This window comes from Thalia democratica, chromosome 2 (assembly GCF_965202585.1).
Source record: "Thalia democratica chromosome 2, ktThaDemo2.hap1.1, whole genome shotgun sequence".
Taxonomy (NCBI): Eukaryota; Metazoa; Chordata; class Thaliacea; order Salpida; family Salpidae; genus Thalia; species Thalia democratica.
In genome coordinates this window covers 73,735,290-73,807,378 of record NC_139166.1, presented here as the reverse complement: position 1 = coordinate 73,807,378, position 72,089 = coordinate 73,735,290, and the positions used below count along the sequence as shown (strand labels likewise).

At 25.9% G+C, this 72,089-nt stretch overlaps 3 protein-coding genes across 3 annotated transcripts; all 3 read left to right on the top strand.

Annotated features, from left to right (window-relative positions):
* Positions 1-30,039: 30,039 nt before the first annotated feature.
* On the top strand, positions 30,040-32,536 carry LOC145830163 (transcription initiation factor TFIID subunit 9-like). The gene is made up of 2 exons (XM_082938060.1): positions 30,040-30,220; positions 31,632-32,536. Exons 1-2 carry the CDS (start codon positions 30,050-30,052, stop codon positions 32,052-32,054), a joined length of 594 nt encoding a protein of 197 aa, XP_082794186.1. The 5' UTR covers positions 30,040-30,049; the 3' UTR covers positions 32,055-32,536.
* Positions 32,537-32,541: 5 nt separating this feature from the next.
* LOC145830162 (ribosome maturation protein SBDS-like) lies at positions 32,542-37,280 on the top strand. The gene is made up of 5 exons (XM_082938059.1): positions 32,542-32,672; positions 34,089-34,265; positions 34,830-35,018; positions 35,381-35,537; positions 35,739-37,280. The coding sequence occupies exons 1-5, from the start codon at positions 32,565-32,567 to the stop codon at positions 35,885-35,887; spliced, it is 780 nt and encodes a 259-aa protein (XP_082794185.1). The 5' UTR covers positions 32,542-32,564; the 3' UTR covers positions 35,888-37,280.
* A 398-nt stretch (positions 37,281-37,678) lies between these two features.
* Positions 37,679-54,154, top strand: LOC145829311 (solute carrier family 35 member E1 homolog). Its single transcript, XM_082937075.1, has 9 exons — positions 37,679-37,916; positions 41,741-41,873; positions 42,353-42,485; positions 46,606-46,676; positions 47,658-47,795; positions 50,527-50,655; positions 51,270-51,362; positions 52,987-53,133; positions 53,475-54,154. The coding sequence occupies exons 1-9, from the start codon at positions 37,765-37,767 to the stop codon at positions 53,625-53,627; spliced, it is 1,149 nt and encodes a 382-aa protein (XP_082793201.1). The 5' UTR covers positions 37,679-37,764; the 3' UTR covers positions 53,628-54,154.
* Positions 54,155-72,089: the final 17,935 nt, after the last annotated feature.

Here is a 72,089-nt window from a genome sequence, read left to right as displayed (position 1 = left end):
AAAAAAGCAAAATTTCTTCAAGAATTACCGCAAAATCAATATCTTGCGGTAAGTAAGCTAAGTTGAAAATTCCCTAAAACAGGACTTGCTTAAGTATCATCTACAAGCTATTGTAAACTTAAAATAAAAACAAAGCTAAGCTACTGCAAAGGATTAAACTTGAGTTTATGTACCCACATGATTTTTTAAATTTAACAGATTACTTCTATTAAAAGATTTGTCATAAATTGCATATTTTGAAAAAAAAGATAAAAACCCTAAATCACCAAAGTCTTAAAAATTTGATTTTTTATTTTAATCTGCATACATAAACTTAACTATAACTGATTATTGTTATCATAAAGTTAATAAAATAAATAATAAAATTCAAGTTCTGAAAAAAAGAATTAAGAAGTTTATTATAAACTTCTAGTTCACTCTTACAGAAAAATATTTTAGATTTATATTAAATAAAAAATAGTATTACTGAAACAATCACATATTTAAATAAAGTAAATAGCCTTAATTTAGAAACTTTGATTACTTAGAGTAGTTTAACATTTTAGGAAAATTTAGTCTACCTCTACTTTATATAACTTTTGGTTTAATTTTTTCATAAACAAAACAAAAATTTTAGATAAAATTGTTGAAACATGGTTGCCTTGCCTCATAATCAGGATAACTTAGAAATGTTAAAAACTCAAGATGACCCAAGATAAATTAAAACAGACCAAATTAGAAAAATATTCAGGCTGACTAAAGCAGTTTTAATTTATACTCTGAAAATAACAAGGTTATTTAAAATTAAAAAATAAGTGTTTTACCCCTATGGCCACATGAAAACTAACTAACCAAACTTTTACTTCTATAATGGTTACATATTTATAAATTATCTTTAAAATTCTTGAAAAGTTCAACAGCCTCACAACTAAACTTAAAAAAGTTGAGCTCCTGAGAAAAATAATGTCATCAAAATGAAAAACAAATAAATATTAAATAAAGAAAAGATACCCTTAAAAAACTATTGAATTTTAAACCTCCAACAAAAAACATTAAAATTAGAAAAAACGTTAATAAAAATGTTAATGTTTGTAAAAAAAAATGTGCAAATTAGTGAGGAGTAAGGGGGGAGGGTGTATAGGCACTTTTTTACATGTTGTTCTTGTTTTAACTTTTTCAGAAAGCTAATAGTTACTCTTTAATAAACTTGTAATTTCCAATTAAACTTTTAGTTACAACCAGTCAAAGCCAGAGAGTACATTGGTTTATTATACAAGGAGCAAACCAAAACAGCAAAAAATACAATTTTACTGAAAACCTATATTCTCCATCATTTTAAAAACAATTTTTAATTAAACTTTTTCATCCTAATTTTTTTTAAACTTTATACTTTTGTTGAAGAGAAGTTTAATTTTTAAGTATCAATATATATTTTATATATACAAAAAAAAAACTTTTGTTATAACTTTTTTTTTCTTGGTGTTTTAAATATCTAATTTAGCAATTTTTTTTTGTTTTATCAAAAAAACATCTAAAGATTTTGAGGCCAACTTATAAAAAGAAAATATGATTTTAGTGAATTGATTTATTTGTTGTTTGAGTTTATATTATAAAAATAAGGATTCATTTGTACCTCTGACTGTGAATTACCATATCTCAAAAATTTTAAGAATTTTTTATATTGATAAAAGATGACTTGTAGTTAAATTAAAACTGTATAAAGTAATTTCAGTAGAATAATTCTAAAGTAGATGTTAAGGGCATAAAGGGGGGGGGGGGGTAAAACATTTTTTTAAACACTGTTTTAGTTTGTGCCTCCCATTATGAACCTTTTGTTGCCTTTGACTTTGACCGGCTATATCTTAAAACATATACTGAATTTTTAAAATCTGTAAAAAGCATCTTGTAGCTTAGTAAAAACTACATAAAATAAGATCAAATTGTTTCATCCCCCCTATGCCCTTAAAAGCAAAGCTTATCTTCAGGTGTAGCAAAAGTTCAGTTGTTTTCAAACTTGACAGTAAAAACATATTTTTATTAAAATAATTGATATTTTTTTAAATTATGCACCACCTAAAAAAAATACCACGCGACGCCACTGGTTGAAAGCATAGTTTTTTAATTATTTTTCTTATATACTAATCTTGAAAATTTTATTTAGTTTAGTTTATATATTTTATTAATGAACAAATGTTTAAATCCTCATTACATGCTGTGATTTGAAAACAACTTGTATACTAAATTTCAACATTAAAAGCTAATTATTTAAACGCATACAACTTAACATTTTGTTTAAAACACCTACAAAGTATAAAACTTAACTCCCCTCAGTTTTTTAACTATTTGCGTTATTTTTTCGGTGTTTAGTTTTCCTTAAAAAACTGAATTGCAAAATGTATTAGAACAAAAAAAATTTACTCTGTGTCTGAAATTTTTTCCGGTACGTTTATTCTATTAGTATTACGTTTTTGGATATATCAAACAAAAACACTACCGGTCAAAGTTGAGCGTAGCAAATAAAATATAGTAACGCAGCAAATATTGTGAATCATTAAACTGATCTAAAAGTTCAAACATTATTTCCATAATATCAGTTTTGTAGCGTTGCCACACACCTACATTTTTTTCGAATCTATATTTATTGTTTTCTAAAACTCGCTTTTAGTGTCTGTGAATATGTTAAAATAGTCTAAAACTCTTAACTAAAATATTTCAACTATGAAAACAAAACTTACTACAAATTACAGCAATGACTTTAAATACAAAAAATGTTTAAGCTACAATTTGTTTTTTATTGTTAGTAAAACGTCACAGCTAAAGACTTATTTTATCTTCAATATTCACCAATAACTCAGTTAATAATAGCTCAATTGAATTAATTTTGTTCTTTTAATTAAAAAGCTTTAAGAGAAGCTTACTTTAAAGACAACACCAAAACAACAAAACGCAGTTAGAATAAAGATGACTAGTTAATTTTTACAAAAAAGTAAGTTGTGTTTGGCCCGCGAAAGATATATCTCGGTATGCGAGCACAGTAATCTGGCCACTTAAACCGAATAATGAAACTTACACTAGATATTTTAGATTTGAAATAAAAAAATTAAAAAACGGTCAAAATCACGGGAAACTTCAACGTTTCATTAGATATACACTTTTGGACAAAAATATTGTTATATAGTAACAGAAAAATAAGTTAAAGTTTTACTAGGTTGAACCTTAACAGCTTTTGCTAAAGATTTTAAATATACTATGCATTTACATTACTACAACTATCTGCCTGAAGGAGGAACTTTTGTATATTTCTAAAAAATCAAATTAGATAAATTTTATAATTTTAAATTTGGTTAGATTAATATTAGCACAACAAACAGAAATAATTTAAAAATTATCAAGTGCCCCAAGTTAAGTAAATAAGTGGTAAGTTTATATGATGAGCTAACTTTCTTAGAGTAGTTTTCAGGTTAAGTATATATATCCAGTAAAATCTAAAAAATAATAATCTACATTAATTTGAAGATGTTCTATAATAAATGGCTAAGAGCATCGCTCACCGTGCGTAAACCGCGCTATAGTTCTATCCGAAAAAAGCAAATAAATTATAGTAGTATAATGAAAATACGCAGTTAATTGAAAGACAGTAAAAAAATTGGAATTTTCAATTTCTAAACTTCTTGCTTTTTTCAAAATACAATAGAAAAATTTCAAATTTTTAAAAACCGCTGTATAAGTTAAGCGTTAGAACAGATTTATTTTTAAATTTGTTTTGCAAAAATTTCACTTCTTGGTTTACCCATATTTGAGCCATATTCTTTTTATTTAACTATACTGCATAAACGAACTATCCCCTTTTAAAACCTAAGTTTTTTTTATAACGCATGTTAAAGAAGTTTTATTGTTTAGTGATAGATTATTAATTTTGATTCAAAACACATTTACTACAAACTAATTTTACAAACTTAAGAATACTTTTCAAAAGTAACTTTTTTTTTGTAAAATTATTTTGGTGCATTTCGAAGAATGTTTACAAGCTTCGTTTAACACAAACAACAACAGAAAAAAAAGTGATAATTTCTATTTAGTATTGTAAGTTACTTTGTTAGAAAAGTTTTCAAGGTAATTACATCTATTCAGTAGGTTTTAAAACAAATAAGAACTATTCAAGTTTGAAAATAGTCTGTAATAAAAAGCTAAGAGCATCGTAAACCGCGCGCAAAGCGCGCTTTTATGCTAGTAGAATAAAGCAAACAAATATGTTACAAGTAAATATATTAAAACATTTTAGACATTTTTAAATTTTGTGCTATTTTATAGTACTGTTAAAATATTCTTTAAAGTTATTAAAACTGCTGTTTAAACTAAGCATTAGAACAGAAATAATTTCTTTGAAAGAAAAAATAGTATTTAAATTTTATATAGGTTTCCGTAAATTACTTTCTTGGAGTAGTTTTAAGTTTAAGTATATCTGTGCAGTAAAATATTAAACAAATAAGAACTACTTTAATTTGAAAAAAGTTTATAATAAATAGCTGAGAGCACCGCACACCGCGCGCAAAGCTTGCTTTTGTGCTGGTAAATGAATATTATTATAAGTCAAAAAATTAAAAAAATAGAACTTTTCTAACTTTATGCTTAGTTTCAAGTGCTATTACAAATTATTTAAAGTTTTTGAAACTGCTGTATAACTAAACATTAGAACATAATTTGTTTGAAACAGAAAATGTAAAAAGAAAAACAACATTAAAACAGAAATAAAGCGAGGCTTGATTGTATTAGTTAAAATTAATACATGACACAATAAAACTTATTGTTTAACTTCAACAGATGAAATCAATAAACATGAAAAACTTTATCTAAAAGGTGTTACTTCAAATAAAAGTAGGTTAAAGACATCATTTTTTAACAAATTAAAATAAAACAACAAGTATTTTTCAACCTGGCGGTAAAATATTCATACATTAACAACAACAAATAGACATTGTTTTTTATAATAACTGGTAATTAATTAAAAGTACAGCATTTAGATATCAATAAATAAGCGAAAAAATTCAAAATATTGTTAAAAACAAAAATTATAAAAATTTATTTCTTGATTAAACTATTTTTTATTTACTTATTGTGGAATTCAAATAACTTCACACTACATACTTTTCTTTATTAGGCTTGCTTTAAACCAAACCTTACACCAACCTTTTATCTTTTTTTAAAGACCAACTAAAAATATTATAAATTTTTTAACAGCAAATAAAAGATAGGTAATATTTTCAAATTTAAAAACGTATAAACAGCTACTGGCACTTAAAACAGTTTTCAGGAAAAAGGACAAGGTTCATCATATTTTGCCTGCAAAGATGACAGTGAAGGTGAAATTTTCTGCTACAGTTTTCACATCTCCTCCATTCGCATGGATTCTCAGAAGGATCCACTCTTCCTGACCAACAATTAGGGCATAAACCTTGGGTCAGGCAATAACAACAAGTTGGCTTCATTAATACCCTTTTACGACTTCTGGTTTTGTCTGGTAACTCAGAATCTTTTTCACTAGAACTTTGAATGTTTCGAATCTCAACTTTACTGGTTTTGTTTGGTAGCTCAGAACCTTTTTCACTGGAATATGGAATCTTTGGCAACTTGATATTTCTAGTTTTGTCTGGTGGTGGCTCAGAACCTTTTTTATTCGTTCTCGGAATTTTTGACATCTTAACTTTCTTGGATTTTAGGTCTGCTGACTCAAAACTTTGTAGTTGGCAATTAATGCAGTTTTCAGGACATTTAAATTTCGTTCGATTTTTATCACTTAGATGACAGTGAAGGTGGAATATTCCGCCGCAGTTTCCGCACCTTCTCCAGTTGCATATGTTCTCAAAAGGATCAAGTTTTCCTGACCAACAATTCGGGCATAAACCTTGGGTCTGGCAATAACAGCATACTTTCTTAAGACTCCTGGTTTCGTCTGGTTGCTCAGAACCTTTTTCAATTGTACTTGAACTCTTTGAGTTTTTGATAATCCTGATTTTGAATGGTAACTCAGAACCTTGTTCACTGGTAACCGATCCATGACGCTTACTCATTGCAAATAATTTTTCAAAGTCCTGCAAAAAATATATATTTAGGTTATGCTCAACTTAAGCACTGATTTTTAAACGTTGGAACTGAATTGTTTATTCATTTCCTTCAGCATTGCTTTAATAACTGAAGCGTTATATTTTCTAATTTTAGCGGTACTTTAAAATATTTAAAATTATATCGATAAATTATGAACGAAACAATTAATTTTTATTTAGTTTAGTTTTTTTGTGTATAAGTTATGCATAACATAATAAACATAACAATTACAAGTTAAGATATAACAAAAGGTAGCAAACTCATCTAATAAACAAACAGCATGTTAAATAACTTACTAAATTTCGTTTATTTGTAATTTATTAATCAATAACATAACAACTATATAAGCAACTATAATGACTGTATTTTTAGTTTATACACTTAACTATGTCTCCACCTTTAAGAATAATTACAATATACGAGTTTGTTTTTAACTATCCACAACTGAATGTGCATTCCTTGCATGATTGTAATTTCTAAATTTTAAAATGAATATTTAAATGTTGTTGTAAATTTGTAAAACATTTAGTTTGTTAATAAGAGGCTAGTAAGCGTATTCTAGACTGCTAAAAATCTATAAATTTATAATATTTTAAACAAATTCAAACTTTAGAAGTTAGTTTTTTTTCAATGATATTAAAAATATACAATAAATAAGTCAAAACAAGTATAATAAATAAGTTAGAATAAATTACAGTATGTTTAAATTTAACTTTAGCAATATCTTTAAAGGAACAAAAAAAACTCATTCATCAGTTTGCAAATTAAACATCAGTAAAATTTTATTTTACTTTCATTGAGATATGATAGTTGTAAAGTATATAAATGAGATTTAATTCAAACACTACTACTATAAACACTTCTAATTGAACAAATTGACTTTATTTTAGAAAAATTCTTACATCCAATCCAAAATTTTTAGAAATTTAGTATTTTTTATTTTGAGATAATGCTGTTTTAGTTTCGTAAAATGTATGCAATTTTTATTTTATTACATGTTTTCAAATTTATGAAAAATTTTTAAAGTTTTATATTTATCTATCGACCTGATGTCTCTCTATCATTAAGTCGTCTTTTTTGTTTATGGTGTTAAAAAAAAAGGATTTATATAGGTAGACTGCAAAAATAATAATTATGCTGAAACTACCAAAAATATGTAAATTAGTACTGATAAGTTTGAATTAATAATTTAAGACAGTATAGATATTTTAATATTTCATCGAACTAGTTAAGGTTAAAGAACTAAAAGACGTTCAAACTTAAGCTTTTAGAGGAAATGTCCTTTACTTTATGCATTTAAGTTCACGTTTGATCAAAAAATTATATAAAACGTTTTATAAAACTTTTTTTTATCAAAATCAGTAATGTATTGTTTCTGTGAAATAATTGTTTCCGTTTAAAGTAAAAATTCGAATGTTTGATTTTTGCAGTTTACATTTCTTCTATTGACATGACACAAGTCCACATTCAGGTCAACTGTCACTACCACCACGAGAAGCAGAAATACATACTCAGTTCCGAACTTTCATTTAACGTGCGATGGGGAAATGACCACAGGTCGATAGAAGGTTTCTGTAGGAGTATCGTTACGGATGGAAGTCACACTCAATCATATCTTGATTACACTACGTCACCACTGTTTGGTCCGGGTGAATAAATTGTGCTGATGAGTGATTACGTGGAATCCTGCAAGAAAAAATTGATCTCCCCGACTATTGTTGCTGATTTTTTTATAAGCTATGATGATAAAGTGACTGAGTTTTTTGATGTTCTAAGTGAAACCCCAAGATAAATACTTAGCTTATCATTTACAAAAAAAATTGAAGAATGGAAGATTTTATTATGTTGAAACAGTTTTCGAATTTTTTTAAACAATATATTTCATCAATAATAAAAATAATTTAAACAATAAATTTCATAAAATTTATAAAACAATTTTTACAATTTTTGAATTATGAACAATTTAGTTCATTTGTCATTATTATATATAAGTTTTTCTATTTGGTTTACACTATAAAAATAAAACTAATAAAGATTGTCGTTGGTCTTGTTTGTTAACTAAACTAATTAAAGTACAAAAATTTGAACAATAATAAATCAGAATTAAAAGTTATGAAACTATATTTATATAACACTTCAAGATGATGTTGGTAAGACATTAAGGTTTTGATCACTAATGATAAAATATATAAATGATATGACAGTTTTTTAAATAAATGTTGTTTTAAGGTTATTTATTTTTAATTCCAGAAATGAGAATAACATAGCGGTTAATATTTTGTGCCTATGAATAAATGTTTAAGTATTCCAAGTATGTGACAATTGTTTAAAATGAAAGTTTTTGTAAACAATTTAAAAGTGCTTAAACAAAACTTTAAATATTTCATAACAGTTTTGTATATAATTGTTAAAATGAGGAAATAAAGCCTTAAATTATGATGATTAACAATAAATTTTTAACTTTAATCGTCATTTTATACTAATTTTAAGTAGCAAATATTTTTATTATCTACGAATAAAAATATTTACATCTTGAAATTAGTATAAAATGACGATTAAAAATAAAAATCTACTACCTTGTAAATTTTTTTTTTGTTAAAAAAGTATTACTACAATTATTGTTTTACAAAACAAAATGAAAAAACTAGCTGCAAAAAAAAGTAAAATTAAATCTTAGACAGTTTCATTAATTACATATATCTAACAACATTATTCTGTAATACATGTTTGCATAATTAAAATTCTTTTTTCTTGAAACAACTTTTCCAATTTTAGTTTAGTTTTAGTGATATATGAATAATCTTTTGATTTTTAGTTTTAGTGACATTAAAGAAAGTTTTACTTTTGTTCACTTTACTAACTTTAATGATATTTAGCTACACATAGAATGCCTTTTTTAATTAAAATAATTTATTTGAGTAAAATTTACATTGACAAACATACTTAAGTTTTAACTAACTGTGTACTTTTTTAAATATAATTAATTCTCGAATACTCTAATATTTACATACACTCAGTATTAGTTAATAGTAGTAACTTAGTTTTGAAGTCAACAGCTCTGATATGTTAAAATAAAACCTTTTACTTAATACACGTCTAAATATAAAACAATATCAAACAAACAAGATAACAGTATATAAAAAGTACAAGATGCAAAAAGTTTTTATCCGGGTCTAAAGCAGGAATCGGCAAAGTGCGGCCCGAGAGCATACAAATCTGACCCGCTAAACCAGAAATGTTAAAAACTACACTAAACATTCCGGGTCTGTGATGAAAAGTTAAAAAGGCCACAGTGTAGCTAAAACTACGACTCTTGAAGACCACCAAACATTTGCCAACTCCTTTATTAAATCATTCGACACGATATTTTACTACTTCTAGTTAAGATATAGCAAATCGTATAAATATATTTTTAGAGCACAATATAAGAAGATGAGTGTGTTTGAAACGTTGAACGTGTATTTATTATATCTACTTTTTGTCCTTTAAGAATATTTTTTTCTTTCACATTATATTTTCACCGACCGATGGAATTTATTTTCCGATTAATTGAGTTGTTTTGGAATGTTTCTAATTACAAATTCATTTAACAATGCTTTAATCAACTAATAAAACAAATGAGATTATTAGTTATAATAAATATCTGCAAATAAAAACAAAAATTTTTGGAGACATGCTTAGCGTTAGTTTACAAACTGTATTTAAACACATAACAAAAAATTAGTTAAAATTATAAATCATAAGGCTACTTTGAACACTTTGGTTGTTACTCTTAAACCAAAATTAAAGTGTTTACGTAATATTATAATGTATACTTTTTGTTAGTCATTTGATGTATCTCTTTATATCTTGCTAAATAAATTTCCTTTTATATTTGTTTGTATATGGTTTAAATGCAGTGAAAAGTTTAAAATAAACTGTTTGCTGAATAAAGTAATCAAAACCAAACATTTCTAAACATAATTTTAATGCTTTTCTCTATAACAACTACTACTCACGCTATAAAAGCAGCGGGGCAAGCAAAATTGTTTTAACGAATCACAAAAATTTCAAAAGCTTTTCCCCGGAAGTCACTCAACCGTATAAACCACAATTATGTCTTGAAGTGATGTAAAACGTAAGTTAGCTAAACTGTTGTAAGCTTAAACAATGTCTTTAAAATTTTGTATTTTATTAAGTAGTGTTCAAAGTAAAATCTAGCTTTTAGTTATGAGTTGTACCGGTTTAGTAGAACAAGTACTATAAAAAAAACGTTTAATGTTTTAATGCAGTTTTAATACAATACTTTTCTTTCAGTAGCTTTAAACAGATGAAATATCAGCCATACTGTTTAGTAAAGCATAAAAGATAAAATAAAAATAAATTTTAGATTAAAAAACAGTTTATTGATAAAACAGCATATTTTTACGACTTACTTTTTACGAAGATAATATATTACAAGAATTTGTAAAACTGGTTTGTTACAAAATATTAAAACGAACCCTAAAAAAAGTTTAGCTGAGAATATTTACGTTATATAAATTTTTTTTGAGGTTTGCATTTAAAACAAACATAATAAAGTTTATTGCACTATATTTAACTAATTGAAAATGTTGTCAAAAAACAATTTTATTATCTTAAAGTTAGCTAAGTTTTTATAACATAAGTATATAAGTTTTCAAAGCACAAACTTAAAAAAAAAGCTCTGAAATTTTTTGAGCCTAAATAATTTTTGAACTTTTATTGAAGTCCGCTTAAAATAATTTAAAAATATTGAAAAAAGGAGCAGTTTTGATGAGACACTGTTAAAATATCAATGTTGTTCTCAGAACAACTAAAAAAATTGCGATCAAAAAACTGACGGTGGAGGATGGACAGTTTACTTAAACTTTTTGATATTATTTTGAATTTGAAGTTAAAATATTTGCTATAGTAAGCGCAAAGAATTTTCACCACTAAAGAAGCTTAAAGTAAAAGCGCTTTAAGATTTGAATACTTTGAAATTATTTACTGTGTTTGCAAAGAAAGCCTTGATAAATAATTTTAACAATGGATTAATATTTTGTATGTTTACAAAGCAGGGGCGTGTCTAGACTTTTTTCAATGGGGTTTTTGTTTGTTTAAAGTTTGTAAACTTGAAAATCGAAAATCGTGCAAAATTGGAAAAATTTGTTTAAGCTTATGGTATAAAAAAAAGAGAGAAAAAAATTCAAGTTTAAGGTTGGTTTAATAAGTATGTTAAAAAAAATTGAAAAAAAAATATTATCTTCGAAGAAAAACTTGTAAAATTAAAAAAATAGAAAAAACTCAAAATTTTTAAAGGGGCCCCAGTATAAACGTCAAACCCCAATTCGATGAAAAATTTTGTGAAAAGCAAAGCAAAAGAACGTTCTTTAGAATAAAAAAAATTTTAAGTTAGCACTGAAGAATTTGAAAATAATTATTTTTAAAGTTTGACTTATAAAAAAATTCAAAAAAAGCTATTCAAGCCAAGTTCACGCTCGTCTTATATTTTACTAGTAAATCCTCCAAAAAATAATACAACAAATTTTCATCCTGAACAATAAAGTCAAGTTTACGCAAAGACAGATGACCAAACAAACAAAAAACAGATGATAATGAGCAAACTTGTAATGATTTGAAAAATATGTGTCACTTGAGTGCAACGGAGGGTCTCTTGTCGTTGAGCGCCCATAAAAAGTTGATGTTGATGTTTGAAAAATAATAAAAATGCATTTGACCCGATATTTCATTTATGCTCTTCTGATACGAAGTTTTTACACTGCAAAAGTTATAAAAATTAATATGTAGATATGAAATTTTAGTAAATTTATTTAAAGTAAATATATTCAATGACTTTTTTTTTTACGTTAATCCACTTTTTTTTTTGCACAGGGCCCGCGCAGCAAACTGAAGACTAGTAAAAACACGCCCTTTTACTGAGCAATATCTTGATAAGATTTTTTCACATGAAGACACCGACTTAGTGTTTTTAGTTCATTTTAATATTTTATTCGTATTTTATAAACGAAATATAAACTTACAAATAAATAAAACACGAATTAAAAGAACAAAAACTTGCTTTTATAATTACTTTTTGCTGTTTTGAACACTTTTCCTAAATGGAAATTATCGATGCTTAAAAAATTTTCGAATGTAAATTAATTTTCTTAACATTGTGCAGTAACTATTTAAATTACTATATTTAAACTAACATCCTTTCATAGATTATATTATTTCAAAATTTTCTGAAAAAATTGTGTTATTATTTACAAAAACGTTTTACTTGCATTTTGTAGTATTAGAACAGATTTTTCTAAAATTTTTTTTTTTAAAGCCACCTTTAAAGGAATAAACAATGCTATGACCCCCTCCGATAATTTTTCTCAGAAAACTATCACGAAATATTCCTATAAACTTTTATTTTTCACTCCATCATCAACACAAGAATATCTAGTGTAAGTTTCAAATTACGGCCTTGTGGCACCCCTTTTGCAATTTATGGCCCCCTAAATTTCTGAATTTTTCTTTAAAATTTTTTCAAAATTGCCATTAATCAATCCTAACACCTTTTTTTGCTATTCACCATGAAATCTTAAATATCTAGTGTAAGTTTTAAAAGTTTCATATTATGACCTCAACAGTATAACTATCAAATCACATTAGATTGCAATGATACAGCTATCACATCACAGTAGAACGTAACACTACAACTATCACATAACAGTATATTGTAATAATACAACTATCACATCACAGTAGATTGAAACGATACAACTATCACATCACAGTAGATTGCAACACTACAACTATCACATCACAGTAGACCACAAGACTACAATTGTCACATCACATGTGTTTTATAATATAAATCAACTTTTGATGCAATTCTATAAAAGACATAGTATAAATTAAAAATTTAACAAAAATTCTTACATTCTCCAAAATAAAATTTGAAGTAAATTGAGTTTAGTGCACAAGGAAAATCTAATAGTTAGATTAGTGTTTGACAAATCATAGCTTTTGAACATAACATAAAAACTTAAATTTCAATTAATATTAATTAGTTTTAAATTGAAAACTATTCAAAATAGCCGATTTTTCATTCATCTAGTATTGAACATGTTACAACAATCGGTATAATCACAACCTTTAACTTAAAAATTTTCAAAATTATGCATAGACCAACTATTTGCCTACAAATATAAATGTCTGTTGTCTGCAACACTATGGAGTCTACAACAATCACACAGCATTTGTCCGCAACACGATGGAGCTACAATTATCTTGTCTTTGTTGTTTAATCATTAAAAATCATCATTTTACGCATCTTTTTAAAAGACACAATTTTTTTTAAGAATTGTCTTACGTTTACACATTTTTTTTTTCCTAAATGTCGTAGCCAATTTGAAGTAACCGTTTAAAAGTCATCACTCTAAGCAGCACTTTCTAATAATCTTTACCTACGTACTTGTATCGTTGCGATCTACTATAATGAGATAGTTGTATTGTTGCAATCTTCTGTTATGTGATAGTTGCATCGTTGCGATCTACTGTGATGTGATAGTTGTATCGTTGCGATCTACTGTGATGTGATAGTTGTAGTGTTGCTATCTACTGTGATGTGATAGTTGCATCGTTGCAATCTACTGTGATGTAATAGTTGTATCGTTGCGATCTACTGTGATGTGATAGTTGTATCGTTGCGATCTACTGTGATGTGATAGTTGTAGTGTTGCTATCTACTGTGATGTGATAGTTGTATTATTGACATCTACTGTGATGTGATAGTTGTATTGTTGCGATCTACTGTGATTTGATAGCTATATTGATGAGATCTGCTATAGTTGTATCACTGCTTAAATTTATTGTTGAAAATATGTTTAGTCAGTGATATATATATATGTTATAACATATAGATTTATTACCAAAAGTTGGTGACCAGCGGTAGAAAGATAACGAAGGAATTGCTTTCTTGTAGTTGTTATCAACTTTATTTTTCTTATAGAATGCTTGTTCAGCTAATTACTCTATATATTAAAACTTGTTTTTTTTTCTTCCGTTCGGTTTGTAATAGTGATGTTATTATTTAGCCAACACTAGTGAGCCTAATAGTACGTCAAGAAATAGGCCAAGTACTAGGCGAGATAGTTAGTCTTTAATTAGCCCTCGGAAAAATTTAAAAATAAAATATGGATAATTTTAGTATAATGAGTTTTTGTACTGAAACTCGTCCAGTACAAAGTTTCGTAATTCGGGCATAAAGTTTTTTGATTTTTGTGTAATTTGCATATTAACGTAATGCACATACAATTGACTTTGAACTTGAACAGCTGAACATTACAAGCAATACTTTGTTGAAACAATTGTTCTGTCTTTTTAGTATTATGTACATATATAAATAAATATATATATCATTAAAACATACAAAATAGACTTTTGCTTGGGACAGCTGTTTCTGCGTTCAATACGCGTCTTCAGCCAAGTATTTTATTCAATAAAAAGTAAACTTGTAAATACGCAATAAAATTATACAAAATTAGGTATTTCATAATATTAGAATAGTTAGTTGATTTTAGACAAAATTGTTAACATCGTTTTTAATAAATTGTTTTCGGTAATATATACAGCCTATTTCTAATTTATTTGTTTTGTTTAGAGATTCTGATTTTTTTAACACTTAAAATTTTAATTTTTTCTGCATTGCATAATTTACATCCAGTTTTAATATATATCCATATATATTTTAATAATATAACTAATTTTGTTAGTGTCATAACAAAACGCCATTCTCACCAACAGCAATCATTTTACTCTTATACAAGGCAGTTTCGATGGAATAAATTTTGCTGGTTACTTCGAATAACTTCAAAAATCAAACTTACTGCTGTTGTTATCAAAAACTTCAGTGTTATTTCTACCAACCCCGGTTACAAACATCTTGTCTTTAGCGACAAGTATACTCTGGTAAGCTTCAGCTCCATTCATGCTTGGCATTGATAACTAATTACCGCGTTTTTGATTGTATAATTCACCTGATTTTAATCTAATATCTCAAGCACAATGCCCATCGCTTTTGTTAATCTCACTGCACACAACCAACTTACCGTAAAAACTTCGCAAGCTGCACAGTACATCGCTTCCTTCAGTGCAGCAAACACCTTCTGGTTGTACTGTTCTGCATCGAACTTCAAGCAGGAATTTGTGGCTTTGTAAACGGTGTAAACTATGAAACACCTGTCTTGTGAGAGTTGTATCAATGCAACCTACTGAGATGTGATAGTTGTAGTGTTGCAATCTACTGTAATGTGACAGTTGTGTCACTGTGATCTACTGTGATGTGATAGTTGTATCATTGCAATCTACTGTGGTGTGATAGTTGTAATGTTGCAGTCTACTATGATGTGATAGTTGTAGGGTTACGATCTACTAAGATAGTTGTATCATTACAATCTAATATGATGTTATAGTTGTAATGTTGCGGTTTACTGTGATGTTATAGTTGTATCATTGCAATCTACTGTGATGTTATAGTTGTATCATTGCAATCTACTGTGATGTGATAGTTGTAGGGTTACGATCTACTAAGATAGTTGTATCATTACAATCTAAAATGATGTTATAGTTGTAATGTTGCGGTTTACTGTGATGTTATAGTTGTATCATTACAATCTACATTGATGTGATAGTTGTATCATTGCAATCTACTGTGATTAAATAGTTGTGTTTTTGCAATCTACTGTGATGTGATAGTTTTACCGTTGCGATCAACTGTAATGTGATAGTTGTACCGTTGTGATCTACTGTGATGTGAAAGTTGTACTGTTGTGATCTACTGTGATGTGATAATTGTATTGTTGCGTTCTACTGTGAAGTGATAGTTGTATTGTAGTAATCTACTGTGATGTGATAATTGTATTGTTGCGTTCTACTGTGAAGTGATAGTTGTATCGTTTTAACCTATTGTGATGTGATAGTTGTATTGTCGTAATCTACTCTGATGTGATAGTTGTATTGTTGCAATCTACTGTGAAGTGATAGTTGTATCGTTTTAACCTATTGTGATGTGATAGTTGTATTGTCGTAATCTACTGTGATGTGATAGTTGTATTGTTGCAATCTACTGTGAAGTGATAGTTGTATCGTTTTAACCTATTGTGATGTGATAGTTGTATTGTCGTAATTTACTGTGATATGATAGTTGTATCGTTTTAACCTATTGTGATGTGATAGTTGTATCGTTTTAACCTACTGTGATGTGATAGTTGTATTGTTGTGATCTACTGTGATATGATAGTTGTAGATTCTTAATATTGCGAACAACTGTTATCTATTAGTTGTAGAGACTGTTATGTTGCGGACAACTGAGGTCAAGCACCATCACTTACAAATGTAAGTATTTGACCTTTTTCTTTAGCCTTTTCCACTTTACAATTTGTTATCGTGTCATTATAAGCAGTGAAAGTACTTCAAGCAATTGTTACTATTTACTCTTAGTCAATGTTTATAACATTTCTAATGTTTAGAATATGTTTAGTTTTAAGATAATTTTTCAATTTTATTTTTTAGTAATCTTATAAATTTTAATTTCTTATTTTTCGTTAAAACTAAGTTGTATTTTATAGAAATTCAAATACATATAGAAATTCAGTCTCATAATAAAAACGTTTTTACTTCAATCTACAGACTTTTTAAGAAAGTCATTAATTATATTAAAAAATAGTGGGCCTAATAGTACAACAGTAGTATGCAAAGTAGTCGGCGAACTAGTAGGCTAAGAAGAAGGCCAAGCATTGCTCTAAAAAATTATAAGTTTAAGGTTTTGATAAAACAGACAGTTATTGTATGTTCTCGACTAAATGAAGAAAAATCAGGTTGTTAGATAGGTTTGAAGTAGAAAATTAAATAGAATTAGAGTTTTCATGTTATAAAAATTCACGATTTGTCAAATACTTATTAAACGGTTAGGTGTTTTTATTTTTGCAATATATGAATGTTTTTAAAATTTAATGTTGGATTAAAGGTTAGTAAACAAAAAAAAAATTAAAAAAATATCTTTTAATTAAACATATTTTAAATATGAGAAATGTTATAAACATTAACTAAGAGTAAATAATAACAGTTGCTTAAAGTACTTTCACTGCTTATAACATCCTAATAACAAATGTAACATTGTCAAATGGAATTTGAGAAAACTTAAGCGTGTTATTTTTGTCGCACGTAAATGAAAACTATTACAATGTTTAAGCTTTCCCTTTGAACTTAGAGTTTAGGCTTTCACACGGTACCTTCAAACTGCTTTAGATCGACAAAATTTAGAATATATGTATGTAAACGTTAAAGAAAACAACTCAAGAAAGTACCTAGTCTTTTATAGATTACCTTCAAAGGTTGATTTATTAAATTTTTAATTAACTGTGATAGTATAGTTGTAGACTTCGTAATATTGCGGATAACTGTTATGACTACTTAGACTCATGTTTAGTTTATAATCTAAGACTTTTCGGAATTATATCTATCAAAAACTCATTATGACTTATTGGGACTTCTAGTTAGGGCGTATATCAAGAGTGAGTACTGTTTTTAAAAAATTAAGTACTAGAATTGAAGTTCACTATGCAATTAAAATGCCTTATTTTTTTGTCACTTACAACTATTTTAAAATTTACTTCAAACAGTAGGAACCCTTGTACAAGTCAAGTTTATTAGTCTTAGTACTAAATGTTTAAATGACTTAATAAGATTTTTTTTTAATTAATGCAATTTATATAAATTAAAACTAGGATCTTTTATCCAACTTCATTTTAAACTACAAAGCTTAGTTAACACAACATTGATGAAAAAAACTTGTCACAATTACAGTTAGATAAATAACTTTACTGTAGAAAACTATCTTGATATTAATGTTTTAATTTAAAGTCAGTTTATTAAATTCATACAAAAAAAGTAAAAAATAACTTTGTTTTAAGGTTAAAGTTCAACTTATTTAATGTAAGGTAAAGTATTAATTTCTTATCTTAGAGCAGGATTTCCGAAACTTTTTTCAGAAGGCCCCCTTTAAAAAAATTAAAAAAGCCCACACCAACAAGATTTTTCAAAAAACTACCATTAAAACCGCCTATGACCTTTTTTTTGCTGTTAATCATCAATAACAAAATATGAAGTGTAATTTTCAAACTATGACCTCATGGCTCCCCTGTGGCCCCTTAACTGCTCACTCCTGCCTTTTAACCCCTTAACTGCTCATGGCCCCCTAAACTTCTGTAATGGTCCCTTAGGGGGCCACTTAGCTCATTTTGGTAAACCCTGTATTAGAACTATTAAAAAAATATATCAAATTTATTTAAGCAAATTAACAGCTTTCTAAAAGATTCTGCTAAGTATAAAAAAAGGAACATTTTTAGAACAAATCGAATTGGCTATGCTAATTGTGCTTTGAGAATGACTATGTAATGTATGTACAGTACAGAATACAAAACAATGAAAATAGTTGAACAGTTTTGCAACAAAATAAAAAAATAAGAGGCTAATAAATATAAACATAAAAGTTTTTATAAAGACAAAGTTATTTTGAATTTTATTTTCTTTTTAATTACTTATCTTAAAGTTTTTATTTTTATTTTTATATTATTTTGTATTTAGAAGATCGCCATTTGACACAGTCATTACCAAGTACATCCCGACTTTATTGTCCCCAGTATCCACTCGTTAAAGCTGATATTCAAGCTCTATAGGCCGCGTTTGCTGACGTCCTAAAAACGTTGATTAATACCGGCATAACATCATATAGTCTTTAAAAAATCTTTTTTGGTCCTTCAAATAATCGCGAGTAGACAGGTGATTAGATTTCAAACAATAAGTCTATATAAAATCAGACATTAGTATGTTTTAAGATTAAAAAAGATTTTTTATATAACAATTACGAATAGGTATGTAATTTATTGAATACATACGTTTATGTATTAAATTTATTACTTTGTTTTTGTTCCTATTTTGAAAATAAACTGTTATATTGTTTTAATCTATACTGTTTGAATAATCAGACAAACTACAAAAAAACAAATTTAAGATCAAAGTTTTAAATATTATAAAAGTAATATTAAAAAAACATGATTTTTTGAGTAATATATCTTACAAAAACTGAATCGCTAGCTACATTTTTATATCTTTAAAACCAAAAAATAATTATTTACTAAAAGTTTAAAAGTTGAAGTTAAGAAGTAGCCTTTCAATGGTACAACTACTAACTAAATTCAAGTTAGGTGAATTTATTTTGAATATTTCCAAAACATAACAAAAATGAGCTAGCTTTAAAGTAATAACACTCAATAAAGTTAATTTTAGCATACCTTTGAAGTTTTATAGTTAGTATATTGTTTTAAGAGCACAATGTGTTGATAAAAGTATTCAAAACAGTCAATAAATGTTTAATTTAAAAAACTAAAAGCGAAACAAAACACTTAACTTTTGCAACTTATTTCAATTGATGTACTTTAAAGTGTTTTTTAATTAAGTTATATTATAGCAGCACAAAAAAATGAAACACACATCGAAATGTTTAAAAAACTAACAAGTGAACCGAGTTTATACTTAAATTTTCAGCAAAATTGGAAATTAACTCAAACTTTATTTTGAAAACCAAAACTAAAATCCAACTTTCATTTTAAATAAAAAAGTTAAGACTTTCAGACTTGGTAAAAAATGTTTAACAAGTATTTTATAACTTGTTCTTAATGTTATATATAATAATGTTCATAAGCTTTTATCTACTTGATTAAAGTTTAACTAAAATATTGCATACCAACAAGCTGGCTACAGCTAGTACAAATCAAAAAAAGTTTTATCTAGTAAAATTTTAGTTTTTGTTTTATTAAAGTGCTTTTACACATAGTTGACCAGCAATGTAACAAGTTGAAAAAATCTTTAACCAGAAATCACAGACTCTAGCTCATTTATTTTAAATTTTTTACAGAATTTATGCCAGTTCGCACTAGTCGTAGTTGCCAGAGGTTAATTAAAAACAGCACATTTTAATATTAAATTTATGTACACGTGCAAACTCAAAAGTTTTTACACCTTTGGCAGAAGTGTTTTTGTATAGACCAACTTTGAATTTATTTATAAATATAAAATAAAATCGTCAAAAAAAAACACTAAAAAGTACTTTTGTTTAGATTCGTTTTATACATTTCTTCATATTGATAAATAAGTATGTATGGAATTTAAGAAAGAACTTTAAAAAAAAGTTTTTCGTATGTCGACAAGACGATAAATTGTCTTGTCGACACTTGAAAAATCTTCACTTAAAGTTCAAAAAGGTAAGAAAATTAAAGCTCTAATAAAATGTTTTGAACTTTTAACATTAATTTTTTTTTGTACACATTGAATAATATATTTATTTTAATCTTACTTCGAAAAAATATCAACTTTTGATAATAAACTGTCTTAAAATTTAGCAGCCTGCTAAAAATTTTAAACAAAGTCCAGCCCGCAAAATAAATCTTTAATAAATCTAAATCAATGTATATAAAAGTTGGCACAACCTAGCTTATATTATTTAAATCCTTAAGTTCGAACACTTTTCATACTATAGATTTAAATAAAAAGTTCAAGTAGTTTTGAAAAAAAATTGTGAGCCTATCAGATAATCTATAAGTTTTTAGTTGTTGTATTTAACCTTGTAAAATTCTTGTACAAATTTGACATAGTTCTATGAAACATCGTAATTATATACTCATTTCTTTCGTATTATTTTTATACTCAGATCTGAGCGTTTTTGAAGTTTATTCAAATGTGTTGACTTAGAAATAAATAAATAAAAACATCAATTCAATCGTGCACAAATTCTGACTGCCAATCGTCAAGCAATAATCCTCGACATATTTTTTAGTTTTAAAATAACTTGTGCAAAATAAACAAAACATAGCAGCCTTATTAAATATATTTTTATAAATTCAATATTTACTTATATTTAAGGACAGTTTAAAAGTAGTTTTTATTTAATTAGTGAACAATTGTATTACTTGTATTAGATTATTCTTATCTTAAAAATAACGCAACAACGAGTTTATCAAAGCTAATAATCAATTTTAATCCATTAAAAATCAAGATTGTAGGAAAACTGTAAGTTTAGTTAATGTTCTCAGAAATTATTTCTTAATATTAATAAAAAATTCTGTATTTTAAGTATAACACTGACAAAAATAAAAATTTAAGTGGGTTCGAAATAGCAATTTTTCTTACGTACTGTGTGTGGGGACGGGTCAAAAATGCACTAAAACAAAATTGCTGGAAAGGTCAATTTTGCACAAACATACATTTGCACGAAGACAATTTTACACCAAGAGTCAATTTTGCACAAGTTACAATTTTGCACGGAGGGTCATTTTTGCATTAGAGTAAAAAAAAAAAAAAAAAACAAAAAAAAATTTACTGACTGAGGGTGAGGGTTAGGGGTAACAGTGATATAAAAGTAAAAATATGAACATAACTAACAAAATTATTATTAAAAAAATAACCATAAAAGTGAACGAATAAAAATAAGTTAATTATAAAGAAAAAAGCTATCAATTGAGGGTAAGGGTTAGGGCCAGACATGTTAAAAAGCTCTGCTTTGTTTACTCGAGCGTGAAATTACTAACTTAAAACAAACCAAAGTTTATACGCTTCATTGCTGAATTACCATAGTAATTGTTAGCATTTTAACAAGTCTGGTTAGGGGTAATAGTGACATTAAAAAAAAAAAAACAAATGATGAAAAAAAATAAAATTAATAAAAAAAAGTTACTAACCGAGGGTAAGGGTTAGGGGTAAGAGTGATAGTAAAAAAAAAATAATAAAAGGAAAAAAAAAATTAACCCGTGCAAATATGTTTTCGTGCAAAATTGTCTGCTTTTGCAAAAGTGTCTTCGTGCAAAAGTATCTTCGTGCAGTTTAGTGCCCTCATGCAAATTTGACTCCTACCCACTGTGTAGTGTAGTTATTTTAAATAATAACAGTAAAATATTTGCTGTTAAAAGTCAACAATTAAGAGAGTTTTTTTAACCAAAAAAATAATGTTTACTAAATAAAATTATACTTCTATCATACACTTTTCTTTTTAATAAAAAAAGGTTGTATACCTTTACACAGATTTTTTCAAAAAATGAGACAACATAAGTGTGACAAAACAAACTTGGTTAGATGACAATTTAAATTACGACAGCTTAAGTTCTTTGAAATATGTTAAGGGACCTCATCTGAAAAAGTGATGATTGTGATAATTAATATAAGTAGATAAAAAAACAAAAGAATGGTATCGTTTTAGATACCAAGAAAACCAAAATTAAGTAAAATTTTTGAATCTAAAAACCTTTTTGAACCAAGTTTTTGTGCAACAGTCTAAAACTATAAAACCTCTTTTGCTTTATTCTACAACATTTTTGTGTTTGAAGTTGCCATTGGTAGCAAAGTTTTTTAAAATTTATTTTACATATTGAACATTTTTCTAATAAAGTAAATTCTGTTTATAAATTTTTACAGAAGTATAGAAAAACTACTTACTTTTGGTTAGATAAATTTTTTAGTATATTATTTACTGAACCTTTCATAACGTTTATATTAAAACTTTTTTGTAGCTTCTTAAAGTCTGTCACAAGGTCTGCAAATTGCAGTCCAAGCAGGCGAAATTTCGGCCGTCAAAGCCAAAATTTGCATTGCATCCCACGAGATACAGTACTATAGTAGCTCAAAACATAACTTAAAAAAACACTTATAATAAAAGTTTTTGTGGTAACAGCTCACAATCGGGCTTTATACACATTAATTTCACAATATTAGTACTCTAATATTGCTTATTTTGTATTAATTTTGAATAGTATTTCAATGTTGGATTATTCAATTTTTTTAAACAAAGCGGCCAGTGAGCAAGTTTTTTATAAAAAGTTGTCCCACAACTTGTAAAAAACTTTATTAGATTATACCTAGTTCTTAAACAGTAACAATAATGATTTTCAAGCAGAAATTGCACATGTTTTCAGTTGAAGTTTTAAAATGAAGAATTTTCAGAACTAAATAATTTAATTAGTGAGCATAAGTCCACTAGAAACGACTTTAGATTATCCTCAATTATTTTATTATAACTTAAAAACATGGATTTTTTGTTTAAGAATGTTATTATAAAAGCGTCTAACTCTGATTGCAGCGTATATTAAAGTACTCGTTTTTATTAAAAATTTTCCGAAACTACACCCTGATAACTTACCAACTACTGACAGTTCATTTATATTTCGTTGTGAATGCTGAGTTGAAAATGAGTATAACTTGAATTTTTAATTGCTAGCCAAATGACAAAAGCATGGAAGCTAAAAGTTCATCTGATACATGAATTAATTAATAAAAACTATATATATAAATCTTCTGCTGTGAAGAAAAATACCCCAATCAACTATTAATACTGGTAATTACCTAGGATAATGTTGCACCAACATCAAGCCGAAATTATTTTTTATTTAATGTCTTTTTTAACCATGGATTTAGGCTAAAAACTTATATTTTATAAAGACATAATCAAAATTAAGCATATTTATCATTAACTAGTAAAAATTAAATACTTAATTGCTTTTTATCAATTAAATATTTTAGGTTATAATAAATTAATTAAATTTTTACTATGTGTTTTTATAGTTTTTTAAAACAAAGTGTCTCTTAAATTATACAGGTTAGGCTTAAAACATTGATTTTTAGCCTAAATTTATGGTTAAAAAGACATCAAATATTTTATTATTTCAGTTTGATATTGTTTGACATTTCAGTTTTTATTAAATATTAATTCCTAAAGCTATAGTTTTGACATTTTTAAGTATTCAAGCATGTAAAACTTACTTTTTTGTTATTATTAGCTTTTACTACTTTTTCTAAAATTTAATTATGAGCTCAGACTAATTCATGTTAGTTTGATGATAATAAGCTCACTCAATTAACACTTACCGCTGGCTTTTGGTCATTCTGGCTAGCTTTTTTATTTCAAAACAATCTTGTTAAATACTTCATTGGTTTCATATAATAAAAATATATAGTATAAAGGTTTATGTTCTATCAAAATTTCCAATCTTATCACACTCAATTGGACAACATATATTCTACTTTGTTGTTTTTTAATTATTCTTAAAGATTAATGGAACTATAATTGAAATACAGTTAGAACTAAAAATACAAAAAAAGCGGCTATTTTTACTTTTATAAATCTACCAAATCCAAATGTATGACCCTGCAGGATTTGGTCATAGCTTGCCAAGATCTAGATCTAATCAGATTTTGATTTGAAAAATCGTTCTGGCTACATCTAGAATCTGAAGAAAATGTGCAATCTGCTTCGAGTTAGATCTTATTTTAGATTAAAATTTTAGACCCAGTAGAGCTAAATTTGAAAATAAGTTTAGATCCAACTAGAACCAGTTAGGACCTTTTTTAAATAGAACGACTTTTAATGTTCTAGACTTTTTTATCTATTTGTAAAAATATTTTTTAATAATATCAACAAACATTTAATGAATATGAAATTACAAATGATTAACAATGTCTTGAAAATTTTTACAGAATTTTCTAAATATGGCAAGGAACCTTTCCTAGCCGTTCCAGGTAATTATCTCAAAAAATGTAGAAGAAAATAATTTTTTACTGAGATAGTTTTTTTTCCCTTTTAAATATACCAATATAAAGCAAAATTTTTAAAATAATTTGCTTCAGAAGGCTTAAAGCTAAGAAGTAATTTTTTTGTGCTGTCTATTAATGTGATTTCATAACGTCAAAAAATTTTACTAAGCAAAATTCCAAATTTTAAGTTTTAAGGGACAATAGATGCATCCTAGTGGCCACTAAACCTGGAATTTGACAAATTTGAAAAAAAACCTTGAAAGATCTGGAATTAATTAAGTTTTACATATTAAATAATTGAATTTCAATTTGACACAAAAAAATCTGTTATACATATGAACCAAATTTTTATTAAATGAAAAATACATATTTGAAGTAGCTTTACAGTATCTTTTCAATGTTCTTATACTATTTAACACACTTTTTTACTTTAAGCTTAATCTTAGACTAAAAATAAACCCAAAAACATGTAGTTTCAAAAACTTCATAAATTCAGAAAACCTGGAAGAAATTTCCAAAAAAGTAGTGGCCACCCTGCTTTATGCTTCACAGCTATTGATACTTAAGACCATATGGGGGTAATAAAATTTTTACATGTTGGTCTTAATTTAAGATTTTATACTTAGCTAGCAGTTGATTTTATCATTTTATAAAATTGTAATTAATTATCAGATATAAGGGTAGAAAGTTTGAGAGTACAGTAGGTTCCCCATATGGAAAGACCAAGGTAAAAAAGCAAAAAAAAATTGTTAAAAATATATCTTCTACAGTTTTTAAGCAATCATTCTTAAACTTACTCAATTTAATCTTAATTTAATAATATAGAATTGTATTTCAAGATGTTTTGATAGTGTATAGAATTTTTTATTCTTATAATAGAAAAAATACATATGATCATTTTTATTATTTTAGTCAAAGGTTCTTAAGTTTTTATATTTTTAAAATTGTTACACTACAAATTTTACTTTTATTACAAGGAAAATTTCCTAAAAAATTGTGATTGATTGAATAAAAAGTGAAGAAAAAGTTTTTCAAAATAATAAAGTTAGAAATTCATATTTTCTCCTCCTTACGTTTGTATCAGAAACTTTTTACATAAATGATTATATCTCAAAAGTTAATTAATTTTAATGAACTCTACCAAAAATTTCTTTTAGTGTATACTTTAAGCTTTCATATAAAGGCCAATGCTAGTTTTGGTATTAAATAATGTCAGCCACCCCTATGGCCTTAACACTATAAAAAGTTAAAACATTTCTAAAATATACTAGTTTTGTGTTTGATAAAAATTAAAATTTGAAGTAATATGATCAGTTTTAGTTAACTAAAAGAGTTTAATATTATTTGAAATAATTTGAATATCAAAACATAACATTGAGATAACAAGTTTGTGAGAATCTGCTTTAACCAGAGTGGCCTTTTTACCTGGAAAAATCTTGAATTTAATACTGTAATAAAAATATTCAGAAAAATAGAGCTTTGAAAAATAAAAATTTTTACACAGATTTTCTTAATTGTATGTGTAAAATAATGAAAGTTAGATAAGTAATAACTATTTTTGGCAACAGTATTTAAAGTATTATTCAGAGTTTTACTAATTGTTACACACATTTACTTATTTTAAATAGCATAACAGTCTTTTTTATAATGTAAAACTATTAAAAATAGTTTATGAAATATATTCTACTTTATACCAGAAAGAAAAAAACAACATTTATACTTAAAATAAAGAAAGTCATAAAATCTTGAAGAAATTTCTAAAATAACATTATCCAGTTCTCTTAATATAACCAATACTTTTATGTTTTACACTCTACCCCCTTAAACTGTGAAAATTGTTTCAATTCTTTAAACTCAGTGTTGTAGTATGTATATTTATAGATAAAATTATATTTTTTGAAATGCCCTCATCCCAAACCTTGGAAATATAATTTAATCATAACCTAAAATATGATTTTGACTCATTTCTTTTAAGCATAAAATATGTTAAAACAATAAGTTTATTTTATATACATCAGTAAAAAACTCACCATAATAGCTTTTATTAGTGCTTGTTTTAATTAATAGTTAAGTTTTTTGAATTCACTTTACCATTTAAAATTTTCGTTTTTGTTTCTAAAAAACACTACAGTAGTACAGTTCAATTCAAAATAAGCATTTTGATTATTTTTCTAAAATTTTTCTAATATTTACATTTGTTTTTAAATAAAATAGTAAGCTACTAGTTTAATAGATATAAAAACTTAAACTAAATTTTTATATATTGTCATTTTTGTATAAATTATTAATATAAAAGTATGAATCCTAATTTAATCATAATCAATATTCTTATTAATTAAAAAAAAATATTGAATATTTATCTCAGATTTTTTGAGCTAGAGACTACCAATTTTTAGGAAAGATATCCTACACAGTTCAAAAATTTATACATGTTTAAGTTTTTAAGTAAAACAAAAATAGAATTTTTGATAAAAAGTTGAAAAAATATTTTTTTTTTTTAAATTTTTTTAAAGTTAATTGTCTTAATACTAGTCATGGACTAAATGTAAAAATATGAAGATGATTATTTAAATATCTAAAGATAATATTATTACTGTTAATTATTGCATTTTTTGTTTTTTCAATTTGTGCCTTTTATAAGGAATCCTCAGACTTCAATCTCTAATATTTCAAAAATAACTTTGAATTTTGTAAAATGGTTAAAGTGTTTGATTGCTAAGATAAAACTCAACAAAATAAGATAATTTTGTAACAAACAAGGTTGACCCTATGGCCTTAAGTTTAAATTTTTTTTTCAAGATTTACTGTCAAATAATGAGATATTGTGTAATTAATACTTGTGTTAACCACTTATCTTAATTTAAAACACTATAGTTGGTTGCTAAATACAATATCATATGACAATGTTTCTTATAACTATTTAATTGTTAACCTATTAAAAGGACTTCAAGTTATACCAGTTTGTAGGATTCCATTTTATACTTATACAAAAAATTAAAATAAGTGTATTTAGTTTTGTTGTTATCCAATATGAAGTTACAGTTAATGAGTTTTTTGAGAAACATAACTAATGGCATGACTTAATTGTTGTATAAAAGTTGCGCACATGTGCAGTAAGTATAGTATATACTTGTGCTCAAAAACTTGAGTGTTATAAAAAACTTTAAAACTTAGTATCTTTTATCTAATACATTTCTACAGCTTTTTGAAAAAATATTTACTAGTGGTAAGTGTGTACAGGTTTTAAAAATATTTAGAAACACTAGGTTAACTTCTTGAACTAGTTTATTTTTAAATACAAAGTTCAATATAATTGATTTTTCTAAATATAAGCAAAACGCCTATACTGATTTAAGTAAATTAAATGGGTTTTTAATAAATGCAAGTTTTATTTAGGTTGTAGTAAGTGATTATATTTTTAGCTTAATTCTTAATAAGAAAAACTTGTAAAACAGTTTATTGTTTCTTATCAAAGTAATGTTTTTTTAAACTTTTATTTTAAAAGTATAATAATACTTATTTTTTTCAAATATTACAAATCTGGTAAATGATTTTTTAATTTTTAAAATAAAGTCTAATTTAAACCAAACAAATAAACACAATGAAGCATAAGTATAAATGTTTATTGAATAATGTGTAGGGTAAATAAAAAATGTACTAAAAAGTCCTATTAAACATTAGTTTTAACCTTGACTATATGTCAAAAATTTTCTTTTGGTTATGATTGTCAACAAAAAAAAACTGGATGTCTGCAAAATATAAGTTTGCTAAAAGTTATTATAAATTAGCTATATTTGAACTAATTTAAGTTGGTATGTATTATTTTTGGCAAACTTTTATTATATTTATTTTAGTAGTATCACTTAGTAGGCTGTCATTCAATAAAACAAATTACTATATTTTAGAATACAAGTTTCATCGTAAATGATTGCTTCAAACCAAGGTATTTTAACTGATTAAACTATAATTTAAAAAACCTAGTTTACATATGTTTTTAAAGCTATTGATAACTCTAAAAAATTATAAGTTTAAAACAAATGAAAAATATAAAACACAAAAAACTAAATAGTGACTTATTTACATGGAGTTAGATTAAGGTTTTAGTTAAGTAATTTTTTTTTCATTATCTTAAAGGTTTTTTAAACTTTTAAGTTGTTTTAAGCTTTTAAACATCAGTTTAACTACAAATTATTTTAATTGGCATTTTACTTTTTTGTTTTTAATTTTTAAAGTAGTTCTTAAGCTTTTAAACAGCTTTAAAACTACAATTTATTTTAATTTACGTTTTACTTTTCCTTTAAATTTGTTTTTAAACTTTTAAGTTGTTTTTCAGCTTTTAAACATCAGTCTAACTACAAGTTATTTTAGTCAATCATTTTACATTCGTGAAAATTACTAACTAAAATACTGTGTATTGTGTGTCTTACATGAAATGTTAATTAAAACTGTAAAAAGTCTTGTTTTTGATATTAATACAACATATTTAGTATTGAAAAAGTCAAAACTTATGTTGTTGTTTTTCTAACACAGTATTGTCTTGATAAAAAAAGTAATTTTTCGTTAAGCTGTTAAGTTTGCATTAAAAAAATTTGACGACCATATGTATTGAAACACATAAAGACTTATTATTAGCTTGGCTTGATGATGTAAACCGTTTTTTTTACCAACAACCATTTTAACTTGCTAAATTAATGTTTGTTTTAAAATATTTATAAATTTGTAATAAATTCAGAGTTGCCAATTTCTCAGGACAGTCAGGGTAACTCAAGATATTTTGAACTTAATTTATAAGCTTTGGCTGACTCAGGGTAGTTAAGTTTTTTTAATGAAATTAATTAAATAAATGAAGTAATTTTGATGAGTTAAATAAAAGTTTTTCAAAAATTTTCCAGAACTCAGAATGACTCAGAAAAGTTTTAAGGTCATTTAGGAAAGTTTTTTTACTTGATTGGCAACCCAGTTTTGTATTGTTTATGTAGAATCAAAGTATTAGCGTTTTTAGCATGCGATTCTAAAAAATAAAATTCTACTAATAGTAATTTAATTATGCTAAGATATGGTTCAATATGTCTAAGTCCATAATATGTGGTCGTTAAACAATTGTTTAAAGCTTATGTTAGAAAACTTAAATTGCATAGGTGAAAATTAATGTATTACCAACAATATAAAATAGTTAAACAGTTTTTTAAAAGAAAAAATTACAAACATGATTTACGAACATAATGCAAAAGGACAGTAAATAAAAAAAAACACATTTTTATGAAAATAACAATTTATTTTTATTGATAAAAGTTATCAACTGAAATATTATGAATTGTTCTCAAACATAATTATTTTACAGGCATAGTAAATAGATATGTCACAAGACAGTGAACAAAAGAACGGGCTGACAAACGGCAACATGATGCCAAAACAGGCCCAGTTCATCGTAGACATCCTGAAGGAATCAGGTGTTAAGGATTACGATCCTCAGGTAGTGCACCAGCTGTTGGAATACTCCTACGCGTACTGCACTGAGAGATTAAAGGTTAGTGTTAATAGAGCATCATATTATGAATATGTGTAGGTTTTTATTTTTTCTAATTGTCAATTAGTTGCATTTATGATAAATGGTCGTATTAAGATAAATGCATTTTTTGTATTGCTTTGTTACAAGACATACAAGGCTTGTAAAAAATTGCAGGTACAATTTAGTTTTAAATTAAGAACTTTATTTGTAACTTAAGGTGGTGTAAGGGAGACAAACAATAACTATTAACATCTCACAATTTGTTTTTATCAGCTAATTATTTGTTTGGTTGTGGTTGTAACTTCCCATGCATGTAGTTAACTAGTGACCTTGTAGTATGATAGTAAGTTATAGTTAATTTATTATGTGAAAATAAATACACTAGTTTCAATACAAGTACTGTACTGAGAGATTACAGGTATTTTGTTGTGTTGAGTCAAGATAATTTTTTCTATATTTGATGAAATTGGTGGTAAACATTAATAATAATGTATTCAACTAATTTAAGTATTTGTAATTTATTGGAATATCGAAGAAACAGACATTGAATGTTATAATTTTATCATTTATTTTTATCTACTAATTAGTTTTAAGATAAGTTAGAAATTTCATTAGTTTAATACTAACCATGTAATTTAATAGTAAAATAGAAATTAGTTGATATGTTAAATAAAGAATGCATCCCAAAATTTTTAGAATTTTTTATTAACTAATTAGTTGCTTAAATATGTTTAGTTTTTAAACAATGAACTAAGTACAAATTTCATTAACATTTGACAATTTTTTTTCTGAAATTTTACTTATTATGTTTTTTAAACCACTGGTTTCTTTAATTTAAGGCTGTTAGCTGTTTAACTTCTTTTGTTCTATAATATTTGTTAAAATTAACATTGACTTCAAAATGTCAACTTTTGCTAACAAAATTTAATATTTTAATTGACTTACCAGCTTAAACAAATAAGATAAATTTTCTTTTAGTTCAAGTATTTTTTGTTCAGTTATAGTTTGTAGAAACGTATAAAATAAAAAAATGTTTTTTTTTGTAAATATTAACTTAGATAATGTTTTTAAGCAATGAGGTTTAGTAATTTTCAGTTATGATTGTCTTATAAATATTTTTACTATCTATCACTTGTGGTTTTGAAGATAGTATAAGTTCAACAAAATAGTGAAGGTGATACTGTTTGTACCAGTTTTGTATGTGCTGCGTTTTCACATGCTAATATACTTTTTTGATCATATAACATATCTTAGTTCATTAAAATTTAAAACAAACTAGCTTACAAAACTATTCAAACAAGCTTACAAAACAATTAAGCAAACTGTAGCTTGTTTATTTACAAGTAATAAATTAGTGTAAGTTAACTTTAATTTACTTAATTACAGCACATTACTATAAAAAGCACTAAATATATATTTTTATTTACAGGACGCCAACAACTACGCAAAGCACGCCGGAAGGACCTTCATCTCTCAGGACGACCTCAAGCTGGCCGTTGCCAGGAAGGCGGAGGAACGATCTTCAAGAGTGGTTTCCAGGGAGATGCTCATGGAAATCGCCAGGGAGAAGAACTCCACCAACCTGCCGGCGCTGAGGTCCAACCAGGGTCTGAGATTACCCCCTGACCGCTACACCCTCTCCTCCCAAAACTACCGGTTAGTTGAGGACAGGGCCATGGAGGTTGAGCTGCCCACTCCACCCCCCACAAGTACAGGGGAACCACCAAGTTTTGTGGACCCCTCGGAAGTATTGGGCGTTTCTAATAGCAACAAGGAGTTTGTCAACCCGCAGATGATCATGCCCACCAAGACGCCCGCACCCAAGTGGACCGAAGATGACGATTATGATTGAGGATGTTTTTAAAGAAGACTGTACATACAAGTGTGTGCTAGGATATTAACTTTTGATTGAGAACTTTTAAAATAAACATTTAATGTATATAGAAAAATTTTAGGTTGTTTAAAAAATGGTTTTTAGCATGACAGATTGTTTATTTTAGCCAACAAATGTTGTTCTTAAATTTGTTTTTTAAGTAAATTTTTATTAAATTTAGTGAATGTCATGAAAAAAAGAAAACATGTTTGTATGTTATTTTTAGTTTTGTTGGAAATAATTTTACAACTCAACATCACTTGAAATTTGATTAAAAATTGAATGATTTTACCTCTATAGTTATTTAAATTTTTTACAGTTATTTAAAATGGCTAGTCTACTTTAAAACTAAGTTTTTATGAACTGAGTGTATTATGTTACTTCTGAGTAAAATTTTAAAGTCAATATTTAGCTAATAGATGATTTAAAACTTCACCATTTTAAATTTATGTATTTTATCGAATACAGTGTTTTATATATTAATAAAGTATGTCAAAGATATTCACACCAGTCAACCAGACCAGGCTGACCAACATTGCCATCGTGAGAATGAAGAAGGCTGGCAAGAGGTTTGAAATTGCCTGCTACAAAAACAAGGTATGGTTTGTTACAATGCTGTAATAATATTTTTACAAAGTACCAATTTGAATAGTTAAGAGCAGTGTATTTAAATCTGAAAATTAAGTTTGTGTTTGCTAAAAATAAATGCTCAATTGTACTAATTTTATTTTTACGGAATGTTTTAGAGGTAATTACTAAGTGTCTTATAAATTAGTTTAATTATAACTTAAGACAGTTGATAAAGCAATCATCAGATAAACATACAGTTTTAATAATCTTTATTTATAGTTGTTTTATTGATACTTATTTTGCAATTTAGTTTCTAAGTGGCTCAAACACAACTATTAGATAACGGTATGCTAAACATACATTCTTTGAATTACCGAAAAATAAAAAAACTTTTTTAACTTAAATTATAACTTAAAGTGTAAAAAATTTTATAGTGTAAAAGTTTTTTTTTTGTTATAAGTAATCGAACAGGTTTGCTAAAATAAAACTTTCACCAACAACAATTATTTAATTATTTCTTACTCTCGGAAGTGATATCATTAAAAAGTCTGGCAGCTTTCACATTTATTACTATTGCAGAAGTTTTTAAAATTAGCATTGTATTAACAATTTTTATTTATAAAAAAAATTAAAATTGTTTATTTTATTCAACAAATTTTAAACTTAGTTTAACTCGAAAGAACTGTTAGCTCTTACGTTTTAAAGTTTTTTATACAATTTAAATGTTTTTTACAACAACATGATTTTTATTAAGAAAAATTTTCAATAAAACTTATGGCCATAGGGTCTTCTTTTACTTGAAATTGAAAAACTGTTGAGGAACATAGTTTTAAATACAATATTCTTTCAAGTTATTAATTTTGTTCTCCTACAAATAAACCTATTTAATTCTCCGACACCTTATTCTCATATATCGAAACCTAATTTCTGTTAAAACAAGTATAAAGCTACTAAAGTTTTAAAACCTTTGAAACGGGACCAACTTCAAAAAGCTGCCATAACTTCTTATCTATACATGATTGTATGAACTATTACATTCAAATTATTAACACCAATAAAGACAATGTAACTGACATTAGCAAAAGCAGTAAAAAGCTGCTGTTAGCAAAGTTAAACACGTTATTCAAAGTAAGATCATCTTGTACAGAAAGTTGCCCCTCACTATTTAAACGTGTTTAAACCTGGACATGCCTTGCACAAATTCAAATTAAACACTTTACAACAATCAGTTCCACATTATTTTTTACTCTTTTAGGTAGTCCTTCCATAAAGAAATATTTTAACTCTCCAAATTTAGACCCTTATCAAAACCTGATTTAATTCAAATGGTAAAAAACTATTACTCGCTATGAAAAAAAAATCCTTAAGATGAGATTGACTTTAAAAGTTGCACCTTTACCTTGTTTAATCTACTTTAAAATTTAACGCTTTACAACCATGAAGGTGATGTCGTGGAGGAACAAGACGGAAAAGAACATAGACGAGGTGCTGCAGACGCATTCAGTGTTCACCAACGTCAGCAAGGGTCAGATGGCCAAGAACGCCGACCTCGAGAAGGCGTTCAAGACGACAGATCAGACGGAGATTTGCAAGATAATACTCGATAAAGGACAACTGCAGGTATGGTGTTTTGTATTTGTATCTTGTTCTTATATATTTTGTGTTTGGCGGTTAGTTTTGCCTGAAGTGTTTAAGAGTAAGATGAAGTGTAGGTTTGTGTGTGTACGTTAAATTAAAGTTGTGCTTTTAATACTATTGCTAATGATATAAATATACGGTGGTTTTTACTGAATTTTTTGGCATGACAATTAAGAAATCATCTTTAAAGTTTTTTATGTACGTTTTAATATAAATTACGGATTTTTAGTTTTAAAAAGTGTTTAGTGAAGATTTATAAATAATGCAGTATTTTTTGAAATTTGAAATCTTAATTTAGTTTAATCATTTTTCTCTATTTCAATAATAACTAGAAAACAGTAAATACAACTAAGAGTTTTAATGTTGACTGAACTTCAAAAATTAGTTGACCCTCAATTATCTGGCATGAGCAACTTATAGTTAAATAAATTTCCTTATATTAATAAACGAATGTTAGTTTTTGTAAAAATGTTCTAAAACCAGAGCTCAGCAACTTGAATGTTCTTAATAACTAACGTTAATGTTTAAGCACACAAATACCAACAGGTAGCGGAGAAGGAGCGCGCGCAGCAACTCGGCCAGATGACCAACCAGATTGCGACGATGGTGGCGGAAATGTCGGTGAACAGCGACACCATGCGTCCGTACAGCATACAGGCCATAGAGGGCGCCATCAAGCAGGAAATAAACTTTTCGGTGAACGTGAACAGGAACGCTAAACAGCAGGCGTTACTGGTGAGTATAAAGTTTATTATATAGAATTGAAAAGCTTAAGTATTTTTATTCACTGACCACTGAGTTGCTATGCGCTTGTCAGTTAATTAATTGTTTTCAATTTTTTTAAATTATTGTTTTTTTTTTGACAAAAATTTCACTTACTGCGTTTTTGTTGTTTGGTAACCTTATAGTGAATTTATTTTAGACCAAGGTTATACATCAATTTTCTTTATACTGCTAGTAATTCTAAAATCAATCAGTTTAACATGTAAATTTTGTAATTACAAAACGTTTTTTAGGGCATTATGAAATCTAAGTACAATGTTTAAAGATATTTTTTTTTATTCAATTTAAAACATTATCAAACCAACTCGTTGCAGGTGATCAAGAAGCTGCAGGAGAAGATTCCCATCTGCCGCGCTCAAATGAGACTGAGGTTCCTCATCCCGCAACAATCGGGAGCCAACAAGGACTCCAAGAAGATTAGGGAGAAAATAGTTCCTCTGGTGAAGAGTGTGGAAAAGGAAGATTTCATTGGTGGGTTGAATTTTGTTAAAAAGATATATTAAATTGTTTTGAATTGAATCTTAGTTAGTGGTTTTAATCGTAAAATGGAAAGTGTTTAAGTTTAAACTATATATTTAAAATGTTTTTTCTTCAATTTAGTATATTGTATTCTGTTGCATAAACTATAAAGCATAACAAAAGATTATCATAGAACAAAAATATTTTTCACAGGCGGACTGGACATGACTTGTCTGGTTGACCCTGGCAACTACAAGAAACTGGAGGATGTGGTTGCCAAGGAATCTAGGGGCACTGGGTCTGTTGACGTTCTGAACGTGAAGGAAGTTGATGACCAGGGTGACACCCTTGCCTTTGATTAGTTTCGGGAAAATCCCCTGCATTGAAACACGTCTAGATAATTTGTATAGAAATTTCTGTTGTTTTCTTACTTGGAGAAAATTAGTCTATTTTGTTAGGTTACCCCATTTGTGGATACATTCTTTCTCTGGTTGTTACTTCTATACGGACCTTTGGAACTGATTTTTAAAGTTCCTTGAGCTATTTGTATATGTATTAAGATTTATGTTAATACAGTATCTATATATTTCTGTTAGTTGACATTTTTATTTGTCTACTATTTGTGAAACATTCTTACTTAATTTATTTAGTCAATTTTCCGGACCCGTTGGAGAAGATACTGGTGTTTCTGTTTACGTAGCGAGTTGTTTTTGTTAGAAAACCGTTTCAACTCTATTTATTTTACACTTGAGCTCGATTTTTGCAAGAAGAAAACACTTTTTATATACCTACGAACATACACCTCCACAGACCAATCGCATTGAGATTTTTTTTTGTTTTTGTTTCTGAAAATTCACAACTTAAACTAATTACTTTAGTCGGGGCTTGGTTGGATGTTAACAATATTGTTGGTTACTACTTTGAATGTTTGGAAAATTATCATCTAAAGTTTTGTATTTGCTATAAAAGATACATGGTAATTGGAACTTTTCGGACTTGTTTTTTAGTTGACTACTACAGAAAATGAATTTAGACAATATATGAAAATGCTTTTGCTAACTCTATTTATTTAAATAAGGCTGTATAGGACTTTTATTAAATTTTCGTTAGTTAATGCTTTATTTATGGCTGTGTGTAGCTGCTGTAGAAAAAAGAAAATTATTGCCCGAGATTAATTGTTTTTGAATATATAGTTAATGAACACATATTTTGATGTAATAATAGTTTTTTTAAATTAATCAAAAAGTTAAAAAGTTTTATATTTAAATTTATATTTTTTATTAAAAATTGAGTTACAAGCAAACTAAAAGTTCAAATATTAGTCCATAGTTTACAGTTACATTGAAATAAAAAGTTTTCATTAAAATATTTTAAAAGTACTTAGAACATTCTTTAACACTCAAAGTGAATGTAAACAAGCAAATAAATTATTAGTATAGTTGATCATCTCTCTAAAACTTTAAAGTGCACGTTTTGGGTGTAAACAAACAATAATTTTAAAGAAGTAATTATTATAAAGTGGGTGTTTTTGTTTGTACAAATACGTCTGGTGAGAAAGTGAATTTCAAGAAAACATTTGTTTGCAAAAACTACTTGACGCCAATGTAACTAAACGCTTACGTAAAAAAAGTTGAATATTTAAGCAAACACTGTTGGAGTAGCAACCTATAAAGTTTGAGCTTCTTGTGTGTTGAAGTAGTTTTCATAATGAGCCTTAGGTAACATACATTAGGTAACATTTTATAGTTTAATGAACTATACAAGTTCTAACAGCTTTATGAAAACTTTATTTACTAATTTTATAAAATTGCTTTGGTTAAAGTAAGAAAAGTTAGTTTAGTAAAATTTGTTTTAATAACTGTTGATATTTATTCAAATGTTGGTATTTTGTTTTGTTGCAGTTTATAGAATAAAGTAAACATTAAAAAAAAATTCACAGTTATTTTTACATAAATAATAAACTTTCGCCAGTAAAATTAAAAGCAGTTCTTAAATTTTTTTGTTAAAATTTTTCCTGCTAACATATTAAATGTATTTTTTTGCAGTGTAAACTTAAAAACAAACAACTTTTCTAGTCTTTTAGTTTTATTTTGTGTTGAAGTAAGGGCAAGTTTAACTTTTGTGTTTCAAATAGAATACCCCAAAACAGATGTGTATATAAACCAGTATTAAATAGAATCAACCGGAATTAACCAAGTAAAACCATCTAACCAAACAACCATTTGTTGAACCATTTGTAATGACCTACCTGCAAACACCAGTCAGCGCAGTGCCGATATACCACGTCGAACCAATTGACAAGCAAAATGGTTACCAGCAAAGTTACCAGAGCAACAAGAAGTACAAAAAGTTCAAGTCCAGCACCAAACTAATACTGCTGTGCATTTGCTGGTTAGTTGAGTATTTTTAATATTTAAAAATGAAATTCACATGATATATTATATGTATTTTTATAACGTTGTAATGTTTATAATTTTTTTAATAATTAAATAAGTACATATTTATCATTTATAAACTACATCATAATTTAAATAAAAATGACTATATATATTCATGTGCGGTGTTATACTTGGTCTTTGTTAATTGCTGGTTTTTTTATGACAAAAACAAAACTACTTCAAACTACAGTAAAAGTAGTAAATATTACACCTATCAAGTATAAAAAGAAAACTATTTTTAATTTACATTGGTTTAAAGTACATGTTTTTAAGTTTATGATAATGCTGATATTTCTTAGTATGTTCTCTAAATGATTTTAATTTCATTTAGTTTCAAAATGAATAAATGATTTTAAGTAATGATGAAATAAATAACAAAGAGTTTAAAACATTCTGCATGGGTAGTTGAAAAGTGAAATATTCTTTATACAATGAGATTGCTTTGTCTTATCACTAAACTTTCCTGTATTATATTGTGTTGCATTGAAATTAACTCAATTAAAACATTCCGGTGAAATTCGCGTTACACATAGTCAAGTTTGAAACAAAATTTTAATCGCCAATTAGACCTGAAAAATATATCTGAAAATTCAGAAAAATGTTCAAGTTCTCTGAAAATTGCCATAAAAGTTAATTGAGGTCAGTTGTGATCTGATGTTAAAGTGTCAGGTTTCTGTATTGTAAGCGGATGTGTTTGAAATAGATTAAACTTTCTGTATAAATCCGGTATAAATCTTCTTTTCATTATTGTGAAGCTTTCAGACATTAAATGCGTATGAAAGCTGCACCCTTTTCTATGAAGTTTCAAACAGTTTGTTTAGTTTTCAAATATACATACCATGCATTAGATTGAAACACAATAGGTTTAAATATTATCATCATTTTTAGTTAAACTCAAAAAGATAGTGAGGTTTAAGCGATACTATAGATTATAGTAAAATTTTACAATAAAGGTTGGAAGTATTAATTTAGATACGTTTTTGATAACTTAATCATAGAACATGCCACCATTTCAATCAACACAGTACATTTATTTGCAAAAATTTACAAACACTTTTCATCTTTTGGTTATATGACAAGCTATTACATAAAACAAATTACTCAGTCAAAAACGTTTTAAGCCTTCAAGCAAGTATAAAACGCAGAACATTATTTCATTGTTTGCATGATTAGCTTCAACGTTTAACAAAAACTAGTGCTTTAAGACCATTTAAGTGAAGTATTGTTGTTTTTATTGTATGTTTTAACGCTTTAAAAACCTATAAACAAAGATCTCAAAGGAGAATCAATACAATTCATTCTGTCTAAATTTTATAGTGTTTCGCTTAATGAGCTCATCAGTACTTTTATTAAATTCTTGAACGATATATTTGAAAGATTTAGTTAAAGTTATACCCCTAGTAATCCTAAAAGTTACAATTTCACCATTCATTAATAAATTAGTCAAATAACTTTAATCTTAATATAATAATTTGATTTAGTTTTCAAAGTAATTTTTTTTTGTTAGATTTTTATTCTTGATTAAATACCAGTAATTTCCATGAACTTTAAGTATATCTTTCCAGAATTTAGTATAACTACTAATGAGCTAAATGAGCGAAACACTTTTACTTAATAAAATTTCAAAGAAATAAATTGTAAAGTATTGTGATGTGCTCATTTAAATTATTGTTGTTTTTCATTTGCTATTCCTATCTTATACAGTAGTTAATTATCTATTAATATCAGAAAGCTGTTAAGTTATTTACAAAAACAAGTTTGTTTATAATATTTACTTATTATAATTAGTTTGAAAAAGGAAACACATTCATAAAATAATTTATTCAATTATTTAGTTCTACTTCCTCTACTCCACTTGAAGATTTAAGTAAAAATTAAAATAGAAGCAGTTCTAGATGTTAACCACATTATAAATCGTAACGTAAAGTACCTGAACTAAACTAGCATTCACACAAAAAAGTGCCTCAATGTAAATTTTAGTTTGTAAACATGAAAATATCCGTTAGAATGTAAAAAGTAAGATATTTATGTAAACTGGTTTATTATGCTTTTGTCACGTTAAGCTAAATTACCACTTTGTTTAACTTGTACATCTTTATTTGTAGTTTAAAGCAAGTTTTCATTTATATGTAGCCGGTAACATGACAACATGACACGATGTTATGTAATGTGAACTAAGTGTTCACACAAAAAAGATCCTCAAAATAAATTTTAATTCATTAACATGAAAATACCCGATAGTTAAAAAAAAAAGCCAAATTACCACTCTGTACAAATTATGCACACATTTTTGTAGTTTAAAGCAAATTTTCATTTGTTTGTAACCCGTAACATGAAATAACTAAGTGTTACGTAAGGTTAAGTAGTTACAATTTTTACTTTAAAGTATGCCAAGTGTGATTTTGATCGGTGCACCACAAGGTTTTATTATTTTAAAATAAGATTTTATCATGCTTTTTAAACGTGAAAGTTTCAGAACGTGTGCTATATGAATGCAAAATATTCTAATAGATGCTCTTTTATTTAAACTTTGTAACTTAATTGTGTAAGGTGTAAGTAATTAGTAAAATTTTAGTTTGTAACATAAACTCATTATAAGCATTCTTAGTTTTACAAAATTGAAAAGAAAATAATTAAAGTATAAAAATACAAGAGTTTGTACAATCTAAGTTTAATTTTTATCACGCTTTTATAGCGTGGTACTCATAGAATGTTTGCGAAATATTAAAACAAGTTTTGCTAGTTTATCAAAGCGGTTATAGTAATGAAATCAACTTGGAACCAAAAATTACATAACTTGTTCATAAAGAACATTGTAATAAAAAAAAATCACACTTGATTAAGGCTATGTTTTATTCAATGTTTTTTATTATACTTCCTATAAATTGATTATTATAATTGTATAATTAGTTGTCTTTTGTCTACTGGGTTGTCATTATGTGCTTTATTTCAGACTTCCTAAAAAAGCACTCCAAATACTTAAATGTAAATAAAAACTTGAGTTTCTTGCGAGTGTTTATATAGCTGAATTATTGTGTTATTTGTTTTATATTTGTTGAGAACTTAAGGCCTGTTTAATATCAATACTTTTTTAAGTGTTATAAAAACAGCTAGTTTTTACAAAAGTTAAAACAAAATTTGGTTATTTTTATGTAAAATTTACGTTTTAGTTTTATACACTTTTCCTGTGATTATTTTTCTTAAAGAAAATAATAAAGAAATATTAAACAAGTTTTTCAAATAATAAGATACATCCCTTTGAGAAAACTATATGTGTTAAAATTTGGAAATACAATATTAGGAGCAATAGTTGAATCAACTAATAGTAAACTAAAACAAAACTATTAATAACTATTAAATTTTGCTATATGTTTCAATAAAAAATTTTTACATTTTAGATATTTATTTAACATGTATTTGTTTACAACTTGAAATTCACAATTACTCTTTAGCAAATAATCTGTCATACTGTTTAAGTGTTACACAATATTCACACATAGGTACTCCGCAAGCGCATGTAGTAACATGGCAGCCAAGATGACACTTTACATGTTCAATTATAAAAAGCTTAATAAATAGTTAATAACAAAATAATTAATAATAACATTTCAAAATATTCATAGGTAAATTTGAACAAATTATTACAATTATTGAATTTTGCTAAAAATTTAATTCAAAGTTTTTTATATATGTTTTGTTTACAACTTGAAAAGTACAATTACTCTTTAGAAAATAAACATTCACACTGTTTAAGTTATAATAAATATTCACACATAGGTACTCCGCAAGTGCATGTAGTAACATGGCGGCTAAGATGACACTTAACATGTTCAATTATCCGACTACTGTATCCATGGCTCACTGTCTTGCTGCTATATTGCTACTACCACACGTTATGTCCTTCCTAAGTGTTAGTTTGTTTGTTAAATGTTAACAAACTTTACGCTGTTAAGTATAGGATGGTTTTATTAAGCAAACTTCATGAGTATAGCTCTTCTCAAGTGGTCATTTGTGTACTATTTGGGTTATAAATTTTCAAAAAGGGCATACTTGATACCCGTAATACTCATACCTAATAAATATTTAAATGTGCGTACTGTAAAACAACTTTTTCAGTATTTATTTTTTTAGAAGTTTGTATTGAGATAAACTGGAAAAAACATAGTCTTTTCTGTAAGTTGTCATTATTGTTTTTTTTTGTCTTAAAGATATACTTTTTTATTAAAAAACTGTTTAAGCATGAGTCGTTTTTTTTCAACACACACACAATATATTTTGAAATTAAAAAGAAGTTAAATAAGTACTGCTCTCTATCAAAAATATTTATGATTTTGTTAAGTTGTATTAAGAACTTTGATCAACAGAAAACATTTCAAATTTTTTATTCAGATAAAGAAAACGCACAATATAAAGCGAAGTTACCTGTGGAAGTACATAATTCCTCTCGCAGTAGGGAAATTTTTAGCCACCACATCCTCGCAGTTCAGCATTTCGAAAATTCCCCTCTCCTATTCCCATACGAGTAAGTTTATTAAAATATAAAAAAAAAATATAATTTATTAAATCTTAAGAAGTGCTGGTTAAAGACTTTGTTTATTTGTATTGCCTACTTTGAAAGAACTGACCTAGTTTTAAAGATAATTTTAACTTTTCTCTGATAGATTTTAACGGAAAGTATATCTTTAATGTCTTGAGTAGTGTCAAAATGTTTTATTTTGTTATTGTAAAAGTACGTAATTGATGAATATTATCTATTGAAATGTTTTTCAAGATTTGTAAATTATAAGTTTATAAGTTCATCCTAATTAGCATAATTTGATAGTGGCTTTAAAATTGTTTTAGCTATCTTTTTGTGATAGATAGTTTAAAAATTAACTAAACATTCTATAAAAGATAAATTATTTAAGTTTTAAATTAGTCTAAGCAAATGTTCATAAATAATTCTAGCCTAATTTTTATTTGTTTTTTTAAATTATAAGTTATAAAAGTTCAAAATCTTAACGGTAGTTAGGAATCTGAAGATTTTACTTTCGTAGGTTTTTTACCAGACGAGTTAACAAATTATAAAAAAAAAAATGTTAGAATTTTTTTTCAGATTTTAATGTGGAGTTTAAAGAAAGTATGGGTTTTAAGTATACCAAACAAAAAATTGATTATTGTTATAAAAATGTAAATAAAATTATTCCATGGGTGAAAACAAGGTAGATTTTTGTAATAAAAGTTTTAATTGATTCGTGTTAATGTTTCAATTAAAATATATATGTCGAACTATTACATATACTCTTCCCTAATAATAAATTAAAACGACTTTAAAAATTTAAAAGCAAAAAATAATTTTCAAGTTACAAATCTTGGCACAAATAAAACTAGTTTTGTGAATAAGAATTTGAATGATAATCATAATGTAAACTCAACACAAGTATTAGAAATAAACTAAAACGACCGTAATTGTCTACATTCTATTTTTACTAATTCTGTATTTTTTTGTACGAATTAAAAATTTTGACAAAAAAAGGTTTATAAAAATGTTAATTACTACAAGTATTAAAATTTAGTATTCATGTTTTGAAAAAAATATGCTGACGAAACAACTAGTTACTGTATTTCTTACTAAACAACTAATTATCTATTAACATATGTGACTTTTTATATTCTGTGGCGGCAATAAAAGAAAATTTTCCCTTTTAGCTCATTATTAATCGTCAAATTGTGATTGAGCATTTTCTTCTGTCATTTACAACATTTATATTCATGTTTTTAAATTAAAACTTTCCACTAAAATATTAATAGAAACCAGAATTTTCAAGAGAAAACTATTTATCTGTCAATAGATGTAATTTTCTATATGCCGTGAAGACAACAAAAGCAAATATTTTAATTGCCTAACTTTTAACTTACCATTAGCTCATTAAATTGTGATTGACTATTTTCTTCTGTCGTTTAAAACTTAATTAATTTAACTTCGCAACGCAGTTCCTTTTGTTTAGAATTTCTATTTATAATAATTATGCTTTTTATAATTGAGTTTTTACAAGAAAGTGTTTAAAATAATAACATTCTTTTTTTCAAAAATAAATTTTTAATCAGACATCAAATTAAGTCTATCGGAATTTAACCAAGCACTTCAACTTCTATTTTCTATTTTTAGTAAAACTTGTTCTTTAAACAACTGTATTTATTTATGTTTTTAATTTTGATGGTTTGTATGTTTAAAGGAACAAATTAACTAGTTTGTACAAGTGTTATTTACATTTTCAAAAGTTCCAAAAAAAAAAAACAACTGCAATTATAGTTTGGTTAAAAATTATACTTACGTTAAACAGATTGTATGATCAAAATTTACTCTTGTCTTTAAAAGTAGTTTTAAATATAGATTTCACTTTTATGATTGAAACATTTAATCAATTATTACGTTTTAAGCATAGCTTTACTATTTTATCTTGAGAGCTTACAACATTTCTCTTTATTTTTAAACCAAAAACCTGAAAAATGTCCTTACTTAGACTTTCGAAAATTCCCCTTATTCTTATAAATCAAAAGTTGACAAGAATGTTCTACATTAAACTCTGATCATCACAAAACACACAATAACTTCTACGTAGGAAAAACTAAAATACACAGTTATTTTCGTATAGAGAAAATTTCTTACAAGTTGTACATGTTTTTCAGAAGGCTGTTGTTAGTATTACAGTTGACAGTTATATTCTGCCACCATTGAAAATGACTTAGAAATTAAAAGCAAAAATTAAGTGTGAAGTTACATATGCTTTTACAAAAATGTAGCAATGATAATAAAAATAGCTATGTGAATAAGAACCTTAATCATAATCATATGGTAAACTCAACACAAGTAAAAGAAATAAACTGAAATAGTAGTGATTAATATTTTATTTTTACTTGATTTGTCCTTTTTTTATACAACCTACTAAATTTTAATAAAAAAAGGCTCATAAAAATGATAATTACTATGTATATTAAAAATTGCTGGTCATGTTTTGAAATAAAAACGTGGTGATGAAGCAACTAGATACTTAAAACAACTACTTATCTGTAACATGTGTAACTTTTTATATGCTATGGCGACAATAAAAGCAAATTTTCCCTTTTAGCTCATTATTAAACCGTAAAATTGAGATTTAGCATTTTCTTCTGTCATTTACAACATTTATGTTCATGTTTTGAAATTAAAACTTTCCACTAAAATATTAGTAGAAACCAGAATTTTCAAGAGAAAACTATTTATCTATCAATAAATGTAATTTTTTTATGCCGTGAAGACAACAAAAGCAAATATTTTAATTGCCTAACTTTTGATTTACCATTAGCTCATTAAATTGTGATTGACTATTTTCTTCTGTCGTTTAAAACTTAATTAATTTAACTTCGCAACGCAGTTCCTTTTGTTTAGAATTTCTATTTATAATAATTATGCTTTTTATAATTGAGTTTTTACAAGAAAGTGTTTAAAATAATAACATTTTCAACTTTATAAATACTTATCTAATTAGGTAGCAAATTAAGTCTATAGGAATTTAACCAAGCATGTTAACTTCTGTTTTCTATTTCTAATTTTAGGAAAACTTGTTCTATAAACTACTGTATTTATTTATGTTTTTAATTTTGATGGTTTGTATGTTTAAAGGAACAAATTAACTAGTTTGTACAAGTGTTATTTACATTTTCAAAAGTTCCAAAAAAAAAAGCAATTATAGTTTTGTAAAAAATTATACTTACGTTAAATAGATTGTATGATAAAAATTTGCTCTTGTCTTTAAAAATAGTTTAAATATAGATTTCGATTTTATAATTGTAAAATTTAATCAATTATAACGTTTTAAACATAGCCTTTCATAATTATCTTTAAAGCTTACAACATTTGCCAAAAACCTGAAAAATGTCCTTACTTAGACTTTCCAAAATTCCCCTTATTCTTATAAATCAAAAGTTGACAAGAATGTTCTACATTAAACTCTGATAATCACAAAACACACAATAACTTCTACGTATTAAAAACTAAAATACACAGTTATTTTCGTATAGAGAAAATTACATACAAATTGCACATGTTTTTTCAGAAGGCTGTTGTTAGTATTACAGTTGACTCACTGTTAAACAATTACTACACTGTTACACACAGTCAAATATTTCCACAATTAATACACGTGTTTTAGTGATATAAAAGATTATTTCGTTTGTTTATCATTTGAATGATGATGTCATTGATAAGATAACAAATTAACTTAGTTTCAATTGATTTTTTTTAATGAAAATATAAATTTAATAAATAAGCATATTCCCAAAAAAATATTTAACAATTTTTATTTATAAATCTTTTGAATTGTTTCACATTGAATTGAGACTTTTAAATTTGGAAATTTATAATTTTATTCATTTTATTTTTATGTTTAGAAATATATACAACTTTTATCTTTTAACTTTAATCCGTTCACTACAAGATTTGAATTTATTAAAAAAGTTCTTATCTTTAACAACTTCCTATTTGTAGTAAAACATAATTAGATAACAAACTATGTGAAACAAGTTGTTATTTACAACATTTTTGTATGCTAAATTTAAATACGTTTACTTTTCTTTTTAAATACTTTTATATATTTTAAAAACATTTTAATTATTTTAAACAGTAAAAGCATCAATGCCAATTTGGACCGTCATATTATCGCGAATTTTCATGAAAAAATCACACCCCTATACTGTTAGTTTGTTTTGAAATTGTGTACTTTAAATAAATATAATTTTTAAGCAATAAAGTTTAAATTTGTAAACATTAGTGAATATTTTATTTATCAAAATGAAAAAAAAAATATATATAAGTTGTGGATATAACAAAGTTCACTTGTGTACTAATTATCAATAGCGTTGAGATGGGTTATTTTACTTGTAAAGTTTAAATAAACTATGAGAAAATATTTTACTATTTTAAGTTTTTAAGTGTGAAATTGACCATGAAAAGAAGCTTGTTTCATTAAAATCTTTAGAAATTATTTGAGCAAACAATTGAGTTGTTGTAGTAGTTTATACGCGTTGTCTTATTGTATTTACTTTATTTAACTGCTCCGTATCAAAGTATGAACTTTACTTTTCCGGATTAGTGAGAAATTTGAAGTGAATGTTTTGCCAATATTTATAAGTTTAAATGACAAGTTTGTCTAAACTTAAATTATTTAAGTTATGTAATTTTTTTAAGAGATAGAACTTATAAGTTGTTTTTTACAACTCAAACGTTGATTTTTAGTATTTATTACATAATATAAATCTTTTAAATAAAATACTAATCATAGTTTCCAGTAACATTTAGTTTGTAATATTTTTGACCTATGTGCTAATATTTTTCAAATTAGCTCAAGCGTAAAATTTAGAACAAATTAAAATGTTTGAATTTTCCTTAGTTTATCTTTAAGTTTTATCTGGCAAAAAATTTTAACATATGAGTTAGATTACTTTTAACCTTGTTTATTTAATCATAATATTAGTTTTTATATACTATAAAAAATAATGATTTTATTGTTAATAAGTATTAAGCTGTGATACTATTGAAAAAAAAGCTTTGAAACTTTTATATCTATCAAACCAAACTAATTACACTGAATAGTTTAGCTAATGTACAAAAATTGTATACTAATTGAAATATCAAGATACATTTAATTGAAAGCATTATAACTTGAATATTCCACAGGTATATTTTTCCTTACTACCAATAGTATTGGGTATATGCCTTGCCACAGCTACTGAGATGCTATTTGATTTGCAAGGATTAATATTCGCTTTAATTGCAACATTTAACTTCTCATTGCAAAATATTTTCTGCAAAAAAGTGAGTGATTATGTATTGTATACATATTTAGTTTATTTGTTTATATTATTATTTAATTTGCATTATTATTACAAATTTAAACTTTTTATTACAAAACATTTATTGAAAAAAAATGTTTTAGCTATGTATTTGATTAATTTATAATATTTTATTGTTAATATTGCAAATTTAAATTTTTCATTTTAAAATAAATACTGCAAAAAAAGTATATCTACAATTAATTATGTATTGTATACATTTTCAGTTTATATGTACACAAGAACTTTTTAAGTTGCGTTATTTTTGCTGAAGTAAAATTTTTCCTTTCAAAATATAAACAGAAACTTTTAATTTAGGTTATTTGGGTCAATTTATTGTAAATTTTAGATTATATTTTGAGGTTATATATCAATTTTAACTTTTTGTGTTTATTATTTTTGCAAAGCGAAACTTTTCAGTGCAAAATGTATATTTCAAAGAAGTTAGTTAACACTTAAGAAGTATAAGTAAGCATACTCTAAACTTTCTGAAAATTAATAGCATTTCAATAATTATTTATTATTTGTGCACATAGGGTCATTGTGTTTAACTATTTTTTTATCTTTTAACTAACAAGTTTTCAAAACTTGAAAAAAATTCTTTTAGAGATAAAATACATAGTTTTGAACTATTTTTACAAAGTTTTAACTTTCATAGCGTTTCTATACAGTAAGTAATATGTTTGCCAAGTTATTAGTTTTTGGTTAGAAATATAATTTTATGAATAAATTTAATGAAATATTGGCGAACTTTTTCATAGTGTTTTTAAAATATAGTACATACTTACACTGTTTTCTAAGTAAAGCGGTTTTCAAGTGTTATCTACTTATGTTTGACACACATGTAATTAAATATTTATAATAAGGTCAGTTTTGTATTCTTGCTTGACATTTCAACAACTAAATATGTAACTTTCAAGCACTTAAAATACATAAGTTTTATGTATTAATAATTTTACTTCATTGTTTAACAACAAGTGTAAGGCTTATAGTGAACAATATTGTATTTCTAAACTTTTTTAAATTGCCCAGTACAAAAGCTTATAAATTAAACAAAACATAAAATAAATACTAGTTCTGCAATTTTAAGTTTAGTTACATTTTTATGTGCTTATTGTCCATGCATTTATAAACTGTTCTACTGAATCAACTTAAAGTTTGTACAACCAAAGTGTTTGTCTTTTTATATTAGTCAGTATTTATTATTACCACCATATTTAACTTAGTACTGATATTTTAATTAGTACTAATTATAGGACTTCTGCACATATGGTTATTGTTACTGGTGGCCACAATATTAAGTATTCGGAATTTATATGGATAAACCGTAAAAGCTTTTGTTATAAAAGAGTTTCCTATTTAGAGTAAAACTTTTACAGTCTTATATAGATCCTACATATTTTAATTACTTGCCTGTATTTCCTGATTAACAAATGAACAAATAAGGAAGTTTGTGCTGGAAAATCTCTAACAATAAATATTAGCTGAATTATAAAATAAAACTTATCATTAGTATAAGTAAATTAATTTGTTATTATTGCAATCATTATAAAATATAAAAAAGTTACAATTATTTTGGTTATACTAACATTATATTAAACAGTTTATTTTCCGTTAAAGAGTAAAATATAGTATAGTTAAAATGTTTAATGATATTTAAAAATAAAAGTTTTTAAATATTTCATGTATAACAAATCATCAATTAAAAAGGTCAATAAGCATTTCCTGACTTTAAAAGAAAACGCTTATTGGGTATAAATCGGTTTAAATTTTTATAACAATAACGACAATATAAACTTATTAAACGCTCTACTAATCACCTGTAAAAATCTTATTGTTTCATAACAACTGTTTATTTATTATAGTACTTTGGAAATACTAAATAGCAATAAAAAAGCAAGTTTAATGTTTGTTTACTAGAAAAATTTAATAATTGTATTTACAGCTAATTATTAAAGCAAATATTTTTATAAACCTTTATTTTTACCTTAAGTATGATGCTTACAAAGTATGGAAAAATAAAAGTTAGCCAAGGATTTTTGGACTTCTTTAAGTAGCAGTTTACTTAGAAAAGGCTACATATAGTTGAAAAATGTTACATAATTTTAATTACTCTTACCCTAAAAACAAGCAAAAATTTGTTTGTAAACCAATTAGAAAACGATAAGATAAACATGTTCCACCTCACTGTTCATGTTTTTATAAGCGTGTATGAGTAAAGTAATATTGCTTATACAATTTTATTTTATGCTCTAAGATATATTAAAAACTTTATACAAGTGTTAAAAAATACCTTTAAAATATATGTTGGCATTTAAAATAACTTTAAGTTATTACAGTTTAGATACTTTCACTAATTAAAGTTATTGAAAAACCTAAACTACCTACAAAAAATAAACTTTTACAGCATTACTTAAAAATACTTTTAATATTTTTAGAACAAGTTATAAAACAAGTTATATAATGGTTTATAGTTAGTTTTCCAACAAATAAAAAAGAGTTTTTACAACCGATTAAAAATAAACAATTTTATTTAACTTGTTAATAAAATTTTTATTTAGTATCAATATTATTAATAATTTTCGTAGGCTATAAACGACACTGGATTACACCAGTTGTTCATATCAAAAATTTAGAACTAAATTTCTACACTCAATTAAAAAAGGGGGAAAAAAAAGCAACGTATTATACATGTTTTAATCTCATACAAACAGGTGATAAACGACACTGGACTGCACCAGTTGCACTTACTGAAGAAATTGAGTGAATACAGCTTTTGCTTCCTTCTTCCAGTGTGGATTGTACTGGACGCTTCCAAATGGACTGTTTCCACTTTTCAAGAGGTTTGTGTATAATGAGATTCAAAACCTTATGGTATATGTTTTGTTTTTTGATGAACTAAGTCAAAACTTAACATTAATAACAAACATTTTGTACCGCTAGAAGTTAAGTATAAGCAACTGTTTGTTTTTATTAAAGTTAAAAATTGTTGATGTTGGTGTTGAGTTGAAATTGTAAATAGACAAGCTTACAGTGTTTGAATTTCTAATGTTATAGCCATAATTGTTAACTCAGTGTAATTAATTACAACAAGAATTGCCAAATAATCTGACTAAAAAAGCTACTTAGACTATATCTAAATTATTGGAAAATTGAATTGACTCAACGTTAATAAATTCTTGAAAAAATCATTTGGTTTAGTTTTTAATTTATTTTTGGCAATCTCTATTATTACTGCCTAGTGCCTAACTCTTCTAGCGGTAAAAATATGAAGTCAATGTATAAAAAAAAACCTTTATGAAAATTTCAAACATACAAATACTTTAAAATTTTATTATCCACTACGTATCACTGACGAGAAGTAAATATATTGACAAATATAGAATATACATAGCTAATATTTCTCATTATAGTTGATATATGTAGTGTTAACATAACTAGTTATATATTTTAACAGATAGAAAATGTAGAGTGGCTGATAATTCTCATCATAATTGATGCTTTCTTCAATTTCACGCAAAGCATGCTAGCTTTCTACGTTATTAAAATGGTTAGTTTGAAAGTACATTTTGTAGCTAAAAACTTATAAATATTTCATTTTGTACTATTTTTTTCTAAACAAAAACTAATATTTTTCCTCTTAAATAAACAAAATTTCATACTGATTGTAACAGCAACCAAAAGTTTTTTTTGATATTTTCACAACAAAATAGTTGCAATTTTTATAATGTTGTTTCTTTTGTTACAATCAGCATAGTCAAAAAATTAGTAATTAGAACTGATTCTAATGTTTGTACAATAAAGTCAGCTAGTTATAACTAGATGTGTTCATGTTTAAAATAATGTTATTAAAAGTGTTTTAATGTGAAGCATCAAATAGTTGTATATGTTTATATATCAAAACTTACACATAGCTTATATGGCTAACCGTGTTTAAAAAACTATCAATATAATAGAGCTTGTGTGTAACAATAATATAAGGCTGATGTTAAACTATACAACAATATAATATAACAGTAGTGATGAAACTAGTAGTAACTTAAATCAGCATAATGATATAACTGAAATTTACAAAATATCAAATAGTTTACAAAAAAATTAAATTTATAAGACTATAATACATGCTCAATTAAATTTTCTATATAAATTGATTTTCAATCAAAATAATTTCATTTCAGTCTTTTTTTTTTGTTAAAGCTGCTGAATTTAGCACTGTAATGTTGTCAGGTTAAAAAATTCAATTGTTTTTTAAATTAAACACTTGAAAACGAATTTTTGAATAATTTTTATATTAATAACAATATTATAGTTTTGTGGGCTACCGATGTTGGTGGCCCAACATTTAAAACCTCAGTTGGGTCAGGTTGACTTACTGTGGGCAAATAGTCAACCTGACCTTTTTGTTCATACTTTTCCTGCAAGCGGGGTGACCTTCTAACAGGCTTATGTTCAGAGCCCGCTGCAGGCAACTTATCATTAATACTATTTAAGTTCGACATAATAAACATAAACTACTTAATGCTACTCTAGGCTACTTTATATAAATCAGACAGACAGTTTAGAGTGATGAATCTTTTGTATAAAACACAACAAGAAATACTAGCATATACAAAACTATAAATTACTATGACAAACTTTTTAGAAACTACAAGCTATTTAAATCTATTTAAAAGACATTAAAAAATTAACTAAAAATTAAATAAAACTTTTAGTAAAGAAAAAACTGTAAAAGAATAAACTATTAACTATAAACCTGGCTTAAATATTTAAACAATTAAATACCAGTTGAAATATTCACTTTTAAAACAATACTAACAATAACATTCACAAATCAGTTCAAGATAGTTGTTGCTTCCAGCTGCACACCAAACTTAAACTAACTGCTTACATATATCTGCCTGTCATGTTCTGATGTTTAGTTGCATCAGAATTAGTTTGAAACACGTCAGATGATTCTCATTAGCTAGTGCAATGAAGCGTATCTAACTCAAATATTCTCTGAGCTCAACTTTAAATAATGAATAATGCACGTATTCATTACAGTTTCAACAGATAACTCCATTTTGAGCTTTATTACCTTTAGTAAAGCATATTAATATATAATGCATTAAAAAAAAACAAAAAAGAAAATAAAGCCATTTTTATTTTAACAATTTGTTCAACAATTTCAACAGATAACACCGCTATCGTACAGTGTGTGCAATGCTACCAAGAGAGTGGTGGTTATAATAGTATCAATAATATTCATGAGAAATCCTGTTACCATATACAACATGCTGGGAATGTTGATTGCCATATTTGGTGTTTTCTGCTATTCAAAGGTAAATTGTTGTTGGTTGCTATGTTTTCATATCAAAGCGGTTTTGTATTAGTATCTGTAGTGTTCGAAAATAACAGTTTAATACATTTTGAATGTACTATGTAGTTGGTTGTATCGGTTCAATAGACTTAAAGTAAACAAAATTTAATGGGTCATAGTTTAGATGGAAAAAATTTCAAAATGTTTATAGGTAATTACTTTTTTCTTATATTTTAGTATTAAATGTTTTTTATATGAATATTAATACCAGATTTAAACAACAACATTTAGTTTTGTTTTTAAAGGAGCTTTTTAGGATTTTATATAAACTATTTCTAAATAAAATGCAAATAAACTTTACAGGCTAAAAACGACGAAAACAAGCGGAACTCCGTTGAGAGCGAAAATGACAAGGGTTACTCGTTGCTAGGCAAAAATGACGTCACAATTAATATTGAAGACCACCTCAAGAGGCAACCCGAGAGAACCCTTTCGAGTTACTACAGGAACGTCTGAAATTATTTTTACAGGAACGTTTAAACCCTTTCCGATGATATTTATTTCTTGATATACTGCTTAGAATGGTTCTTATTATGTCATATAGGTGTAAAAATCTAGTTCGTTCTATTAAATGTTTATATTTTTTTAAATTTATAAGATCAAAAAGCACTCTTTTAAAATGAAGTATTTTTTTTAAATATTAAAAAAAAGTAATTTTAGATAGATTTGAAAAAAAAAACGAACTTATTGTGCACTTTTATTTAAAACATCTTTGAAGCTTTTAGTGCAAGTTATTTTTTAGCAGTAGAAAATATAGTACATTTTTTATTTTTTTAATGAAGTTTTTACAAATGTAATGAATTGCCATGTTTTAGTAGAATTATTTGCTTAAATTTTACGTATTTTTTTTTTCTCGTTAAAAAAAATAAGGTAAAAAAAAACAGTTACAAATATTAAACATATTATTAAAAGTAAAAGTTTTAGTTTTAAATTTTTACAGAAATTTTAAATGTTCAGTTTTAAATAAGTAACATAAAGGAAAATTCCACCTCAAATAATTAAAATTGCTGCATTTTATTTTTGCACTTTTATTTATAAATCACTAGCCTTGTACGTTGCTATTATTTATTTTTTTTAATCAAAAATGATATTATAAATGAATTTTTTAATTTTAAATTTGCTTAAAACAACTTTAACTTTAAAAAGTGTAATTGTTTTAAATTATTTAAATTTTTATCTTTTAAAATAAGGCATTTTTATAGTAACTTCAAAGAGTTACTCAAATTTTCCTCAAAGTATTTATAGTGCTTTTTAAATTATTTTTTAGATGAATTTTGTACTTGAAGTGTCACTTATTTAAATAAAACATACATATATATTTATGTGCTATTAAAAAGCTTTTATTTGTTAGCCAGTATTAGATTATTTTTTTTTCCTTTTTACTAAAAGCTAAATTTTAATATCTGAAATATTTGTATTTTAAATACTCTAATACTTATTTATGACAATTCTGATTTTTTTATTAAAAACTTAAACAACTGCGATACCTAAATATTTGTTTTGTAATGTTAAAGTTCACTTTACATCTTTAAGTTACACAAGTGTTACTAGTTTTTAAAACTAGTATTTTACTTAAAGGCAAAAACATATTTAAAATTAAGTAAACTGTTGAGACACTACTTGATATAGTTTCCTGTTATAAAGCTATATTGCTTCAATTTCTACAAAGCATAATATTTAACATATTATTCACATAAGTGAATGACTTACCGAATATACGATAAATTTACCTCCATTACCCGACGGTTATACTTTGTTTTTAAACAGATTTCTTTGAAACAGTTCAACTAACAAATAAAAACGTGTAAATCAAATTCTTAATTATTATTTTTTAATTATAAAGCTGTTTAAATTTATGTGTACTGTTTATGAAAAAAAAACTGGTACATTTATTCAAGCAGATTAGTATCATTTAACTTTTACTATACTTTAATTTAAAGTTTTTTGAAAGTGCTGTTTTATTTATTCATGTAAGATTGGTATTGAGTGTAATTTTTGAGTACCGTAGGTTAGGTATATTAGTTATATTAAGTTGTACTGTGACCGTTTATTCGTTCTCATTTGAAAAAAATAAAAGAAAACAGCTCTTTACAAGCCTTTATTAACAAAATAGCACCTTCGTATAAATTTTAACTAAGAGTATGCAACCTTTCTATTTCTGTTCCAGATTTAACAAAAAATTTCTTCCGCTGCCCAATTTCGTTATAAATAAGTATTAACGAACCGAGTAATTGAAATCGATACATTGTATAAAGGTTGTGATTAATAGATATTTCAACAAGACTCCTGTTTAGTGTGTACTGTAAATAAAGTTGAAGAGAACATTTAAAAATATATTTTATACAAAAAATATTAATTTTATCTATTTGAACTAACTCTTTTCAAGCTATTACACGACCAGAGTTTTGAACATATTGGTCAAACAAATGTTAAGAATTTTAATAAGTGCGCTATTACTTGTTGATAGCTTAGTCTAACCTAAAACTTAATAAATCTTTTGAAACTGTCTGTTGATCAAATATATTTCTAAAAACATAGTAATTAGTTTTAATTTTGTTCACTAAACTTTTGAAACATAAGTAAAGTAAGCATTCTTATGCATGTAGCTTTTAACATGGCACATAGCTATAAACTTAATTTCACCATTTTAGATAAGATATTCATTGAGCTTTTTATTTAGATAAATATTCTTCAAAGTATGTAAACAAAATAAGGGCTGTTGTGTAACTTTTTGTTGACTTTCTTGAATGCTTTAGTAGTTTTTAACAATAAAAGTAATGTTTTTTATTTTTAATAAACTAGTTATTATAAAGTAATTTTTTGTAGTTATAGGGAAGAAAAAATATAAAGTTGCTGTCATATATAAAAATACAGTTCAATTCCAAACTATTCCGGAAAAATTCTAATTATGTTCAATCAATGCCTGATATTTATTAGTACTAAGTAACTAAAATATTTTTTCACAATATTAGAATAATAGAAATTTTTAAGAAATAAAAATTTAAATATATGCTAAGTGTGTCTTGTTAAGGGTTTCCCGAAGTAATTATCATAATTACCTTTTTTACAGAAACTAAAAACTTTCTATTATCTTAACTAAATTAAGATGTTTAAAAGTTGAAGATATGTTTGTAACTTGTAGACTTTAAAAACTCATTAAAAAATATTGTAGGGTTAAAGACTGAGAAACTTTATTTGACCAAAAAATTTATTAAGTTTTAAAATGTGTCCGAATAATTGAATACCGTTTTTTTGTACCGATAACCGCCGGTGATTCGCCTTTCTACGAAACTGAAGGTATCCTGGCTGTTTGAGAACCCAGCCGGGTTCCAGCCGGTGGAGTCGACTCGGCCGCCGTCGGAAACTCTCCTCCAAACAATTTCATCCCAATGTCCCGTCTGATTCCAATGTGGCCTACTTCAAGGTAGCTTACTTCAAAATAGGTTATGGGTAGGTTGCCGACTACTTCCAAGCCTATGACTCTTGATAGCTTTTTGGAATAGTTAGACCAGAGGTCGGCAGGCAGTTGGTGCTCGTGGGCCAAATTTCAAGTTTCCAAAATCTTCGCGGGCCGCAGTTTTAGTTTTAGTGACATTTGAATAATGTTTTGGTTTTAGTCACATTAAAGAAAGTTTTACTTTTGTTCACTTTGTTTAATTTTTATAGTATTTAGCTACACATAAAATGCCTATTTTATTTATAAATATTTATTGGAGTAACATTTACATTGACAATTATACTTAAGTCTTAATTAACTGTGTACTTTTTTTAACATAATTAATGCTCGAATATTCTAATAAAGTACCTTATTAGTAATTAATTAGCTTTTAACATGGTTTCAACATTTTTAAAAAGTGCAAAAACTTTTAACTAATCAAACTCAGATACCCAACTAAAACGTCATCAGTATTAAAAGTACACAATGTATAAGTAGATCAGAAAAAATTACAATTAGTAAACTACACTAAAGTCATAAAAAATGTTCTGAGAATTTGAAGATTTATTTAAAGTGTTAGAAATAAAAGTTTACCTGAGTTTCTTTTAAATTTCTCAAACAGGTTTAACCTAGTTTGAATTTGTCGAAATTTTTAAACTAGACTGTATGTTTGGCAAACCATTTTTAAAATAAAGTCACAAAATAAAGAAATAACGAAGTTTATTAACAGTTAATTAAATATATAGCAAAAATAATGTCATAAGTCAGCTTGAATGGACAATTTCGTTTCTTAAACATTTTAAACAAAATTAAAATATTTATTAAGCCATCAATAAAGTAGAAAAACTTAACTTCTTTCTTTCTTTCTGAGCATTATAGCAATTCTTTATCTGCAATAAAGATGTTGTATTTAAAGAGTAAATGTGAAATACAAGACAAGCTATAAAATTTAAAAAACGTTAGTTAGGAGTAATTGCGAGAAAAAAAAAAAACAAATAGTTATAGTCGGTTTCAACAAAGCAAATGATTATATTCAGAGTAACTACAGACTGATTAGAACAACTGTTAAGGCAAGCTATAAAGTAGCAAATTAATTACTATAAAGAAGATACCGTTTAGAATTATTTTAAGAATTTATGTTGGTGATAGTACAACATTTTTGTTTTTTTCTTCAATGACAACAATAAGTCGTGTTTAGTAAATTTCGGAAGATTATAAAGCAGCATAAATCAAATTAGAACTTTAATCAATCTGTTAAGATAAGAGAACAGGTACAACAAATATTGCTCATCTGAAAGATTTTATTAGAGGTGTTTTACTGACTTTGATTTTTTAGAAAAGATTCTAGGTTTAGTTCCAATGCACAACAATAGGTGAAAGCGTTTTAAAAGCAAAAATGCAATGCACTTACATAAAGTTTTTAAAAGTATAATTTTCTGCTTCTTATTTTGGAATAAAATTAAATTACATGTAATAAAAAAACTGTCTTTAGTAATATAGCAATACTGAATAGATACTATTAAGCTACTTTTAGTGTGTTTAAAAAAAGTATCTATATAGTAAATTTTTTGTGTCAAATCGAAATTTCATTACTTTACACGTAAAAATTGTTTAAAATTCCAGTTTTTTTCACAAATTCTCAAATTCAAGGTTTTTTCCAGAATTATTATGCAAAAAATTTTAAAATTCCAAGCTTTTCCGAGATTAAAGTTTTTTAGCAACACTAATTGTTCACACCTGTATGTATACAATTTAATAAATATTTTTTAAAATTTCATCAGCTGCAAAACTTAAAGTTTAACATATATTATAATTCAAACCAACACTGTAAATTGAATAAAACATACATCATAAATTTAATTTGCCACTCATAAAGCAAAAACGCCAGACTAAATGACCAAAAACTAGCCTAATATTTTAGTATACAAATATTTATTTTAAATAAAAACTGAAAAAATGACTAAATTGACTTGAGATTTGAAATCTACAGATATTCATAGTTTAAGTGTGTGGCAATGTATAGTTGCTTATTTGCTTGAATTTGAACTACTTTGATTAACAATAAACAAACCTTATAAATTTACCATCCCTAGATTTAGTTTGTATTAAATAAACAGTAACTGTATATATTAGTGCATAAAAATTAACTTAGTTTGTCAAAAAAACAATGTTTGAAAAATGAAAATGTATACCTCTTAAAAAATGTTTTAATTTATATCATGTATTGTTTTGAATTTGTTTTACACACTTAGATACTACATGTATAAAAAATTATTTTGGAAAATTATGAATTAACTAAACTTAATCTAGTTTAAGTATTAAATAAAACGTGGATTAAAATGGGAACCGCTCATTTCCAACCCGCGATCATTTCCCACCCGATCAAATCCGAGAACCGCTTACCAACTAAGGGTTAGGGGTAACAGTGATAGTAAAACATAAATTAATAATAAATAAAAATAAAACAAAAATATTAGAAAAAAATGGAATAAATAAATAAAATTAATAATATTTTCGAGTGGGAATTGTGCGCGCGTGGGATTTAATCGGGTGGGAAATGATTCTAGTGGGAATTCTCAGTATGCCGATTTAAATATGAGCATCTTTGTACATTTGTGTGCATAGGAATTAACTTTAAGTGCTAAAAAAAACTTAAAAAAAAATTAAAATGTGTAAGAATCAAACAAAACAAACCCTTTTTTCTTACTAATATGTAATTTTAAATGTTTTTCTGCACACTCAAATATAACTTTTAGTAATAAAACATAAATAAAAGAAACTTGGTTTAAAAAAAAACTTGTAAAAAACACCTAAACTTGCTGTTGTAAGAAGAAAGTTATGATAAAACTGAGAAAAAACCTGGTGGAATGCTAATCTTTCCTTTTTTTACATTTTTAAGCAGATACTGTAAAGTTTTTTAATTGTTTTAAAATATTAAACATGGACTTAAAACGAAGTTAATAGAAATAAACAAAAAAACCAAATTAAGTTTAACTTAAAATATATTTTTTGTTCAGCGGGCCACATTTACATGCTCGCGGGCCGCAAAATTTTCTTCCGCGGGCCGCATTCCATTCAAAAAGTAAACGTGCTCGCGGGCCGAAGATTTACCCTTCAGGTGCCGCATTTGGCCCGCGGGCCGCAAGCACCGCATTTGGCCGACTAGACAATTAAAATCAGTGGAAGTTTTTAGATTAAATGACAAATCTGTTGTGTTTACTTGATTGATAGAGCAACTTTTTATTTAAGTGTAAAGTCACAAGTTTTCTAAATAAGTTAAAAAATCTTTCACCTTTGACTATTAGATAGTTTTTAATTAATACAGTACGTTATTAAAACAAAAAGCAGTTTGTTAGTTGAGCTAACTGCCTCCCTTCTGACGAATAAACTCTCGAATCAAACTGAATTAGATCTCCGCTTCTTTCTTACAGTAAGAACGAGCATCGTACCAAGACTTATATTCAGCCACAATCTCAAGTCTGCACTCTGTAAATTGATGCTTAAAAAGCGTTTTAAATCATTTTTTTACGACAAGTGATCATTTTATGACATCTTTAAAATAAATTAGTCTTACTTAATTTCAAAACTATAAAACTTTAATTAAAAATAATCTCATAGTTGATCAGTTTTGAGCAGAAAACTAAACAAGTTAAAACAATGATTCCAAAGTTTTTGTTTTAAATTAATTCAAATAGTTTCAACAAGTCGAATAAAGTTACTTCAAAAAAACAAGCAGGTTTTTAATAAAATTCGAAGTAAAACGAGTTGGTTAAGTTTTCTATACAACTATAAAAACAGTTTGAGAAGAAAATTGTTGTTACTAGTTTTATTTTTTTATAAATTTTAGTAGATTAATTTTTTTCAAAACTTTATGAGTTATACGACTCTTTTAGTTATCACTATTATTCAGTGACTTAAGCCAAGTTTGTATCAATAACACCTTTTTTAAAAGACTTAACTTAAAGTCAATTTAAAAAGTAATTATTACGTCACATCGAAACCAAAATATAATGTATTGAACAACAGATAAAACTGTTATGGATCAAAACAAAACTAAAAACGTTTTAAATAAGGTATTCAACAATAGGTATACAAATTTTCATAATTATATTAGAAATAAGTTTGCCAAAGATAAAGTTCTTGGCTAAAAAACATATTTATTGTGGAGTCATAATATTTGTATGGATAGAAACGACTGTATTAAAGCAATTGTTGCTCCTAGCCTTTTACTAATTTATAAAGTTTTTAAATTTATATAATTTTAATCGGTAGTTACTTTAACAGTAGTTTGATTTTTATGTAAGTTCAGTAGTGTGATTTTGTGTTGCTGTACTTTTAGTCGTGTGATTTTGTGTTGCTGTAAGTTCAGTTGTTAGTTTTTGCGTTGTTTTTTTTTGCTAAACATAAAGTTTTTAGCTCTGTTAATAAATATAATGTATTTTAAGATGACAATTTTATATGTACTATCATTTTTGCTTTAACTTTTTCCTTAAACTAAAAAAAGCGCAGAGTACTTGTTTAAGCTAAATAAATTTTGCTTGCGTAAACAAAATGAAGCAGAATAATTAAAGTTATTTTTTTTAACTTCAGTGATGTTACAATATATTTATAACGTAACAAAACTGAGCTGATTTGATTAAATCTTAATGACGATGTATACTTGATATTATTTCGCTGTCACGAAAAGTTTTATAGAAGTTTTAGGAATTTCTTATACTTCAGTATTTAATAACAAGATTCTTTTGTATGCTTTTTAACGCTACTTTAAAATGTTTAAAATTATTCAAAACTTTGTTTTATTTCAATTTATGAAAATAACTATGAAGTAAATAGGAAAATACATATAAAGTATTTCAAAGTTATAAAAAAGTAACTTTTCTTTCTTAATTTTATAAGCTTATAACAATTTTAATACATTTTGCTAAACAGATGCGTATCTAAAACTTACTCATCCGTAAATTTTACTTTTTTAGTTCGATTCCAGTTCAAATTCTACGACATTAAATGGATTTGAACAATTTAAAATTCATTGGTCGCTGAATACATTCTTTGCGTTAAAAAAATCAAAAAATGCTAAGTAAAGGCGATAATATTTAAGGCTGTCTTCTAAATTACATTATTATTTTCAGTAAAGTTTAATGTGTAACATTAATGCGAAGAAATTAGCATTGCTTTCTTTTAAATCAACTTAGTTTTTATACATAAACAAGTTTCAAATACAAGTAAGTAAGTGTAGTTGTTATTGTATGCTTTAAAATCGAAATATAGCAAAAAATAAAATATACATTAACTAACATATTAAGCTGTTTTTAAATTTACTGTAAATTAATGTGCTACTCTTTATTTTTTGACACAGATTAAAAATTTTTTTTTTTGAGTTATCACTTTAGCACGCAGTTTATTTTTTAAGGTAATGGTAGTTCCCCCGGGACGTGAGCTTGGTCGATGTTGAGCAAGTATAAAAAATCGATGGTTTTAATTGGATTATTGAAATAACATTTTATATCTTATTAAATAAAAAAATATATATGTAAATGTATGTATAAATAGATTTATGCAAATTTTATATTTTATTCGCGACCGGTTTCGGTGGCAAGAGATTGCGACCTTTTCAAGCAAAAATAAAATATGAAACTGCATGTAACAATGTTAATTAGTTATACTGTTGTTTAAAAACTTATTCATGCGTGAAGAATATAAACAAAAACAAAAATGTTGCATATTCGAAAATTCAAGCATATCAGAGTATATTTAGGTAAAATTGGTACTAGTTGTTAAAAAAAATTGAATTAATATTAATATAATGAGTCAAATAAAAAAACTGAATCCAGAGCTTTTCTTAAAAAAAAAAAAATAATAATAAAATATTTATACCTGTTCTTTAAAAAAAAAATAATAATAAAATATTTATACCTTGAAATTTATCTAAATGAAATTAAATATTGTCTAGAATTGTGGTTTTAAGCCAAGAGTCAACAAAACATTAATAAAACTCAAAGTCGCTGAAGGTTTCAAAATCTAATTTGTGTTAAGTTAACATAACAGTCAAAATTTAAACGGATTTGATAACTATCTAAAAAAAATTCTAAAAATTTATCTAAATTGAATTAAGAACTGTTTAAAAAAACTTTTTTTTCCAATTTAAGTCAAATGTCAACAAAAACTCAATGAAAAAATCAAGAAAAATGACCTATTTTTTACTTTAATTATGATTTGGTTTAAGTTTTGTCTGCTTTCCAGTTTATTAGAAAAAATCTGTTTATGTGTCTGCATGAGTTCATTAATTCCGTTCTTTTGTTGATGCTCATTGTTAGTAAAATATAACTTTCCGTGATACACATAAATTAAGCCAAGTATAAATAAAATTGTGAATAAAAATTATTCAGTATACTTTTAAGATATACTAGATATAAATGTATATACATATACTATGTAATGATGTATGTTTATACCATACAAATGACAAAATCTAGTTTAAGACATTAGGTTTAAGATAGTACTTTTCTCGAAGAGGTATTGAGTGATTCGTGATTTAAAGGTTTTATATTACTATTATATATAGCTTGTGATACTTTATATTGATAATTTTACTATATAAATCTATCCGAAAAATATTGTTTAATTTTTTAATATACAATATAGTAATCATACATGTCAATACATTTCTTAGAAACTTTTATCAGCAAAATTAAATTTAAAACAAGTTTCATCATTAATTCTAATAGTATAATATATAATTTGTGATATGCATTTATTCTGCCAGTAAGAAAACTAAAGAATGAATAAGTGCTTTTATTAGTTAAAATTTTCAAATTGTTCATACATTTTATTCTATTAAACAAAAAGAGTCAAGGGATTTTAAACTGAGAACCATAAATTAATTATATCTAATTTTTCCCATAAAGTTTCGATAAACAGCACTTAAGACTTTTTTTGTTTCTCTTTTTTTTTTTGTTGTTCAAACATGTATCCTTGAAGCAAAATTTATATGTCAGTTGTAAAATCATTATTCAAAATGAGCCGAATCTTTCGGATTATTTTTTTCTAGTAACATTAGTATATAATTTAAAAGCATTCTAAGATTATTTTGTATTTTTTAGATAGATAGTATAATAAAATTGAGTTGAGTTTATTATATCTTAATGACGATGTGTACATCATACTAATTTCGATGGCACGAAAAGTTTTATAGAAGTTTCGGGAAATTTTTTTACTTCAACGAACTTTTTATAAAAATCAATTATAATTCAAAAAATCAATAACAAGATTCTTTTGTAAGCCTTTTAACGCTACTTTTAAATATATTAAATTTTTCGAATAAAAATTTTGTTTCAATTTAAGAAAAAAGCTATTTATAAAGTATTTCAAAATTATTAGAAAAGTAACTTTTCTTTCTTAATTTTTTAAGCTTATAATAATTGCGATACAATTTTCTAAACATTTGCGAATCTAAAACTCACTTATCCGTAAATTTTACTGTTTTAGCTCGATTTCATTTAAAATTGCACGACTTTAAATAAATTTGAATTATTTTTTAATTTCATTCATCGCTGAATACATTCTTCGAACTTAAAAAAAATGTTAAAAATTGCTCGGTAAAAACGATAATTTCCCAGTGACAATACACAATAAAGTTTCTCAACTTATAAAACTTTTATACAAATTTCGTTGGCTGTACCTAAATAAATTTATTAATTTCTGTAAGAAAATATTTTAAAAAAAATGAATAGATAAACACATATACTAATACTAACTGGTGATTTAGTCAAACTACTTAAGTCTAAATATTAACACAAAAAACACCATTGGAGGGAACAAAAATTGTATAGATAAATTCAAATTTATACTTTAAATAATCTAGTCTGCTGTCTGCTAAAATTTAATCTTAGTTTCGAAGTTCCAAACAGTTTTTTTTTTAAACAATATAAGAATTACATCTTTTTTTTGTTCTAAAAATAATTCATCATCTCTGCTAAGATTTAGATGAAGGTATAATATAAATGATTAAAAAATAAGAAGCTTGTAGATATTTTAGATTTCAACTCACGTAGACAACTGACAATTGATTCAAGAAGAAAACTGAACAAGCAACTGATAAAGACAAAAAAACAATTGAGTCACAAAGAAAACAGACAACAATTCACGAATATAACCTACAAGTAAATCACGAAGATAACTGACAATCGAATCACATTAGAAAACTCGAGAAGCAACTCACGAAGAAAACTAAATAAACAACTTACGAAGATAACTGACAATTAAATCACAAAGAAAACTGGAAAAGCAACTTACGAGAAAACTGACAATCGACTCACAAGAGAAGCTGGATAAGCAACTCACAAAGACAACTTGAAATGGACTCACGAAAAAAATTGGACCAGCTACTCACGAAGAAAACTAAAAAGCAAATCACAAAGACTGCTAACAATCCAATCCTCAAGAAAATTCGACAATTGACTCAAGATTACTGACATTTAAATCATGAAGAAAATTGGACAAAAAAACTAAAAAGACAACAACTGACAATCGATCACGAAGAAAACCGGACAAGCAACTCACGAAAAAAACTGACTATCGTATCACGAAGAGAACTGGATATGCAAATGATTAAGACGACTGGCAATCAAATCAAGATGAAAATTTGACAACCAACTCAGGAAGAAAACTATAAATGCAACTTACGAGAAAACTGATAATCAAAAAAAACTGGACAAGCAACTCATTAAGATTACTAACAATCAAATCCCTAAAAAACTGGACTAGTAACTCACATAGACAACTACCAATCGAATCATGAAGAAAATAAGACCAGCAACTCACAAAAAAACTGACAATCGAATCTCGAACAAAATTTGACAAGCAACTAACGAAGACAACTGGACAAGTTACCTAGGTAAACAGTTGACAATCCCAATAACAAAAAAAATGGATAAGCAACTCTCGAAGAAAATTAACAATCGAATAATGATACATATAGGACAAGCATGTTGTTAGACAATTGACAGTTAGGACACAAAGAAAACTCGACAAGCAATTCATGAGGACAACTGAACAAGCAAATTTAAAAGACAACTGACAATTAACTCAAAAAGAAAACAGGACACTGAACTGACGAAGACAACTGACAATCGACTCTCGAAAAAAAAATTAAAAGGTAAGTTACAAAAGCAATTGAACATCGAATAACGAAGAAAATTTAACGAGCAACTCTCGGAGAAAATAAACTATCGAATCACAAAGAAAACTTGACAACCAACTTACGAATACAACTGACAATTAACTCACGAAGAAAACTGACCAGCGAATCAGGAAAAAGTTGGACAAGCAATTCACAAAGAAAACAATAAATAATCGATCACGGTGAAAATTATTATTTTTATTATTTTATGAATTAATTGATTAGTTATTTAGTTCTTACCTAAGAAAATGTTGTTTTGGTTTTTGTTTTTCAAGTCGTTTTTACTCCATATTTAACTAGTTGTCAATTAACAATTTGTTCAAAATTTTTTATTGTACGCACTTACAGCTCTTTGAACGAAACTTAATTTTTCTATAAACATGTTGAAAAGTAATTGTACATACAAAAATAATTTTTTTTTTGTTAAAAAAATAGTATAAGTATGTACATACAAATTCTTTTTACTCGTCTTCTATCTCTTTACTTATGCTACCAATGGTGGCAGAAAAAGCTTATGGGTTCAGGTACTAAGTATTAGACATAAAGAGTTCATGATATATTTTAAAGGTAATGTTGATAAAACAAACCTAAGCATATTAAAGGTTTGTGGATACTAGTATCAAGCAGAAACGGAACTGAATAAAAGTTATAAATGAAAAGAAAATAGAGAGGTAAGGTAGGAGACTAAAGTTTAGAAATACTCTTAAAATATAAAGATAAAAAGTAATTAATCGAAGGAAAGTGCAACGAACCAGTCATTACACTGTTTCGTTTTATTAAATTATTACAAAGAGTCAAGTGAGAAAACTTTAAAGCTTTATGTGACGTCACAATTCGTATTGAGAACAGAAAGTTGAAAAAAAAAGAAGCATGAAGTAATTTTAAGATAATGAGTTTAAAAGTTGTCTTGCGAAACGAAGGAAAACATGAGACGCTCGGAAACGGGAACAACGACGCAGAGACGAGCGGAGCCGGCAAAGCGATTGAAACACATTTTTGAAGGGAAGTTTTGTCTTCAAACGAGAATAGAAAATTTACATCTTCGAGTCTATTTCTGGGCAATGTTAATCATTATATAGTCAGCATTCGTGACTACGAGACTTAATCCAACGGTTCTTAATCAATAACATAACCCAACCAATCAGTATCGTTATTAATGACGGCTACAATAGGCCGGTGGAAGTTGTAAAACAATTTGTATAATTTTTAAAGATGTAACTGAAAACTAAGCAAATATTAAAAAGTAAAATATTAGTCATCAGTAATACAATGTTTACGACAGACTTACAATGTAGTTTTTAGACCGTAATATAAAGAATTTTGTATCTCTATATTAAGTTTGTAAAAGTTTACTTTCAAAGTTTACTTTTGTTAAATTATTCTATTTACGTAAGTTTACCAGATGATCTAATTTAAATATAGTTATAACTGCTTACTTGAAGAATGCTTCAAATAAGAGTTTGAAATATTTTCAAACCATTTGATAAGTTAAAATTGTAGTTATATATAATTAAAGAAAAATGTTAACTAAAGTAGATTGAAAAAACAATGAAATATAAAACTTTAATAATTAACTAAAATTATGTTATCATTAGTTGATGCCAAAATTATATTTTACCTAACATATTAATATAATTATGTTTTAAAATAAAAATTAAAAACTACTTTATTATATTAACAACTTTGTAAGACTAGTTTGTTTTCGAATTAAATCCGGATAAAAACAATAAACAAATTTTTACTGATTGGGTTATAAACGATCGAGTTAGAAATGTTCGGGTTTAATGATCGGTTTGGATTAGATATGATCGAGTTAGAAGTTATCGGGTTAGAAGTAATTGGGTTAGAAATGATCGAGTTAGACATGATTTGGTTAGATATGATCGGGTTAGAAATGATCGGATTAGAAATGATCGGGTTAGACATGATCGGGTTATAAGTTATCGGGTTAGAAGTGATCGTGTTAGAATTGATTGGGTTAGAAATGATAGCGGAGTAGATATGTTCGGTTCTCAATCTGTATAACATTTTTACATGATGTTCCATTTATTGAGCATTGTGATAAAGGTCGCAATCTCTTGCCACCGAAACCGGTCGCGAATAAAGTATACAATTTGCATAAATCTATTTAAAAAGCATTATGATAAAAAAATATTTTTATAACATTTTGTGTAAATAAGTAATGAAGAAAGTTATTAGCAAAATCAATCAACTAAAATACTTACTCTACGTGAAAAAAACATTGTGTGCAACATTTTGATGTGCGACCATGCATATTACTCTTAAAAACAAAATTACAAATCTCTTAGCAGTTTTGATAAGACTTAGGTGTAGTAAACACTTTGGATTCAATAGAGAACACTTTATTAAACCGAGAAATGATTCGAATAGTTGTTAGTAATGCATAATAGTTTACTTTTGTATTATATTGCTTTATTACAAAGATATTTTTTTTGTTTTAAACAGTGATCTACCGGGTCCAGAATCCATATCCGTATCCAGTTAGTTCGAAAAGAGTTTGTTTTCTGTAATCAGCTTCTTTCAGTTTTATATACTTAGGTTATTGTGTTTTGAATATTTAATATATGTAAAAGTAGTCAAGCAAAACAGACTAACTAAAGCTTAATTAAATCAATCATTTGTTGTAAACATACGATACATGCATCCATTAGAGTAAAAAAAGTGAATTGTTAATTTAAAGTTTCTTGTAGATTAAATTTTCTACTAACTCTATTATTTAGTTATATTTATAGAGTTAAAGTATTGTCTTTTTAATATTAAAAATGTATTTGAATTATAACGTGTTTTAATATGTTAAAAATCTTTATAATTTTATTTTAATTATTTTATTCTTACTTAAATACAGCAAATAATGTATCACTTTAAAAAATACAGCTCATTTAAAATTTGGTTACTATAAATTTAAGAGGCAGCAATTGTTCAAAAAACTTTTTGTTACTCAATTTTTCATTTTACAAATTAATCACTTTTTAGCCCTGGTTTAGATAAAAATACTATATAGTTGTAAAAAATATTTTTTGAAAAGTTTAAAACTTTGTTGCAGAACTACTGCCTCATTAAGTTATAGTCACCTAATATTTAAAACAAAATATTCTATATATATATATATATATATATATATAAAGTATTTTCTTAAGGATAATTTCTACATTAGAAAAGAACGGCAAACTTTGTATACTAAGTACACCCAGAATGACTCTGGATCGGGTAATTATCCTTAAGAAAATATTCTATATATATATATATATATATAAAGTATTTTCTTAAGGATAATTTCTACATTAGAAAAGAACGGCAAACTTTGTATACTAAGTACACCCAGAATGACTCTGGATCGGGTAATTATCCTTAAGAAAATATTCTATATATATATATATATATATAAAGTATTTTCTTAAGGATAATTTCTACATTAGAAAAGAACGGCAAACTTTGTATACTAAGTACACCCAGAATGACTCTGGATGTTTTTTTAATTTTTTAATATTTTAACTTATGAAATTATTAAAAACTACTACTAAGTAAATTTTATAAAAAATTCAGAGTAGTTTTAATATTTTCTAAAAACTTCACAAATGTTTTTTAGACATTAAATGAGAATAAAGTGGACCAGTAACAATACTTGGTTATTACTTATTAAATTTTGTATAACCAACTTTATTAAAAGACTTGATCACAAAATTTGATTTATCTTTTTTATCCCTTTGGCTATCTCTTTTTACAATTTGACAAACTATCACATCATAAGTTTAATAAATATCAAATTTAGTACAACTTATATAATTTTTTTTTTTTTAAAGAAAAAATATTAGTATATAGGATTATGTGTATTTATTTAGGATATTAAAAAGACAGGATAAATCAGACCAGTTTTAAGTTACAAAGTATAGTTTTTAGTCTTTCAGGACAGTTTTAAAACTTAGAGAGGCAACAATATTTTACGTTTATGCTAAACATACCCTTTTTTTCATACAAAGTGGCAAAATGTCCTAAAAACCTGGAATTTAGAAAGTTAAGTAAAAAAACCTGCAAATGTCAGGTATTTCATATTATATAAAAAATAAAAAGAAATTAGAAGAATACTCATAAGATAACCTGTAGATTTTAAGAATTTTAAAATAAGTGTAACTATTTTTCAGATAGTTTTAATTTTTTTATAGAAATAACATAAAACTTATAAAAAAAAATCTTTAATTAAAAAAAAATTATACTTAATTTAATTAACAATAGTAATTTTTTACTCACCAAAATTTAATTATTGCTCTAAAATAACTCCTAATCAAAAATTTTTATATAATATAAAATTAATATAAATTTATATAAAAGATCTCAAACAAGTATTTTTAATAAAATTTTAAAAGTTTAAATTTTTTTTTTGTTATTTTATTTATGATATAATAATTTTAAAATAAATGAATATAAGACATTTTTATAGAATTTTTGTTATAAAAAAATTTGTTGTTTTTATTTTTTCATCTTTACCAGGTTTTCAAATATAAATTTGGTACACATTTAGGGTTGCCATGCCACACACTCTGGACACTCAGAAAATTTTAAATAGAAAAATAAACCTCAGATTAACTAAGGATAGTTTATTTACTTATGAAAAATCTCAAAAGATACTTTTATCCAGGTTTTAAATGAAATTTAGTTGATTTAGTTTCAACATTTCTTATTTTATAACATAACAAGTTTAGTAGAAAAACTTGGTTCTATTTATTTTTGAAAGTTAAAATAAACTTTTTTTTAAAAATAGTAGAAAGTCAGAATGACTCAAGAAAATTAAGTTCACTCAAAAAAGTTTTTTATAAAAACAATGTCTACCCCTGCACATTGTCAGAAAATGATCTCTATCACCAATGTATATAAATATTTTACACATATATAAATTGAAATGATGTCCAACTTATTGATTTCATTTAAATTTTAAGTAATAGTAAATACTTCAATTTATAGTTTAACAATAAAAATAAATATTTGAAGTAACAGTTTAATACAAAGTCTAAGAAAAATATGAAAGAATAAAAATTTTCAACAATATTTGTAATGTATAACTGTAAAATATGTTAGTCTAAATAGATTAGCAACTATCGCGGTTATACAGGCTAGCTTTTCATTACAACAAAAATAATATAACTCAGACTAGATATTTTTTCTGAATGTTTTTTACTAAATTAGGTAGCTTGATCTTTGTACTTCAGCTAGTTACTAAATTCTTTAGTTATTAAACTTCTATTTTTAGATATTTATTTTTAATTAACTTTAGCTAATATTAAACTTATTTATATTAATTATACTTATAAAATAGCTTATCAACTCAGGCTAGCTTGATGTAAATCAAGGTAAGTTTTTGCAACTCAGGCTTGCTTCTTTTATTAGTATAGTAACAAATATAAGCTTGCTAACTAATGTATAGTTTTATAGTAGGTCAATAAAAATAATAAAACAGGCCTGAAAATAAACTTTAAAAAACCTGGAAGTTCATAAATAACAATTATATAAAGTGGTAAAAAACTCTTAAAAATCTTGAAATTTTTTTAAATTTTTCATATATTTTCTAATAAATAAAAAAGTAACCTAAAACCATGTAAAGTTTTTTTTTGGGTTGTTAAAAAGTTAATAAGTTCTCATCTTAACTTTGATGCAAGTTTGTAAAAGTTGAGTAGAAATTTTGTTTGGTTCCATTATAACAATTGTAGGGAGATATGATTTGGCTCTTCTTTTGAATAAATAATGAGAAACTGGGTTTACACACGATCAGGATAATTCAGAACAGTTTTGTAAATTTAACAACATATATATTTTTTTGATTTTAAGTAAGAGCTGTTGTAAGTAAGATAAGTAAGTAAATGATTTCGTTGAACTAAATTGTATATATTTTTTGATAGTTTTTTTGATAAAAATGTGGGTTTTGTAATTTTTAAAAATAAGAAAAATATTTATTTAAGCATTTGAAAAAACTCAGGGTGATTCAATGTAGTTTCATTAGCAAAAATTGTGGTAGCCCTGTAGAAGTATAAGACTAGTATTTTTTTAACATAGTTGATTTATAACAGTTACATAGTTTATTACTTCTTAATGAAAATGTCAATTATATGAATTTTTTTCAACATAAGTCAGTATGATCCTTCTTATGCAATGTGCAGTCATTGAAATAAATTCAGCAAAATAAGTAATGCTGCTAAGTCGTACATCACTTCTACTTTACTAATGCACTTGAATGGTAGTTATCAAAGAGAAATATAGAGACTAGAAAATCATCATTATCATCATACAAGAAAGC

What these genes read in the sequence shown, in the direction of transcription:
- LOC145830163 (XM_082938060.1), top strand. Translation starts at nt 30,050, where the DNA reads ATGTCACAAGACAGTGAACAAAAGAACGGGCTGACAAACGGCAACATG. An exon ending in ACTGCACTGAGAGATTAAAG is followed by an intron (nt 30,221 to 31,631) that starts GTTAGTGTTAAT and finishes TTTTATTTACAG; the next exon opens with GACGCCAACAACTACGCAAA.
- LOC145830162 (XM_082938059.1), top strand. Translation starts at nt 32,565, where the DNA reads ATGTCAAAGATATTCACACCAGTCAACCAGACCAGGCTGACCAACATT. An exon ending in TCGATAAAGGACAACTGCAG is followed by an intron (nt 34,266 to 34,829) that starts GTATGGTGTTTT and finishes AAATACCAACAG; the next exon opens with GTAGCGGAGAAGGAGCGCGC. An exon ending in CTAAACAGCAGGCGTTACTG is followed by an intron (nt 35,019 to 35,380) that starts GTGAGTATAAAG and finishes AACTCGTTGCAG; the next exon opens with GTGATCAAGAAGCTGCAGGA.
- LOC145829311 (XM_082937075.1), top strand. Translation starts at nt 37,765, where the DNA reads ATGACCTACCTGCAAACACCAGTCAGCGCAGTGCCGATATACCACGTC. An exon ending in ACGTTATGTCCTTCCTAAGT is followed by an intron (nt 41,874 to 42,352) that starts GTTAGTTTGTTT and finishes TTTTTTATTCAG; the next exon opens with ATAAAGAAAACGCACAATAT. An exon ending in AAAATATTTTCTGCAAAAAA is followed by an intron (nt 47,796 to 50,526) that starts GTGAGTGATTAT and finishes TCATACAAACAG; the next exon opens with GTGATAAACGACACTGGACT.